The sequence below is a fragment of the Salvelinus fontinalis genome, chromosome 20 (assembly GCF_029448725.1).
Source record: "Salvelinus fontinalis isolate EN_2023a chromosome 20, ASM2944872v1, whole genome shotgun sequence".
Classification (NCBI taxonomy): domain Eukaryota; kingdom Metazoa; phylum Chordata; class Actinopteri; order Salmoniformes; family Salmonidae; genus Salvelinus; species Salvelinus fontinalis.
In genome coordinates, this window is record NC_074684.1 from 23,153,074 (window position 1) to 23,225,162 (window position 72,089).

The 72,089-nt window shown below is 41.5% G+C and overlaps 3 protein-coding genes and 1 pseudogene across 3 annotated transcripts; all 4 read left to right on the plus strand.

The window, feature by feature from the left end:
* Positions 1-1,406: 1,406 nt before the first annotated feature.
* On the plus strand, positions 1,407-5,593 carry LOC129817530 (trace amine-associated receptor 1-like). The gene is made up of 2 exons (XM_055872900.1): positions 1,407-4,262; positions 4,363-5,593. The coding sequence occupies exon 2, from the start codon at positions 4,382-4,384 to the stop codon at positions 5,417-5,419; it is 1,038 nt and encodes a 345-aa protein (XP_055728875.1). The 5' UTR covers positions 1,407-4,262; positions 4,363-4,381; the 3' UTR covers positions 5,420-5,593.
* Positions 5,594-5,954: 361 nt separating this feature from the next.
* On the plus strand, positions 5,955-7,283 carry LOC129817936 (trace amine-associated receptor 13c-like; annotated as a pseudogene).
* A 508-nt stretch (positions 7,284-7,791) lies between these two features.
* Positions 7,792-19,798, plus strand: LOC129817531 (syntaxin-7-like). The gene is made up of 10 exons (XM_055872901.1): positions 7,792-8,278; positions 8,996-9,109; positions 9,372-9,441; positions 9,564-9,654; positions 11,703-11,840; positions 14,372-14,421; positions 14,958-15,060; positions 16,684-16,756; positions 17,132-17,214; positions 17,338-19,798. Exons 2-10 carry the CDS (start codon positions 9,025-9,027, stop codon positions 17,431-17,433), a joined length of 789 nt encoding a protein of 262 aa, XP_055728876.1. The 5' UTR covers positions 7,792-8,278; positions 8,996-9,024; the 3' UTR covers positions 17,434-19,798.
* A 1,274-nt stretch (positions 19,799-21,072) lies between these two features.
* moxd1 (monooxygenase, DBH-like 1) lies at positions 21,073-38,869 on the plus strand. The gene is made up of 12 exons (XM_055872902.1): positions 21,073-21,753; positions 23,329-23,475; positions 23,675-23,842; positions 24,055-24,138; positions 26,699-26,878; positions 27,023-27,125; positions 27,322-27,488; positions 29,801-29,992; positions 30,641-30,700; positions 34,369-34,511; positions 37,993-38,161; positions 38,405-38,869. Exons 1-12 carry the CDS (start codon positions 21,472-21,474, stop codon positions 38,558-38,560), a joined length of 1,851 nt encoding a protein of 616 aa, XP_055728877.1. The 5' UTR covers positions 21,073-21,471; the 3' UTR covers positions 38,561-38,869.
* The last annotated feature ends 33,220 nt before the right edge of the window (positions 38,870-72,089 follow it).

Below are 72,089 nucleotides of genomic sequence, written 5' to 3' on the forward strand. Positions count from 1 at the left end.
CTGAGATAAACGGTAGAGCTGCTACTTTCAATGTGCGGGACTCTAACCCGGATATTTATAAGAAATCCTGCTATGACCTCCGACGAACCATCAAACAGGCAAAGCGTCAACACAGGAAAAAGATCGAATCGTACGACATCTGCTCCGATTCTCGTCGGCGGTGGCAGAGCTTGCAAACTACTACATTCAACAAAGGGAAGCACAGCCGAGAGCTGCCCAGTGACACGAGCCTACCAGACGAGCTAAATAACTTCTATGCTTGCTTCGAGGCAAGAAACACTGAAACATGCATGAGAGCATCAGCTGTTCCAGACGACTGTGAGACCTGTAAACAGGTCAACATTCACAGGTCGCTGGGCCAGACGGATTACCAGGACGTGCACTCCGAGCGTGCACAGACCAACTGGCAAGTATCTTCACTGACATTTTCAACCTCTCCCTGTCTGTGTCTGTAATACCAAAATGTTTCAAGCAGACCACCATAGTGCCGTGCCCAAGAAAACTAAGGTAACCTGCCTAAATTACTACCGACCCGTAGCACTCACGTCTGTAGCCATGAAATACTTTGAAAGGCTGGTCATGGCTCACATCAACACCATTGTCCCAGAAACCCTAGACCCACTCCAATTTGCGTACCGCCCTATCAGATCCACAGATGATGCACTTTCTATTGCACTCCACACTGCTCTTTCCCACCTGGACAAAAGGAACACCTATGTGAGAATGCTATTCATTAACCAAAGCTCAGCGTTCAACACCATAGTGCCCTCAAGTCTCATCAATAAGCTAAGGACCCTGGGACTAAACACCTCCCTCTGCAACTGGATCCTGGACTTCCTGATGGGCCGCCCCCAGGTGGTAAGGGTAGGTAACAACACATTCGCCACGCTGATCCTCAACACTGGGGCCCCTCAGGGGTGTGTGCTCTGTCCCCTCCTGTACTCCCTGATCCCTCATGACTGTACGGCCAGGCATGACTCCAACACCATCATTAAGTTTGCCGATGACACAACAGTGGTAGGCTTGATCACCGACAACGATGAGACAGCCTATAGGGAGGACTCCTGAACGTCTAATCAAATGGCTACCCGGACTATTTGCATCCCCCCTCTTTTACAACGCTGCTACTCTCTGTTGTTACCATCTATGCATAGTCACTTTAATAACTCTACCTACATGTACATATCACCTCAACTCACCGGTGCCCCCGCACATTGACTCTGTACCGGTACCCCCCTGTATACAGTCTCGCTATTGTTATTTTACTGCTGCTCATAAATTACTTGTTACTTTTATTTCTTACTCTTATTCCTATTTTTTATTTGTATATAGATACACTGCTCAAAAAAGAAAGGGAACACTTAAACATCACAATGTAACTCCAAGTCAATCACACGTCTGTGAAATCAAACTGTCCACTTAGGAAGCAACACTGATTGACAATAAATTGCACATGCTGTTGTGCAAATGGAATAGACAAAAGGTGGAAATTATAGGCAATTAGCAAGACACCCTCAATAAAGGAGTGATTCTGCAGGTGGTGACCACAGACCACTTCTCAGTTCCTATGCTTCCTGGCTGATGTTTTGATCACTTTTGAATGCTGGCGGAGCTCTCACTCTAGTGGTAGCATGAGACGGAGTCTACAACCCACACAAGTGGCTCAGGTAGTGCAGCTCATCCAGGATGGCACATCAATGCGAGCTGTGGCAAGAAGGTTTGCTGTGTCTGTCAGCGTAGTGTCCAGAGCATGGAGGCGCTACCAGGAGACAGGCCAGTACATCAGGAGACGTGGAGGAGGCCGTAGGAGGGCAACAACCCAGCAGCAGGACCGCTACCTCCGCCTTTGTGCAAGGAGGAGCACTGCCAGAGCCCTGCAAAATGACCTCCAGCAGGCCACAAATGTGCATGTGTCAGCATATGGTCTCACAAGGGCTCTGAGGATCTCATCTCGGCACCTAATGGCAGTCAGGCTACCTCTGGCGAGCACATGAAGGGCTGTGCGGCCCCACAAAGAAATGCCACCCCACACCATGACTGACCCACCGCCAAACCGGTCATGCTGGAGGATGTTGCAGGCAGCAGAACGTTCTCCACGGCGTCTCCAGACTCTGTCACGTCTGTCACATGTGCTCATGTGCTCAGTGTGAACCTGCTTTCATCTGTGAAGAGCACAGGGCGCCAGTGGCGAATTTGCCAATATTGGTGTTCTCTGGCAAATGCCAAATGTCCTGCACGGTGTTGGGCTGTAAGCACAACCCCCACCTGTGGACGTCGGGCCCTCATACCACCCTCATGGAGTCTGTTTCTGACCGTTTGAGCAGACACATGCACATTTGTGGCCTGCTGGAGGTCATTTTGCAGGGCTCTGGCAGTGCTCCTCCTTGCACAAAGGCGGAGGTAGCGGCCCTGCTGCTGGGTTGTTGCCCTCCTACGGCCTCCTCCACGTCTCCTGATGTACTGGCCTGTCTCCTGGTAGCGCCTCCATACTCTGGACACTACGCTGACAGACACAGCAAACCTTCTTGCCACAGCTCGCATTGATGTGCCATCCTGGATGAGCTGCACTACCTGAGCCACTTGTGTGGGTTGTAGACTCCGTCTCATGCTACCACTAGAGTGAGAGCTCCGCCAGCATTCAAAAGTGATCAAAACATCAGGCAGGAAGCATAGGAACTGAGAAGTGGTCTGTGGTCACCACCTGCAGAATCACTCCTTTATTGAGGGTGTCTTGCTAATTGCCTATAATTTCCACCTTTTGTCTATTCCATTTGCACAACAGCATGTGCAATTTATTGTCAATCAGTGTTGCTTCCTAAATGGACAGTTTGATTTCACAGAAGTGTGATTGACTTGGAGTTACATTGTGTTGTTTAAGTGTTCCCTTTATTTTTCTGAGCAGTGTATATATAAAAAATAACTGCATTGTTGGTCAGGGGCTCATAAGTAATAATTTCACTGTTTTATTCGGAGCATGTGACTAATAGCATTTGATCTGATCTATTTTCCCTTCATAAATCACCAGAAACAACTATTTCACAGTCATTTCTTTAACACCTACAAGGGCGTTGACCTCAGAACCCATTGAGTGACCTCCCCAATATGCAACTCAAAGTTACGCCCTCGTCGCGCAGTGTATACCCATTGATTATTGAATACTTAAATGTGTGATCTTTGCTTATGCTTGATGGCTTTTTAGATTATGACAGATAATCCTGCATTATTACAATTCTAATTGTTTATTGCAAATGGGCCCATAATTGATGACTATATGTTGTCAACTGAATCATGTGGACTCATCAGACACAGTAAACAACATACAATAGGAGTCTCCACAGACTAAAAATCTAATTTCATTGGTTGTGAAGCAGCATCCGTCTGTTTATATAATGCTCAGAGGAAAGTCTAGGTGCTCATAGAGCCTGAGACTGAAGGAGGTCGTGCATGGTTTGCTGACTATCATTAGGTGAGATTAAACTTTTCATATGCATGATCTATATTACACACCATCATTTCATAACCAATTGTTCAACGAGTCAACATGACTACAGTGTTTACTTGTCTCTTTGTTTCCCTCAGCTGAAAGGATCCTGACCAGAGCACAAAATCAGTGCTTGGTGTTTCCAATGAAGTAATACGGATTAAGGTATTGATTGCTGAGAACTAATTAAATAAACGCACAATATTTGTAGATATTAAGGTGAGTATAAGTTTTAGGTTGATTGCATGGAGTCTGTTTATTCATACCACTTTTTCATACTTTCAAAAGAGCAAGAATAAGGAAGATGACATTTCAACACTATTTTCTTTCTTTGTGACCTTTCAATCAAGAACCCCATACAGTATGACTAGTTGATGCTACCCCAATTTTGCTTCATTTACTTCTGTGATGTGAAATTGTTGTTGATACTAGTCATGTACAGAAGTAGTTGTTCAAGTTGCACGATTACATTTACATACTATGAATATATAGTATAAAAGTTTGATAAAAACTGTGTTTATTAAATGTGTAACTATTTCATGAAGATAGTAATGGCTTACTATTTATATGGGAATGTGTTACCATAGCCATTTTTCCCTCAAGTGCATTGTCCTCATTTGTGTTATTTTTAGAAATAAACTGGATTCCGATGGGAAGCATTATCAGCAGGATGTGTTGTATTATCAGAAGCTCAATAATCTGACTCAGACAACGTTTTCAACTAGCAGTTCAGTGTTCCGTCTGTTACAGTAACACTATTCTTGCAAAACTTTCATTGAACGTAAGTCCAGTTAATTTTTGCAAACATAAATGTAGATGAAAACATGAAAAATGCTGAAAAACACATTTAAAGATGTGATCAAATTGTTCCTTGTCTCTAGGCCTAAAACACCAGGTGGAATGGACTTCTCAAATACTTCGAACCTCAACAGCACTGTGAAATCACAGACTCTTTTCTGCTACGAGTCTTTGAGTGGATCGTGTGTGAGGTTTGCTCGACCCCTGAGCATTCAGGTTCCGATGTTCACATCGATGGTGTTGGCCATACTGGTGACTGTTATTGGGAACCTTCTGGTCATCACCTCCATTGCACACTTCAAGCAGCTCCAAACCTCCGTAAACCAACTGCTCGTCTCCCTGGCTGTGTGTGACCTCCTTCTGGGAGTGTTTGTAATGCCGTGCAGTGCTGTGCGCTCTGTCCAGGGCTGTTGGTACCTAGGAGGGTTTCTGTGTAAGCTCCACACCAGCACTGATATTATGCTGAGCACATCCTCCATCTTCCATCTATCCTTCATCTCCATTGACCGTTACTTTGCTGTCTGCAGACCACTATCATACAGACTGATCATCACCAATAACACTGTATTGATCATGATCACCACCAGTTGGCTGGTCCCTGCCATTTTTTCTTATGGAATGATCTTCCCTGAGATCAATCTGAAAGGCAGGGAGGATTTCTATGAAACACATGTCAAGTGCATTGGAGGCTGTCAGGTGTTCTTTAGTCCAGTGGCAGCTGTAGTAGCATCCTCCTTCAGTTTTTACATCCCAGGCATGATCTTGATTTGTATATATTCCAAGATATATTGGGTTGCCAGGGCTCAGGCCAGGTCCATTAAAGATTTATCTCGTCAGTTTAAAGAGGCAGACTCTGGACGTAGAGAAAGACGAGGGGCAAATATTCTGGCAATAGTAGTTGGAGTGTTTCTAATCTGCTGGAGTCCCTTTTCCTTGTGCCTCATCATTGACCCTTTCATACAGTACTCTATCCCCCCGCTGTTGGGGGATACCCTGGTTTGGTTTGGATATTTGAACTCTGCTTTTAACCCTATTGTCTATGCTTTCTTTTACACTTGGTTCAGGAGGGCTTTGAGAATCATCATCAGTGGTCACATCTTTCGCAGAGGTTCTTGTAGAGTTAGATTGTATTCTGAGTAAAGTTTCAGTTGACATTGTATGTGTTCAAATAAATATATGAATTATTGTGGGATGTAACATGTGACAGCTATGCAACTAAAAGATAAAGCTTGAGTGAAAATGTAACAGAAGCTGCTTTTAACCTGTTTCATATAAAGCGGTTTGCCTGAAATAAATGTATTTCAATGCCTGTGATGCTTGTGCCTGTCACCTTGTTTAATAGTGTTCTTTGTCTCCTCCTAGTGCCTACTTGAGGTACACACCGCTGGAACAGTAATTCTGAGCTTAGAGCTCATGACATCACTATTTTACAAAACTATCATACTGTACATTACTTGAATATACACATATAATATAAACAGATGTAAATCATGTAACCTATTATAACTGGCTGGTAGCTGGGAAAGGGGTGTGACCAAAATATGTCCAATACAGTATATAAACCCTGTCATTCTTCTAAGAAGACTGTGCTGGATTCAGCACCACTCACACACCTGCACCTGTGACTACAGTTGCAAGTGATCAGCTCTAACTTGAATATCTTTTGTTTTTGGCAATGGATATCTCATCTCATCAACATCTGGATCCAAAGATGTTCTGTTACCCAGAATCAAATGCCTCCTGCACCAGAGAAATCTTCAGTGAAGGAGTTCAAATTGCTTTATACTTTGTGTTTGTTTCTGTTATGCTGGTCACTATTCTAGGGAACGGTGTGGTCATTATCTCCATTGCTCACATAAAACAGCTCCACACGCCAACGAACATGCTTATAATGTCTTTGGCAGTTGCAGACCTGCTAGTTGGAGTAACTGTGATGCCTTTTAGTACAATTAAGGCTGTGGAGGGCTGCTGGTACTTTGGAGATGCTTTTTGTTTGCTGCATTTTGATATGTTCCTCACATCTGTTTCAATTTTCCACCTGGTATTCATAGCCATAGATCGATATGAGGCTGTGTGCAGTCCACTTCGCTATTCCACCAAGATTACAATACCAATTGCATGGCTCATGGTTTTTGCCAGTTGGGCCGTTGCTGCATTGTACTCATATTGCCTACTATATTCAAAAGCAAATGTAAGAGGACTGGATGAATTAATTGCATCCATATACTGCCTGGGAAGTTGTAATCTTTTCCTTAATGCTCTGTGGGCGCCCTAGACACATTGATAGCCTTTTTCTTTCCGTGCTCTGTAATGGTGGGTTTGTATACCAAAATATTTTTGGTGGCAAAAGAACATCTAAGGAAGATTGAAGGCAGCCAAAATAATTCCAATGAGGGAGGTAGAGGTGTGGTGTCTAAACGGTCAGAGCAGAAAGCAGCTAAAACTTTAGGCATTGTGGTGGGTGTTTTCATCTTTTGCTGGCTGCCTTTCTTTGTTAATTCCATAGTTGATCCATACACAAACTTTAGCACACCACCTATTCTCTTTGAAGTGTTTATCTGGCTGGGTTACTTTAATTCTACTGCAAATCCAATCATCTATGCACTGTTTTATCCATGGTTTCGAAAATGTCTTAATCTTATTGTCACATTGAAAATATTCAATAGGAATTCTTCCTATATAAATGTATTTGCTACTACATGATCTATTGTAAAGCTACATCAATATACTATTCAACCATGTGTGAACAGTATGTAACTAACTTCATGCAAAAACATTTAAATGTTTCATAATAGCCCTTTTTTGGGCATAGGATGAATTGTCCAGCTACTGTAATTTACTTCTCACAAAAGGATTCATGTCAATCCATGTACAGTATGTGGCTTAGTGGCATTTTTTTTTTACCTAAGCAATGACCTGTCCACTTTGGACAGTGTGTTCAATGAGGCAAATGAAGAGAAGCATTTGAGAAACCTCTTCTGCACATTATACTGCTGTCGATATTTGTCTGGTCTTTTCATGTAACCTTGTTTAACTTATTAATCCTTTCTTATTGTATTTTGAATGTAGCATAGGCCTACCTTAGAATGAAGCGTCATAAAGTACATAAAATGTGTCTTTGGATTTTTTTTTGTAACTCAATCATCTTGTGTCTAATCATATAATGGCTAGAGGTGAACTAAACAATCAGAGGTACCCGGCTTCCAGTCACATTGTTTAAGCTAGACATTTTAACAAAGATGATCTATTAGAGTGAGAAGACAGCTGCTCTAACGATGGAAAAGCATGTCCTCAAAGATAGAAGGCAGGCAGGAGTAGGCGAGTTTAAGCCATTCAGAGGGCAAATACGCATATAAACAACAGGCACAATTTAGCCTTAGCTCTGCCGAGGCTGATTATAAAAGGATGTTCCGGTTGTTAGTGGAAATGGAAGCGAGAGCGCGTGACGTCACCTCCGTTTTTGAACGTTAACAAGGAGACACTACGTCTTAACTCCTCGTCCACATTTTCTGGATTGGTTGAACAGTGCAGAAGAGAACCTCTACTAACATTTAAAAAAAAAATCTCATCAAGACCAGAATGTGAGGGATCTAGTTTCAGGAGTTTATTTTATGCCCGCTATGTTAGGTTATATATATTTTTTTAAGTTACCGTAATGCCATGTGCGTCCAATTATATCTGTGCATTTGTAACAAACAAACCATTATGAAACTTATATTCGTTCAAATAAGCAAGACGTAACAAATTAGCAATCAGTTACATTTTTGTTGACCAAATTCGACATTCTCATTGACCTACATGCACAAATTCCTCACTTCCTGGTCTTTTTTACGTGGAAAGATTTTGGGCGAAGTAAATCCTCTCACTTCGCCTCTTGCACTCTGATTTGATCTTTGCTGTAAAGCGGTATAGAGTGGATCATGTGACTAGAAAAACATGACACACCTATCAGGAAGCAGAGGTTAGGCCGAGCAGACTGTCAAGACAGAACTCATTAAGGTAAACGAATATTTAGTGTTCACCCAACTTTGCCATCAGCAATGTTTGGAAATGCAATGATTAGTAAATGTCGACAAGCGACAATTAAGCTGTAAATCATGCGACCTGAAACGGATCTTATTAATGTTTACTGAAAGTTGTCAGCATTTGTGCAACGGAGATACAACAATTTATCTCTTGTACGCTGCAGTATTTCCTTGATCTAAATGAACATGGCTACTTTACCATTCATGTTTTTAGCGTTTGATGAAATGTATATGATGACATACGAGTAGCAAATAGACACAGTGGGGAGGGGGCGTATTTGACATTCATCCATGCCCAGTTATTCAGGCGTTCGTATTTCCGCATTTTTCTGGCCTAGTTTGTCAGGTTGAGGGCGTTAGCTTGCCCTGCCTGTGCTCTCTTCCAATGCCTGTATCTGATTGGACGGTTGGCTGATGAACTTCAACTAACCTCTTGCAGACTGTATTCTTGTGTACATTCATGTGTTTCTCTTACTGATGGCCTATTATGTTCCTCAACATTCATGGTTTATTCACTTAAAAACAATTTTATGCAAGCATTTGGGATTTTCCCACTTTGGCGACAGCACGTATGTATGTCTAGGGGAATGAGTGTTCATAATACATAAAGCAGGTGGGAGTGAATAGAAGTGAACTGAGGCAAGCCATGTGAGTGACTGACAACAATACTTGTAACATTTTATATTTCAAGGTCTTGAGGAGACTCCCAATGTGTCAACGATGGCCTACCAGTACGGAAAAGTGCAGGACCCAAATGTGCTTACTCAGACGATAATCTCCAACATCCAAAAGATAGCACAACAAAGTAATTGATACACATGGACTAACTGTGCACACAACCACAACAAGTAAATCAGTACAAACAAGTTTTGTTATATCCTCAGACTTTAGTAGGCCAATAGGCTACTACTATACATATCCTATGAGGCCTGGGGGTAGACTCAAAAGTATTAATATATCTACATTATATTTTTTATTTTGAATGAATTTTCAAATGTAATACTTTTCCTATTGAATGAACCCACGTATTGTTTTGTGTCACAATATGTGTGCCTTGTTTCTACCAGCATCTGAAATACAGAGTATTGTGGATAAGTTGGGAACACCACAAGACACAACTGAGCTCAGACAGCAACTGTGAGTTCCGTTTTAATCAGAATAAGTCTCTTGTAGTCTGTAACTTTTAAAGATGTTTTTACATGCAGGTATATGTATTATAATGGAATATCTAAATTAGGCTTTTGACTTTTCAAATGTAGGCAGCAGAAACAGCAGAATGTCAACCACCTTGCCAAAGAAACTGACCGAAGTGTGAAGCAATTTGGCTCTTTACCTGTCACAACTGAACAGGTACTCAACACCTTTTTTTGAACAACAAGCAACAAAATGTATAGTAACTACTGTCATGTGCAATAGCAGACAGAACATTATTCACACAGTAATGTAAAAACAGCTAGGTGAACAGCACCTCAGTGCTCATTGGTCACATGTTAGGTGGGCTGGCCTGTGTTGTCCAAGCTGGTCCCTGGATGACCTGTTCCTAAGTCTCAAGTCTCAATCAACACAACTTGTCAATAAAAAAGAATTGCACTTGTAGAAGTGCCCTCCGTTCACCTTTTATGAATGCATTTGTCATTAAATTGGCAATCAACAGTTGCTACATCCATATTTGGACTTAAATGTATCCATTGGTTCTTGAAGAATATTACTTATACATGCCTCCATGAGTTTAGTTCAACGGTCGTACCCCATCAGAACCCAAAATGTAAGCTTGTTTTATTCCAATGTTTGTAAACAAAGTAAATGTAAACAAACAATGTATAGCATTAAAAAAACATGGTTAAAACTATAATTTTTATATCATGGATGGTCAGTCCTTGCATCCATAGCTCTGTCTTTTAATTTGAGAGTGGATATATTTCCCTAGTCACATCCCCCGCGTTATGACGAAACAGTGTTGGGGAGTATGCTTTGTTTTTGTTTTAACTGCTGATTGCTGCTTTGTATTTGCGTCTTTTATCTTAGCCAACTTTCAACAAACTTACCCTGCATTGTCAATGTTTCTGACTGGGAACAATCGTTTTGAATGGTCATCCAACTCCGAATTCAAAGTCGGAAACTCTGGCATCTTTCTAAAGCTCAGACTTTCCGACATGAAGATCACTGATATCATGAGTTGACCTCAGTTTTTTTTCTTGAGTTCCCAGATGCAGGTACCATCAGTCCGGTAAAATAAAATAAAAAATTATTTCAATTTATGGTCCACAGTGCCTCGCAAGTGCTACATTAGCACATCTATTTTGTTATCAAAGCTTGAGTTTTGAAATCTAATATGGTCTGAGAATAACAATATTGGCAGGACAGGCATATAGCCAAGATGCTGTGATAATGTACTAGGAAATGTATTCGGTCTAGAACTGTTTTATATTAGGTTAATGTCAAATGTTTTTAGTCATGTTTAAAAATAAATCTGAGCGGTAGGTCTCTGCTTGCTTTTTGACTGGGAAAGTGATCTTGACTCTGAAAAGGTTGGTGACCACTGCTGTATATAATTCAAAACAACACTGTACTGTGCAACACTGCATATTCCCATGAAATTGAGATTGAGATCAAATGGTTGGCATGCAGATGCAACATGGACGTTTCACCGGTAAAACTTGAAGAATTATCATTCACAATTGACAGTGAGAAATGTGAAGAGAGGGTGACCTCAAAAATGTGTGCGTAAAGTAGAGCTAAAGAAAAGCTTGCGCAGAACGTGTTTCGGATCTTCAGCTCTGGAGAAGAGGGTTCCAGTGGGGCGGGGGGTTACTTTCGGATCCGCCTTTATTTATATATACTGCTGGTGCACTATTCTTAAACACATTAAGCCTTTATTTCCTGTTTTCATAGTTGTGCCTTCTCGTTCAAGGAAGGCCCAAGGCACACTGCATGAACATTTTTCCTGACAGCAGAAATCCAACAGTGTTGAAGGAATTTCTGTTTGTGTGTGGTAAAGAAAGCAATTATTGCATTCTTGTAGAGCTCATAAGGAAAGGTTGGAATGCACGCCATGGCAGGAATAAAGCAATTCTTACAAACATCCACATTTTCTGTTTTTCAATACTGTCCTGGATGTTTAATTTAGACAATGGAAAGACAAATGATGGGTTTAATTGCAAACACGTTCTAGTTGTATTTCTTGCTAACGAAAATATATATAAATATTTTTCATATAAGTCACATTATGAGTTGTTAGTATTTCACTTCTGCTTATGTAAAGTAGGACATGAGGGCCTGAGACGGAAGTCCTAAGAATAATTCTCTATCGGTTGAGATTAAAGAGTGATGCTATAGCACAGTATCATGAACACTGTATGTGACGTTAACTCATTTGTTTACATATACCTCTCTTCTAGCGCCAGAGAAAGATCCAGAAAGACCGATTTATCAATGACTTCTCCAATGCACTGGCCAATTTCCAAAAGACACAGAGGCAGGCTGCTCAGAAAGAGAAGGCGTTTGTTGCCAGAGTCCGTGCCGAGTCCAGAGTGTCGGTTAGTAATCATACAAAATGTACACAAACTTTACTAGGTACAGACAAGAGGAGGCTGGTTGGAGGAAATATAGGAAGACAGGCTAATTTGAATGGCTGGAATGGAATTAATGTAACGGATTCAAACGTGGTTTCCATATGTTTGAAACGTTTCATACCGTTCCACAAATTCTATTCCAGCCATTAGAATGAGCCCATGCTCCTATAGCTCCTCCCACTAGCCTCCACTGGTACAGACCACACCTTCAACATAACGTTTTTGTTTAATGCAGGAAAAGGTTTAAAGGTACTGGATGGGGGTGTGTGTATGTGTTACGTTACAGCCTTATTCGAAAATGGATACAAGTAAATAATATTAGTCAATCTACACACACTACCCCATAATGACAAAGCGAAAACATGTGTTTAGAATTTCTTTTGCAAATGTATTAAAAATGAAAAACTGATACCTTATTTACATAAGTATTCAGACCCTTTCCAATAAGACTCAAAATTGAGCTCCAGTGCATCCTGGTTCCATTGATCATCCTTAAATGTTTCTACAATGTGATTGGAGTCCACCTGTGGTAAATTCAATTGATTGGACATTATTTGGAAAGGCACATACCTGTCTATATAGGATCCCACAGTTGACAGTACATGTCAGAGCAAAAACCAAGCCATGAGGTCAAAGGAATTGTCTGTAGAGCTCCAATATAGGATTGTGTCGACACAGATCTGGAGAAGGGTATCAAAAGATTTCTGCAGCATTTAAGGTCCCCAGGAACACAGTGCCCTCCATTCTTAAATAGAAGAAGTTTGGAACAATCAAGACGTAACAAAATGTGGGGAAAAGTCAAGGGGTCTGAATACTTTTCAAATGCACTGTGTATATACACATTTAGTTACGTTACAGCCTTATTCTAAAATGTATTAAATTGTTTTTTTTTCATCAATGTAAATGTCATATTTCAGTTTTTATTTTTAATGCATTTCCAAAACTTTCTAAAAAGCTGTTTTTGCTTTGTCATTATCGGGTATTGTGTGGAGATTGAGGATTTCTTATTTAATCAATTTTAGAACAAGGCTGTAAAGTAATAAAATGTGGAAAAAGTCAAGGGGTCTGAATACTTTACAAATGCACTGTATGTCTGTGTGTATATATATTACATAAGTATGCGTGTGTGTATATATATATATGTATGTGGACACCCCTTCAAATTAGTGGATTCAGCTGTTTCAGCCACACCCATTGCTGACAGGTGTATATAATCAAGCACACAGCCATAAAATCTATATAGACAAGCATTGGCAGTAGAATGGCCTTACTGAAGAGCTCAGTGACTTTCAACATGGCACCGTCATAGGATGCCACCTTTCCAACAAATCAGTTTGTCAAATTTCTGCCCTGCTAGAGCTGCCCCGGTTAACTGTAAGTGTTGTTATTGTGAAGTGGAATCGTTTAGGAGCAACAAGGGCTCAGCCGCAAAGTGGTAGGCCACACAAGCTCACAGAATGGGACAGCGGAGTTCTGAAGCGCATAGTGCGTTTAAAATCATCTGTTCTCGGTTGCAACACTCACTACCGAGTTACAAACTGCCTCTGGAAGCAACATCAGCACAAGAACTGTTCGTCGGGAGCTTCATGAAATGGGTTTCCATGGCCGAGCAGCCGCACATAAGCCTAAGATCACCATGCGCAATGCCAAGCGTCAGCTGGAGTGGTGTAAAGCTTGCTGCCATTGGACTCTGGAGCGGTGGAAACGAGTTCTCTGGAGTGATGAATCACGATTCACCATCTGGCAGTCGATGGACGAATCTGGGTTTGGCAGATGCCAGGAGAACGCTACCTACCTGAATGCATAGTGCCAACTGTCAAGTTTGGTGGAGGAGGAATAATGGCCTAGGGCTGTTTTTCATGGTTCGGGCTAGGCCCCTTAGTTCCAGTGAAGGGAAATCTTAACGCTACAGCATACTGACATTCTAGATGATTCTGTGATTTCAAATTTTGGGAAGACCCTTTCCTGTTTCTCACGTGACAATGCCCCCAGCGAGGTACATACAGAAATGTTTTGTCGATATATGTGTTGAAGAACTTGACTGTCCTGCACAGAGCCCTGACCTCAACCTTATCAAACACCTTTGGGATCAATTGGAACAGCGACTGTTAGCCAAGCCTAAACGCCTAACATAAGTGCCCTACCTCACTAATGCTCTTGTGGCTGAATGGAAGCAAATTCCCACAGCAATATTCCAACATCTAGTGGAAAGCCTGTTATAGCAGCAAAGGGGGGACCAACTCCATATTGATGCCCCTGATTTTGGAATGAGATGTTCGATGAGCAGGTGTCCACATACTTTTGGTCATGTAATGTATATACAGCCGTTGACTGGTGATAGGAGTAGTCAGTTATTTGGTTGTCAAGAGGGGAAGAAATGTAAATGTTTCAAGTGTGGCCTTTCCTCACAAACTGTAGTGACTTTACACAAAGCCATAAATCAAATCCCACCTGAAATTAGAGAGCATCAGACTGACTGTTCTGTCCACCCTCAGGGTGGCTATCCTGATGACAGCTTTGGAGGAAATGGAAACGTCTTTGAAAGGTCAGAGTTCAGCATTTCAGTGGTCTCATGCTTTTTGGGTGAAATAGTACACAGACATGCTGCACTAAATGTACTGTGCAAGCTGTTTAAATACATCCCACTGTCTGTTGCCACGTAAAACTGCATGCCGACCACAGAGGAAGGAACCACTGTAGACACTCATATTTAATGGATTTACCCAGAGTTCATAATCCTGATTCCTCTATTATTGCCTACAGTTGTGGAGAATGTAAACATCCTCTTTTACCGTTAAGATAATATTTTTGATTTGGTCTATTGGTGTTTAGCTCTTTTTTTGATTGTCCTGACCTTTTGTTCTACTATGAATTGCTTAACCATCAAATGAATGTTCACATACAAAACCCACAGTTGACTATTCTCTAACTGCTAGTTTATCTTAACATCCACTTTAGTGTTTACATGTAAGTCTTTACAGGCCCATCAGGCCCATCTCTCTCTAGCCCAGACAGACAGAGTGGGAGGTGAGTGTTTGCTTTGGGTGGTTCACCACGTCTTCCCCATGTCTGACTCTACAGTGGGGGGCAGGCCCAGGTCCAGTCACAGTCCCAGGAGGTGGCCATCACTGAAGAGGACCTGCAGCTCATCCAGGAGAGAGAGACTTCCATCAGACAGCTAGAGGTGACAGCATTCCTATTACTCACCATCAGTGAACAAGATTCAGGGTTAAATTATGATTTTGCTGGATGTCTTTCATTCCTTTAAATTGTCTTATACCATAAGCCATACAGTAATCCTAGCTTATTTGGTCCGAAGGCGATTTTATTTGCCCCCCTAAGTTTTCAGATAATTATTTTTTGACATAACGGACTGTAAAAACACCATAAAATCAGCTCCAAGTGATTTTAATTTCAAAAATCAATTCAAATGTTATTTGTCACATGCGCCGAATACAACCGGTGTAGACCTTACTGTCAAATGCTTACTTACAAGCCCTTAACCAACAATGCAGTTCAGGAAATAGAGTTAAGAAAATATTTACTAAATAAAGTAAAAATATAAAATCAAAAAGTAACACAAGAAAATGAAATTACAAGAGGCTAAATATAGGGGGTACCGGTACAGGTTAGTTGAGGTCAGTTGTATAGTGACTATGCATAGATAATAAACAGCGAGTAGCAGCAGTTGGGTGTAGGGGTCAATGTAAAAATTCCGGGTGGCCATTTGATTAATTGTTAGGCAGTCTTATGGCTTGGGGGTAGAAGCTGTTAAGGAGCCTTTTGGTCCTAGACTTGGCGCTCTGGGACCTCTTGCCATGCGTAAGCATAGAGAACAATCTATGACTTGGGTGACTGGAGTCTTTGACCATTTTTTGGGCCTTCCTCTGATACCGCCTAGTATATAAGTCCTGGATGTCATGAAGCTTGGTCCCGGTGATGTACTGGGCTGTACGCACTACACTCTGTAGTGCCTTACGGTCAGATGCCAAGCAGTTGCCATAACAGGCAGCGATGCAAATGGCCAGGATGCTCTCGATGGTGCAGCTCTAGAACTTTTGAGGATCTGGGGACCCATGCCAAATCTTTTCAATCTCCTGAGGGGGGAAAGGTGTTGTCTTGCCCTCTTCACAACTCTTGGTGTGTTTGGACCATGATAGTTCTTTGGTGATGTGGACACCAAGGAACATGAAACTCTTGACCTGCTCCACTACAGCCCCGTCGATGTTAATGGGGGCCTGTTTGGCCCTCCTTTTCCTATAGTCCACTATCAGCTCCTTTGTCTTGCTCACATTGAGGGAGAGGTTGTTGTCCAGGCACCACACTGCCAGACCTCCCTATAGTCTGTCTCATCGTTGTCATTGATCAGGCCTATCACTGTTGTGTCATCAGCCAACTTAATGATGGTGTTGGAGTCGTGCTTGGCCACGTAGTCATGGGTGAACAGGGAGTACAGGAGGGGACTAAGCACGCACCCCTGAAGGGCCCCAGTGTTGAGGATCAGCATTCTAAAATCTGTTCCCAAGTATTCCCACACATAATAGAGAGACACGTGAACTTATACCAATGCAAGTGAGGTTTGAAATTATTATGTTTTAGTAAAATATTGGGCTTCTTGCTGTCAATTTGCAGTCTTCAAATAACTTGTAATTGTGTTCTGGCCCCCCGACCATCCGCTCAAGAAAAAATGATCATGATGATCACTGCCTTATGCTATCCTGCAAATCACACTTACATAATGGATTTATATCCAGTCCATTTCATTTATGTTGTCTGTTTATTCAATGCTTGTTTTCTCTTTTTTTAGTCTGATATTACAGATATAAATGAAATATTTAAGGACTTGGGAATGATGGTCCATGAGCAAGGTGATGTGATCGGTAAGCATACATTCAGTCATTTACTCCTCTAAACTTCTGACTGTTAGAAACTTTTCCACTTTCAAAACATTGACAGCATACGCCTACAGGGATCAAATACTGCATGTTTAGGAGTCTTTATGGAGAACAGTCTAATGAGTGTTCTGGGTACAGAGGATGACAAACAGCTACGCTAGCTAGACACACACGATTATGTCCCACAGTTAAAACTGAAGGGATGTTAACGTGATAATGACATCATTTGAGAGGCTAGTCATCGTCATGGTGCACAAGTCAAAGGTTCTAACTTTTTCAGCAACATTTTCAAGAAAACATTCAACCAAAACTGAACCTCTGGGAGAGAATGACCCTTTCACTGTGCATTTATACCCCTAGACAGTATAGAGGCCAATGTCGAAACTGCTGACCTTCATGTTCAGAATGCCACCCAGCAGTTAGCACAGGCTGCAGACTATCAGGTAGGTAACATAAGAATCATTCTTTTGAGGGTGAATAAATCATTATGCTTTTTCTGTGTATTTTACAATGCTGTATCAAATGAATGTTCTTATAACATTAAGTGTTTCTTTTGCCCCTTTCAGCGCAAATCTAGAAAGAAGATCTGCATTCTCATTGTAGTTCTGGCAGTTCTTGCTGTTGTCGTTGGTTTAATCATCTGGGCATCAGTCAAAGGATGATGATGCTTTTCACATACTCTTTGGTCCTGGAATTTTAATGATTATTTAGGACTAAGTTTGAGTTACAAATCTCATAGCCATAATACTATAGTAAGAAGAATACACACAGAATTTACCTGAAATAGGCTTGTGTGATACAGTACCTGCTAATTATTATGGACTGTAGCCTAGTCTATGCACCAGAGGCCAAGAATTGTGCAATGCTAAGTAATATCTTGCATCACTTTTGCTGTCAAGTTCCACAGTGCTGTCTTATTCTTCACTTCAAGCCTTTATTTTCTATGAAGCAATTTATGCATTTTTATTTAATCTCACAAAGATTCTCACTGTATAAATAAATATGTACAGTGCCTTCAGAAAGTATTCATACTGCTTGACTTATTCCATATTTTGTTGTTATAGCCTGAATTCAAAATTGCTTAAATTGCTTTTTTTTCTCACCAATCTACACACCATAAAGACAAAGTGAAAATATGTTTTTGACATTTTTGCAAATGTATTGAAAAGTGTCTGTTGGAAAGCAGACTGAACCAGGTTTCCTCTAGGATTTTGCCTGTGCTTAGCTCTATTCTGATATATTTTTATCCTTAACTCCCTATTCCTTGCCGATGATGAGCATAACATTATGCAAAATTTTCTGCAGTTTTACTTTAGTGCCTTATTGCAAACATGATGCAAGTTTTGGAATATTTAAGGTTAGTATTGTGGAGTAACTGCAATGTTGTTGATCCATCTTCAGTTTTCTCCTACCACAGCCATTAAACTCTGTAACAGTTTTAAAGTCACCATTGGCTCCATGGTGAAATCCCTGAGTGGTTTCTTTCCTCTCTGACACCTGTATCTTTGTAGTGACTGGGTGTATTGCAACACCATCCCAAAGTATAATTAATAACATCACCATGCTCAAAGAGATATTCAATGTCTGCTTTTTATTTTTACCCATCTACCAAAAAGTCGGAGTGGACCTTTAGTCCGACTCAGGAGGTGTGCACACCACTCACCTCTTCCGAGTATATTACTTACTAATGTTCAGTCTCTGAATATTAAGGTTGACGAGCTCAGGGCAAGAATTTCCTTCCAGAGAGACATCAGGGATTGTAACATACTCTGTTTCACGGAAACATGGCTCTCGGGATATACTGTCTGAGTCCATTCAGCCAGTTGGTTTCTCAGTTCATCGCGCAGACAGGAATATATATCTCTCCAGGAAGAAGGGTGAGGATGTATGTTTCATGATTAACTACTCATGGTGTGATTGTGATAACGTACAGGAACTCAAGTCCTTTTGTTGACCCGACCTAGAATACCTCACCATCAAATGCTGACCGTATTACCTCCCAAGAGAATTCACTTCAGGTTATAGTCACAGCCGTGTATATTCCTCCTCAAGCCAACACCATGACGGCCCCCAAAGAACTTCATTGGACTTTATGCAAACTGGAAACCACATATCCTGAGGCTGCATTTATTCTAGCTGGGGACTTTTACTGAGCAAATTTGAGTAAAACGTTACCGAAGTTCTATACAGGCTTTTCGCTACACCCGCAATAACATCTGCTTAACACGTGTGTGTGACAAATAAAATTTGATTTGATAGGTGCCCTTCTTTGTGAGACATTGGAAAACATCCCTGGTCTTTGCGGTTGAATCTGTGTTTGAAATTCACTGTTCGTCTGAGGGAACTTACAATTGTATGTGTGGGGTACAGAGATGAGGTAGTCATTCAAAAATGTTAAACACTATTATTGCACACAGAGTGAGTCCATGCAACTAAGTATGTGAATTGTTAAGCTCTTTTTTTTTTTTACTCCTGAACTTTAGGCTCCCCATAAGGATGGGGATGAATACTTATTGACTCAAGACATTTAATTTAAAAAAGTAATACATTTTAGATTTCAGGCTGTAACACAACAAAATTTGGAAAAAGTCAAGGGGTGTGAATACTTTCTGAAGGCACAGTATGGGTTATACAATTATTGTGGAACTGTGAATGTTTTTGCTGCCTCACAAAAATTGTATCCGTTTTTATTCAGCTCTTTCCGTTTTCACTTTCTTCAATAAAAAGCACTAGATGCAATGAGCTCTTAATTACTGGCTTCCCTTTTTCCCCCCATTCTGACCTTTGCCTACTAATCATCATTCTTCTTTAATTCGGTGTGTTTTGGTTGTACTTTAGGCTACACAACTTTCTATCTTCTTTGTGTTTTCAATGGATACATATCAAAAGTTTAAATAATATACTTTTTCTTTTTGATTCTTGATTTTGTCCAGTTTTTCTGAGGGAAGAAGCTTTACTGTACAATATACTCCTGAAACATGCTAAATGAGCTGAATAACAGAATAAAACCCTGATTCGTGTACTCAATCTCATATGCTTAATTGCATTATTCTTGTTGAACAAGGGTTTTAGTGAAAATGAGCATATACAAATTCCAACACATTTACCATTTTATGCAGTGGGTGATTTTATTTCCTCTCCTCGTAGGTGTGTTTCTGGAGGAGGAGCAGTTCCAGTTTTTCTCCCTGCAGTTGATCTCTTGACAGATGAGTCTGCATGTACAGACTGGATGGCACTGATACATTTAGGAAAAGTTCAATTTAAGAAAGTTGTTTAATTTTTCACACAAAATATGACAGGGTGAAATATGAGAAACAGGCCTTCTGTATGCTTGTTTAAAAACGACTGGCTAAAATTATACAAAACATCTGTCGCATCACTTTTAATACTCTTATTTTTCATCCTCTGTATTCTATTTTAGCCTGATACATTTACGTGGAGCTTTTTTTATTTTATCTCTGGTTGGCATTTAGGCAAATAGCCTATTATGTCCTTACATGTTCAGAGATCATCCATCCAGTGTAACTATACATTGTAACCAGGTTCCCTGGCCTGTTGCACCATTCTGAATTGATGTGCTTGTCACACACCCATTCTGCACCCCCTGTGTTGTGATACAGGCAGTGAAATTTGGCAGAGTGGGGTAAATTGAGACAACCATGTTTCTGGGAAACCATAGACAAAATGTAATAATTTGACTTAACATCTAGGAAAAGGTAATCATTTAATGAAGTCTGTGGAGAAAGAAACACCATGGCAAAACTGGTAAGCAAGTTAGGTCACCAAGTCAAGTGAATTTGTGTTAGAGGTTTTTTGGCGTTTATATCTAAACCAAAGTGGATAATTTTAAGATTGTTTTATACATCAGTTGGGGTCTCTATAATCTTCAATATGATGTCCTAAACCTAGCATGAAAGTTCAAATGTTTGACTTGGGGTAAGTTGAGCCAATGGCAAATGTAAGTGTTTTCTTCCCATCCCTGGGATATGAGGTAATAACAGGGCCTGGCCTATGTTAAAAGTGTTTTAAAAAGTACAAAGTGTTGTTAGGTGTTAAGCCTGTGTTAAATATGCTTAAAAGAAAAAAAGTGATTTGGATTATGTTGAATTGTGTTTGGGAAATAAAGATAGACATGATTTTTAAAAGGTAGTGTTAATATTTCATTCAGAACAGAAATATATAGGCCGCTGAACCGGGGGTAAGTTGTGCCAAGAAACCACTTAGTTTTGAAAACATAGCATGTAAAAAATGTCTTGTTTACATGAATTCTGATCATTTCCAGGGATGCACAACATCCTGAAATATATTTAGATATCTTTGTTAGAAAGAATACTATATTTCCCTTGAGAGTGATGCTGAATGTAAACAATGTCTCAACTTACCCCACTTTCCCCCTCATATCACAGTCCTATACTGCACTGCCTAAAGCCACAGCCACCTGTATGCACAACAAACCCACAGGTAAGGCCTTGACCACAGGAGTAGCCGTGTGGGACGTGTCTCTATGAAGATCAAAGGGGCCAGCACAAGTTTCGACAGTTCTAGTGAGAGGATGAGAGAAGCTGCTTCCTCGCAGATGAGTGTGCGTGCTTGGACGCCCGCGTACAACTTGCAAATCAAACACTTCTAAAGAAACGTAATTTGTATCTAGACAACGACATTCGATTATATTGTTTTTGTTTGTAGTTGTTTTTTCGTCAATGTTCACAATGTTAACCGCGAAATATAGTAGTGTTATAGTTTTCTTCACAACTTTTTGGTTTTACGCAACTTTGACACACGGGAGTGGATTTAGTCATTCAACTATTTTGGACCCTCATGGGAAGTATAATCTAAAGTGGAGGTTTGACCGGAGAACTATTACTTTTGAAATAGAAGTGGAAACTAGAGGATATATAGGATTTGGTCTATCTCCCAACGGTGCCATGGCGTCGTCGGACATTGTCATTGGTGGAGTCACGGATGGGACACCGTATCTACAGGTATGTTACTCACCTGGGTTTTACAGAATGAAAGTGCCTTGTTTTTTATCACATGAGAGGTGGGCTACTTTCACTGTAATTTTAACATTGCATACATAGTTCAATTGTGCAGCTATATGAAAATTATGATTTATATTACATTTATGTTTAGCTATTTTCACAGGGCACTTGGGTATATTTGGGGTGTTTACCTGATGAAATAGTATTATCCAGAGCCATGTATTTAGATCAGACATGTATTCCTAAATACATGGCTTTGGATCTATTATTATTTTTATTTTTTTACCTTTATTTATACAGGTTTTTTCTCATTGAGATAACATCTCTTTTCCAAGAGAGACCTGGTCCAATAGCAGCAGAGGGAACAACGTAGATCTAAAAGTAGATTAAATAATAATTGAGAGTCTCCAAATTGAATTTATGGTTATTGGTAAGGTGTAACAAGCTATTGGCCATACCTGTTAATGTTAGTCCGACCCACTGCCTTATGGTAAACTTTTGTGAGGCACAGCCAGCAACTCATGGGTTGACTACAACAGGGTAAAGGGTCTGGATATTGCGACACATCACAGGAAGCTCACTGTGCCTCGGGGATCTTGCAATGGTACCACACAATCTAACACAGTCCCTCTTATTGTGTTACCAGAGAGTCAGGGTCTATGAGGAGACAGCAGCTGTAGTTTTGTGCAAATGTTGTTGTTTGTTGTCATGTATTTACAAGCAATGCTTGGCAGTGATAAGGACAAAGACATAACAGCGAGACACTTGCCACAACAAAGCCCTGTATATACCTGGTGCTAACGTGTCCTGTGTCCTGATCTTGTCCACATTCTGATTGTGCCCACGTATTCTGAAATGTGTCTACACATGGTATTAAAATGTGTCTGTTATCCGTCCACTGTGTCTGCATTGTGACCAGATTTCCTGGTCCATCCTTGTATGCAAATAATTTGTATTTATTTTAAGACATATTGACAGACAGTCATTTACTTTTCAGACACGGAAATGTATACACTATATATTACACACACAAAAGTATGGCATAAGTCAATTGGCCACCTTGTCAATGATTTTAAAGTGTAGGATAATGATGATTTAAATGGTTTCACAGTCCACATGCGATTGTCCACAAAGCGTGCCTGACTACCTCCAGAGGTGGTCAGGAAGATCTGATCACAATGCGTATTTTAATCATCTACACCTGTCTAAAGATGTGGGTACAATCAGAGTGTGGAGAAGATCAGGACAACGGAAGCGTGTTGGTACCGGGTATAAACGGGGCTCAAGACAGTTGGTTAACCACAAATTAAGCATAGTCCTGTGCTAATAGTCCTTTAGCTAGTCGTCATCCTAGCTAATGTAATAATACAGTAATAGATCAGTAATTAAGCAAAGTAATGCAATTATCTACTATTATCTACTTTCAATTGTGTCATTGGAACACTGGTTCTCCCAAAGTTTTGTGATTTACATATATGAATGTATTTTTACATTGAAGGGCTCTCTTGTCCCCTTGTTCAGGACAGTGTTATTGCAGACAGGACAGTTGTATTTTATCCGGCATGCTTTCAACAGGATTACTTTGCAGACGCCAACAGAAAAGTGCACAGAGATGTGCAGCAGAACTACAGGCTGCAGTATGGCAGCGAGAACAGTACACACACAGTCCTGGCTTTCAGCAGGCACCTCCTGACCTGTGACACAAGTGACAAGGACATCACGGTACGTGGGTGGTGGAAATGTTTTATCAATTGGGAATGTGGAGGTGATGTTTGCGTGTTTGAATGTTTGAATGTGTGCGTGTGTGAGCGTTTTAGTTTAAATGTCAGTTCATGCCCGATGTGTCATAGTACTTCATACTGCATTTTAAAATTGAAATTCACTTATAGATAGAAGATGTGTATTTGTATTGTCTGCCCAGGAAAGCACAGTGAGGGTAATATGGGCCTACCACAGTGAGGATGTGGGACCGTCAGGACCGATGTACCATGGAGTGAACAGGGGGAGGAAGAGTATGCGGCTACTCGACCCAGGAAGTAAAGCTAATATTTCCTCTGAGATTGACTTTTTCAACTTGCAAAACATAAACGTAAGTGTGACAGCTGGAGAAGAAAAGGTTACTTCTCTCACCCACTATCCATCTCTTAAACAAACTTGATACCACTTCTAGCTTTTATTACTTTAGAGGACCTTTTGTACTCTGAGACTGTATTTGCAGTGTGTGAGATTTATGATCAGTCCAATTTTATGGAGAGTAAATACAGTATCAGTCTTTCTGTCTGTTTGTTCCTCTCAAGATAGGTGCCAGTGCCATTCAAGGACACTACCTACTGGTGTCAGATATTTAAGATCCAGGAGGTTCAGAAGAAGCACCATATCATTAGAGTAAGTACACACTTGGAATTCATTGAGCTATATTAACAACACAGCAGAAAAATTATAGCAAATCGACAACAGGCTTTCCCTTGAGAAAGGAGTAGCCTGCAGTTCAGTCAGCATGCAGTCATCTTGTTTACCTTTCTTTAAAGGCATCTCACCTGGATAATTTCTGAGTTTTTATTTGTCTGCCTGCCTGCCTCTTTCATTGCTGTTGTCTGAAGTGGGCTCCTCTTTCAGATTTCTCCCACTTCTGAGACACACCTGCCGCCTGTTTGCTGCTCCTAATTGCTACTGTGTATTAAATGAGCCATTATATAAATGATATGTCCCAAACATAGTTGAACTAGTATGAAACCAAAAAGCTTTAGAACACACTTGATTAAAGGAGGTAGCACATACAATTTAGAATCAAAAGAATGGTGCGATAACACATTCCTTATCCATTTCTTGTTCTAATCCTTAATGGGATTTGTCATAAAGACCAAATGTGCTTTTGAAACTAGATTTTGATGTTTTACTAAAAGGCCTTAGTTATATTACCGTAGTATGGAATAGTAGTTCTGTACTGTATCGTGTTATCATTGGTCATATCACTTACAGTAGGACTTTTCTGCCAAGTAGAAAACATGAGAGTTGCTTTTAAAGTTGCCATGGCTATGACCTCTTTGACTTTAGAATCCTTGAGCTCAAAACAAAGAGTCTTCAGTCATTAAGTGAACCAGAGCCAGAAACATATAAATATAGCTAGCGCTCTCTTCTCTTACTCCCCCTCCAGCACACAGCTTACTGTACTGTACATGAATATGGCTCTTCTGTTCTGCAATCTGCCACTCTGATGATGACAATTAGATCATAGAATGAGAAACACCAGCACCATTCTATCAGAAAAATATGCTCCGCTGTCCTTATCCAATTTGTCAGAGGAGTTTCAGAAAAGGTTTCAGAAAAGGTCTGGGAAATCCTGCCCTTATTAACAGCTGCAGGGCTCAGAGGATCTCTGATTCCACTATGCATAACCCAAACTATTGTGAGATATCCCAGATATTGTTGTGAACTCTTATTTTGGAGGGAGCTCTTTGCGTGACGAAATAATGTAAGATGCTTAAAGTGTTGCCTTTATAGAATTAGTAGAGTAAAACGGAAATCATTTCAGTATCCAAATGCCACGTGGGAGTTGGACTGTTGTGATTAAACATTGTTATTTTTCCATTCCAGATGTGTTCATGTGTGTGTGCATGATGTGTGAGTCAGTGAATGAGAGGCAGTATGTAAGACATCTGTTACTGTCTCCTCCAATTCATCTGTGGTCTATAAAGAAACGCTACTATTGTTCTTTTGGGGTTTTAAGGCATTTATACAGAAGTTTAAAAGGCCCATCTCATTTTCCCTGTGCACGTTATACCAATAATCCTATCTTGACACTTCAAAAAGACCCCATTCTCATGATATTTTCTCAGTCACGGTTTCTGTCCCTACCCTCCGTTCCACCTCCTTCGTCCCTCTGAGGGATTTGGTCTTTCACCACCTCACTCCACCCTCTATTATCTTGGGCACAGCAACCTCACCTTCTGTTTAGATGACTCTATGACTTTCAAGACTTCCTGAAAACTGTCTACATGACATGCTTATTTTAGTTTGATAGATATATTCTATTCAATGAAGTTCTTTGTTCAGAGAAAGCGGCCTTTAAAGTGTTCTATAAAGGCAGAGTTTGTTTCACAGTGTACCAAATCGTCTAACAAGAGAGGCGCTATCCTTCCTCTCTCATGGCACAATCTCAACCTCAAACTTCGACTACCACAGCTGCTTCCACCATGAATAAATACATTTGAGAAAAAGTAGGAAGAATGTCTAAATATTAATACGGTGTTCATGGGCCAAGCTTGGTCTTGTGTCCTGTTGATTTTAAAGGAGGCCTCACAGTATGATGTCACGGTTTGCCCAGCAGGCAGCAAGCTGCTTTTCTCCGATTCTAAGTCCAAGCTAGAGGCCCCCAGGCCCATTGAGGAAAAACATATTTATTTACATTTATTTTTCACTACTTTCATCCTGAGGTGAGCAGGGCCTACCCAATCCTGTTTATCCCCTCTTGTGTGATTTCTACTGTTGAGAGCAATATAATTGAGGTCTAACCCTTTCCTACAGTCAAATGACTAAATAGACCTCTAGTGGCCTCATGAGTGGAATGTTGTGAATGATTTTCATTATTTTATCATTAATAAACGCCAAAACTCTGGTGTTTCAATGTGAAGCAGTTTTGTTATATTTCAGTCTTCTGTGATGTATATAAAGTGTAATATTGGGATGCAAACTCAAAATTTAATACATTTCAAAATACTTATATCTGACATGGTACAGGTGTCTTCTTTTTTTAAGCCCATAACCATGTGTGTATACTTTTGTTTCGAAGTAGATTTGTTTAAGACTACCAATAAATTATCTGTGTGACCCTGATTTAGCCCACTGCAGTAAAAGTTAAGGCAAGTGTAGGCAATTCAAAAGAAGCCAACCGGGGTTAGAATACACTAACATTTACTACTTCCCTTGTTCTTCTTTTTGTTTACAGATTGAGCCTTTGATTCAAAGGGGCCATGAAAACCTGGTTCATCACATTTTGTTGTATCAATGTAATAGCACCTTGAATGAGAGTGAGCTCAAGGCTGGCCATGAATGTTACCATCCAAATATGCCTGACTCCTTTCTCACGTGTGAGACGATAGTCTTCGCCTGGGCCATTGGTGGTGAGGTGGGCAATTGGTTTAAATTTGTAGTAATTTTTAATTCAGTGTTATACAACTTTTCATTAGCCACTTGTATTTCCATGTATCAGAGTGATCATGTAAGCTTCCTTATTGACATGTTCAGTATGCCTCTCAATCTACCCTTACAGGGGTTCACCTATCCACCCCATGTTGGACTGTCCATTGGCACATCAATAGACCCTGTCTATGTCCTGATGGAGGTCCACTATGACAACCCAGCCTTTCAACAAGGTATAGTACACCCATAAGGACACGTCATGTTGCATTACAAACAATGAATGTGACTTGCTGGCGTTGACTCTATTGTAATTTTCCCGTTTCACCCATTCACACTATATACATTTGTGTGGCAAAATGATATCTACAGCACTTTACAGTTCAACAGTCAGTTACCCTGTTCATTGTAATGTTACTGTTTCATTGTCAGGAGTGGTGGACAGCTCTGGCCTGCGTCTGTTCTACACCCCAGAGTTGCGTCAGTATGATGCAGGAGTGATAGAGACAGGTGTGTGGGTGAGTCTGTACCACATGCTGCCTCCCGGCATGCAGGAGTACATCTCAGAGGGACACTGTACCCGCGAGTGTTTGCAGGAGGTAAGAAAGCCAGCTATGACGGAGTCTTTCAAACTGGTGCGATGCCTGATATTCCCATTTCCCTAGGGAACAACAGGAATCAAACATTCACTGTTAAATTACTGTTATGCTATACCACCAACAGTGACAAGCCTCCATTTTAGTCTTGCTACGTGCCCAAAACAGTGATTTACATTTACATTTAAGTCATTTAGCAGACGCTCTTATCCAGAGCGACTTACAAATTGGTGCATTCACCTAATGACATCCAGTGGAACAGCCACTTTACAATAGTGCATCTACATCTTTTAAGGGGGGGGGGGGGGCAGAAGGATTGCTTTATCCTATCCTAGGTATTCCTTGAAGAGGTGGGGTTTCAGGTGTCTCCGGAAGGTGGTGATTGACTCCGCTGTCCTGGCGTCGTGAGGGAGTTTGTTCCACCATTGGGGTGCCAGAGCAGCGAACAGTTTTGATTGGGCTGAGCGGGAACTGTACTTCCTCAGTGGTAGGGAGGCGAGCAGGCCAGAGGTGGATGAACGCAGTGCCCTTGTTTGGGTGTAGGGCCTGATCAGAGCCTGAAGGTACTGAGGTGCCGTTCCCCTCACAGCTCCGTAGGCAAGCACCATGGTCTTGTAGCGGATGCGAGCTTCAACTGGAAGCCAGTGGAGAGAGCGGAGGAGCGGGGTGACGTGAGAGAACTTGGGAAGGTTGAACACCAGACGGGCTGCGGCGTTCTGGATGAGTTGTAGGGGTTTGATGGCACAGGCAGGGAGCCCAGCCAACAGCGAGTTGCAGTAATCCAGACGGGAGATGACAAGTGCCTGGATTAGGACCTGCGCCGCTTCCTGTGTGAGGCAGGGTCGTACTCTGCGGATGTTGTAGAGCATGAACCTACAGGAACGGGCCACCGCCTTGATGTTAGTTGAGAACGACAGGGTGTTGTCCAGGATCACGCCAAGGTTCTTAGCGCTCTGGGAGGAGGACACAATGGAGTTGTCAACCGTGATGGCGAGATCATGGAACGGGCAGTCCTTCCCCGGGAGGAAGAGCAGCTCCGTCTTGCCGAGGTTCAGCTTGAGGTGGTGATCCGTCATCCACACTGATATGTCTGCCAGACATGCAGAGATGCGATTCGCCACCTGGTCATCAGAAGGGGGAAAGGAGAAGATTAGTTGTGTGTCGTCTGCATAGCAATGATAGGAGAGACCATGTGAGGTTATGACAGAGCCAAGTGACTTGGTGTATAGCGAGAATAGGAGAGGGCCTAGAACAGAGCCCTGGGGGACACCAGTGGTGAGAGCGCGTGGTGAGGAGACAGATTCTCGCCACGCCACCTGGTAGGAGCGACCTGTCAGGTAGGACGCAATCCAAGCGTGGGCCGCGCCGGAGATGCCCAACTCGGAGAGGGTGGAGAGGAGGATCTGATGGTTCACAGTATCGAAGGCAGCCGATAGGTCTAGAAGGATGAGAGCAGAGGAAAGAGAGTTAGCTTTAGCAGTGCGGAGCGCCTCCGTGATACAGAGAAGAGCAGTCTCAGTTGAGTGACTAGTCTTGAAACCTGACTGATTTGGATCAAGAAGGTCATTCTGAGAGAGATAGCAGGAGAGCTGGCCAAGGACGGCACGTTCAAGAGTTTTGGAGAGAAAAGAAAGAAGGGATACTGGTCTGTAGTTGTTGACATCGGAGGGATCGAGTGTAGGTTTTTTCAGAAGGGGTGCAACTCTCGCTCTCTTGAAGACGGAAGGGACGTAGCCAGCGGTCAGGGATGAGTTGATGAGCGAGGTGAGGTAAGGGAGAAGGTCTCCGGAAATGGTCTGGAGAAGAGAGGAGGGGATAGGGTCAAGCGGGCAGGTTGTTGGGCGGCCGGCCGTCACAAGACGCGAGATTTCATCTGGAGAGAGGGGAGAGAAAGAGGTCAAAGCACAGGGTAGGGCAGTGTGAGCAGAACCAGCGGTGTCGTTTGACTTAGCAAACGAGGATCGGATGTCGTCGACCTTCTTTTCAAAATGGTTGACGAAGTCGTCTGCAGAGAGGGAGGAGGGGGGGGGAGGGGGAGGAGGATTCAGGAGGGAGGAGAAGGTGGCAAAGAGCTTCCTAGGGTTAGAGGCAGATGCTTGGAATTTAGAGTGGTAGAAAGTGGCTTTAGCAGCAGAGACAGAAGAGGAAAATGTAGAGAGGAGGGAGTGAAAGGATGCCAGGTCCGCAGGGAGGCGAGTTTTCCTCCATTTCCGCTCGGCTGCCCGGAGCCCTGTTCTGTGATCATCCAAAAGTGCAATAAAACTAAAAAGCACTTTCTGCATCTGTGAGAGAATATCTATTTGCTCCTCCATCAGTCCCTAGGCCAGGAGATGCCCAGCGGAGTGAGGGTGTTTGCTGTTCTGATGCATGCTCACCTAGCTGGCCGCGCCATCAGAACCAGACACTTCCGGGGACAGGAGGAGCTGCAGCCCCTGTCACATGACGAGGAGTTTGACTTCAACTTCCAGGAGTTCCAGCTGCTGAAGGACGAGAGGCTGCTGTTACCTGTTGGTACTCTGAAACACTGTTTAGCTGACACGTTAAAGGTAGACTCAGTGATATGATGTAGGTGCACAAAGTAAACAGCATAGTGGGTCAATTTCCACAACAACTAAGAGCGTTGAAGAGTAAGGCTAAACTTCTCCACTGTTTCCGTCCCGTACCTACCACGCTCTAACAACGTGAAGGGAACCCATGCACATGCGCAGATACTGTGTGTGACTGTGTGAGAGAGAATTCTTGCATCTCGCTCACCGAAATATCTGTGGTGTGCTCGTGGCAACATCATTTTACTGAGTCTACCTTTAAATAGTGTAGGAAATATGGGAATATAATTCTACCGCTTGAGCTTGCCATGCAGGTTGAAGCATGTTCCCTTCTCCCTGTGATGAACAGTAATGATTGATGATTGCATGACTTTGATCCACCTACATAGATACAGGACATAATTAGAGGTTCATCTTTTGGCTGTTGCCTCGTACCTTCGACCGCAGCATTGCCATGCTAAAACCACAGGAAATCACGCCTCCTTGTACTGTATATGACTGCTTTAGTGTTATCGTAATTATGTACTTTAATGAAAACACAATTTTGTTTGATGTGGGGTTCTAAATTCACAACCACAGAAGAGCCTTGATTTTAATCTTTCTTTTCAGGGTGACAATTTGATCACAGAATGCAAGTATACCACAAAAGACAGACAAAACATGACCTGGGTAAGAATGCACTACTCACAATCCACATGGATAAATTAATATTTATTTTGCCAGCTTTCTCTATTATTATCTTCCTTTTGCTTTTATGAGGCCTTTGAAACTGAGCTGTCAGCTCTGACATGGTGAATCCAGCTCATCCTTAAGATTTTTGCTTCTTCCTAATGATCTGTTTTATGTGAGTTTACAGAGATCACCTAATTTTTATGTGTTCTATTGTTCCTCAGGTGGAGCCTATTTGAGCTCATGTTTCAAATCTGTCTTTGTGTTTCTATGATTTGATGATTTGAGGATTTGGTTGATTACAGTACGGAACAAAAATTGTCATGTTCATAACAACATTACACAACCCTTGAGGGTAGAACTATGGGGTTATTGCTTTGACTTCAGATGTACCATAAGATGGACACAAAGCCCATATTGTTTTTGAACCATTCTTACCATTGAAGAAAAATTACACAGAAGGATGTCATCATTCCTATTACACAATTACAAATGAATAGATCAGTAGAATTAGTATACTTAAATGGAATGGAATTTAGTGTTATGTACTTACCGGTAATAGAAATGAGTTGTGTTTCCCCTGCATGAACCTCTTGGTTGATACTTTCAGACATACAGTGCCGTGAAAAAGTATTTTCCTCCTTTCTGATTTTCTCTACCTTGCATATTTTTGATAGTGAATGTTATCAGATCTTCAACCGAAACCTGCTATTAGATTAAGGGAACCTGAGTGAACAAATAACACAACATATACATACTCATTTCATTTATTTAATTAACAAAGTTATGCAACACCCAATGCCCCTGTGTGAAAAGGTAATTGCCCTCTTACACTCAATAACTGGTTGTGCCACCTTTAGCTGCAATGACTCCAACCAAACACTTCCTGTAGTTGTTGATCTGTCTCTCACGTATCTGTGGAGGAATTTTGGCCCACCTTTGCATGCAGAACTGCTTGAACTCATGGATATTTGTGGGTTTTCAAACATGACCTGTTCATTTCAAGTCCTGCCACAACATCTCAATTAGGATTAGGTCTGGACTTTGACTAGGCCATTCCAAAACTTCAAATGTGTTGCTTTTTAACCATTTTCATGTAGACTTGATTGTGTGTTTTGGATCGTTGTCTTACCGCATGACGCAGCTGCACTTCAGCTTCAGCTCACAGACACATTGCCTGACATTCTTCTGTAGAATTCTCTGATACAGAGCAGAATTCATGGTTCCTTCTATTAAGATAAGTTGGCCCGGTTCCTGAGGCAGCAAAGCATCCCAAAACCATCACACTACCACCACCATGCTTGACCATTGGTATGAGGTTCTTACTGTGGAATGCAGTGTTAGGTTTTTGCCAGGCATAATGGAACCCATCTCATCCAAAAAGCACTTGGAAACACCTGGATGATCATCAAGACTCTTGGAAGAATGTTATATGGACAGATGAGTCAAAAGTAAAACCAAACACTGCATTCCACAGTAAGAACCTTATACCAACGGTCAAGCATGGTGGTGGTAGTGTGATGGTTTGGGGACGCTTTGCTGACTGGACAACTTACCTTAATAGAAGGAACCATGAATTCTGCTCTGTATCAGAGAATTCTACAGAAGAATGTCAGGCAATGTGTCTCTGAGCTGAAGCTGAAGTGCAGCTGCGTGATGCGGTAAGACAACAATCCAAAACACAATCAAGTCAACATGAAAATGGCTAAAAAGCAACACATTTGAAGTTTTGGAATGGCCTAGTCAAAGTCCAGACCTAATCCTAATTGAGATGTTGTGGCAGGACTTGAAATGAACAGGTCATGCTTGAAAACCCACAAATATCCCTGAGTTCAAGCAGTTCTGCATGGAAGATTGGGCCAAAATTCCTCTACAGATACGTGAGAGACAGATCAACAACTACAGGAAGCGTTTGGTTAGAGTCATTGCAGCTAAAGGTGGCACAACCAGTTATAGAGTATAATGGGGGGAATTCCTTTTTCACACAGGGGCATTGGGTGTTGCATAACTTTGTTTATTAAATAAATGAAATATGTATGTAATTGTTGTGTTATTTGTTCACTCAGGTTCCCTTTATCTAATATTAGGTTTTGGTTGAAGATCTGATAACATTCAGTATCAAAAATGTGCAAAAGTAGAGAAAATCAGAAAGGGGGCAAATACTTTTTCACGGCACTGTACTGTATGTGTTAAAGGCTGTCTGTTCTTGGCTGAACAATCTGTCTGCAGATACCCCCCAGGACCACAGATGGGATCTTGGTTATGTAGTTGTTTGCAGCTACTGGCATCGTTTCTTACAGAGACATCAAATGAATAAATGACTCATGACCACAGTCGTAAAACGGGGCTCCTTCTCTTCAATGAGTTACTCTCTACTGTTCAGGAGTAAACATGCCAACCAATTGTTATTCTGGAACAATATAAAACAGAATTTTATTCCATTACGACTTTGTCACCACAAGGCACTGTTATTGTGTCAGCTTCGTGTTAGACATAATACAGCCTGAAGTGGTACTTAATCTATATCAGTCACATGTTTTCAGAAACAGATTTTCATGATTTCTTAGTGGTTTACAAGGACCCTGGTGCCAAATCTTGGTGTTTGTTAAAGTTCATGATTGTTACACAAATATCCATGTATTTGCAGAAGAATGTTGTTGTGGGGCTAAATATAATAGAATAGAAGTGTAATTTGATAACAGTAAAGTATAGTAAAGGCAGTGGTGCAGACTACACGCTGTGCGTAGGACCCCAGCGGCCCCCCACCATAATTTTGTAAATGCTATTGTAAACAACATTTTAGGAACTGAGTTGAGGTCTCAACTTATTGTTGAGAGATAGCATACTAGAATACACAATGTGCAATTTTGTAATTTGGTTGTGCATCAGCAGTTTTTCTCTTGTTATGTCAGTCACTGACAGTCACTCAATTATCCCATGTCAGCTAACATTTTATAAGACTGCAAGGTTTATAAGTCTAGCCAGCTTTCTAAACCTTCATCGCTGAATTAGGAAGGGCACATGCCCAAGGGCCCTGACCTCCAGGGGTCACCGACCTCCAGGGGCCCCCATTGATTTTGTTAGTCATCCAGATATTGTATGAACATGGCATAAGCCAAGGCAAAATGTGTACAATTTCAGAAAATTAGCTTTAGAACAGCAACATTTTCTCTCCACCCCATAGAAAATTTTGTAGAATTGTTGGAAAGTAGCATTAAAACTGCAAAAGTTCACTTCTCTGCCAAGAGGGAGGCCACTAAAATGCCTGCGAGGTGGGGGGAGGGCAACCAAATCTCACTTAGGGCCCGCAAAAGGCTAAAGGAGGCTCTGAGTATATGTAACCTTTAATGTATTTGTTATATTGGTGTTTAGTATACAGAATAGGGAAAGGGGGGGATACCTAGTCAGTTGCACAACTGAATGCATTGAACCGAAATGTGTCTTCCGCATTTAACCCAACCCCTCTGAATCAGAGAGGTGTGGGGGCTGCCTTAATCAACATCATCGGCACCCAGGGAGTAGTTGATGTTGGGGGTTGCTCAAGGGCAGAACGGCATAATGTTTTACCTTGTCGGCTTGGGGATTCGAACCAGTGACGTTTCGGTTACTGGCCCAATGCTCTTAACCACTTGATTTCTAGATTATTTTCCCTCTGGCTGTTCCCTCAGGGTGGTTTGACCACCAGGGATGAGATGTGTCTGTCCTACCTGCTCTACTATCCCAGAGTGAACCTGGCCAGGTGTGAGAGCCTCCCTGAGATCATCGGGCAGCTTAAGTTCATCGGAGTCAAAGAGATCCAGGTGCCTGTCACGTAAGTAAGAGGCTCTGTACTGCGACTGCTATACCCATGTAGTGGTTCAAGTTGGAACCTGTAATACCAATTGGGGAAGATCACTTTTAGGTGAAGCGTTTTCTCTGCCTGGAGCACCTTACAAATGTCAAAGGTCATAGACAATGCATTCTCATGGAGAAGTTATGTTCCAAATGAGTTACTGCATGTTATAGAGAGAGATTAAATACATATGTTCCCCCAGGCCTGGCAGAGAGAATAGGGGAACAACTGGAAGAGGTTTATGGGACAAAGAGATTGCATGTCATAGGAGGAGGAAAGGACAGAGGAATATGGGGTATAGTCCCAAAGAGCTCATAGTCACACTAGCCCAGTGGGGTCAACATGTGGAGCACATCTGAAGTTGAGCACAGTGTTACTCTTTTTCCTGTTTTAGATGGTTCTGTTTTGTTTTACTAGTTAGCATGCTGGAATTTGACAGCAATATATACAAAGCAATAGTTTATTGTTTTCCTCACTATGTTTTTGCTCTTGCATTCCATTCATTTTGTTCAAAATAACATATTGTTCATCCATTTAAATTAGACAATGCACAATGTTTTTCTCTGTAGCTAGATTCCCATTCAATTGGTGAAATTTTTCATGGGAATATTCTAAAATCTGAATAAAGAAAATATGTGCATTTTCCCTCTAGTGGTGTTTCCACCAAACTAACTTGTTGTAGAGAAAAATCTGTGCATGATGACATAGTGCACTCAAAATGTACATTTTTGCTTAAATTTTCATTACCGAATAAAAATCTAAAGTTCAACTGATAGTTTTGTCACAAAAACCGTTGCGTTAAATACAAAATGTGCCCACTCTTGTTTTGGCACCTGCGTTCTAGGCAACAGCTCACATACAAAGTGAGGGTAGGCTAGTCTACATGATGAGATTATTATGGATGCACAAGAATATTTGTATTCGTCAAACGGCAGTCAAGCGTCAATCATCATGTCACCAGATAAGACCCTCGGTATTTATTGGAAGGGAGCATCAAGCTCATAGCGTGCACTTTCAACACCCACTTCATCTGTAGCCTAATAAACTGTGTGTTTTCCCGAGTCGTAGTTGGAGGCACACATACCATATCGTCTTATAAAAATCTTTGATATCATCGCGTGACTCCAAGTTTGCGTTCATGTGATGGTTATTATATCAGTATTTGCTCTTACAGGCGTTTCCACTGCTATTTCTCGCATAATACATTTTAGCGACACCCACCACCGTCGAATAAACATAGTATCTGTAGGTATTTATAAAATTGTACCGAAACCTGTTTCTATCCTGTTTTTTTATACTGTATGACTTTACTTGCATGAAAACTGGATGGTAGCATGCTTAGTGAAACAAATAATTTTACCATTAAGTTTTTCCATCTTTGCTTTATGCAAATAAAATGACAATGGCATCAAAAGCAGATGTGAAATCCTGAAACATAACATCAATCTACTTCATGTAATCATTAGATTATGTACAAGTCAGTTCATTGTCAGTATGTCAGTAAATTAAAGAAACATAGTGCAACCTATTCCTTAACCAATACTCCTGCAGGTATTGTAATGTGTCCATGGTGTTTCCTGTCCATATGCCCTGAATGGTAAGTTGTTTAAGCGAGACCTTAGACCTGAGAATAGTTTGTAAAAAAAGGCCTGGAAATGAGAGTGTATTTGATGGGTTGGGCTGCTGCAGCACGTTTACTCCTCCTGCTATTACAGCATGGCTACACTCCTTTTATTCCAAGAAGCCTTGTCATGAACAGGAACACTAACCTTCTATAAACAAAAACAGGCCTTAGTAGGAAACAGCAGTCCCACTTTCCCTAATGTCTTCCCTATGGAAATGCTTTTGGAAGGATTTAGTTAGCAGCTGCTGTTTTTCCTTCTGACCATAAATTGTAAAAATGTTGAATAATGTAGAGTGCATTCAGAAAGTATTCAGACCCCTTCACTTTTTCCACATTTTGTTACGTTACAACCTTATTCTAATATTGATTCTACTGTTTTTCCCCCTCCTCAATCTACACACAATGCCCCATAATGGCAAAACAAAAACAGGTTTTTAGAAATGTTTGCATATTTATAAAAAAAAAACTAAATTGAAATATAACATTTGCATAAGTATTCAGACCCATTACTCAGTACTTTGTTGAAACACCTTTGGCAGCAATTACAGACTTGAGTCTGTCAGGTTGGATGGGGAGCGTCGCTGAACATCTATTTTCAGATCTTTCTAGAACTGTTCGATCGGGTACAAGTCCGGTCTCTGGCCGGGCCACTCAAGGACATTCAGAGACTTGTCCCGAAGCCACTCCTGCGTTGTCTTTGCTGTGTGTTTAGGTTCATTGTCCTGTTCGAAGGTGAACCTTCGCCCCAGTCTGCGGTCCCTAGCGCGCTGGAGCAAGTTTTCATCAAGGATCTCTCTGTTCTTTGCTCCGTTCATCTTTCCCTCGATCCTGACTATTCTCCCAGTCCCTGCTGCTGAAAAACATCCCAACAGCATGATGCTGCCACCACCATGCTTCACCGTAGGGATGGTATTGACTAGGTGATGAGCGGTGCCAGGTTTCCTCCAGATGTGATGCTTGGCATTTAAGCCAAAGAGTTCAATCTTGGTTTCATCAGACCAGAGAATCTTGTTTCTCATGGTCTGTGAGTCCTTTTAGTGCCTTTTGGCAAACTCCAAGCGGGCTGTCATGTGCCTTTTACTGAGGAGTGGCTTCTGTCTGGCCACTCTACCATAAAGGCCTGATTGGTGGAGTGCTGCAGAGATGATTGTCCTTCTGGAAAGTTCTCCCATCTCCACAGAGGAACTAGAGAGATCTGTCAGAGTGACCATTGGGTTCTTGGTCACCTCCCTGACCAAGGCCCTTCTACCCCTGGTTGCTCAGTTTGGCCAGTTCCAGCCAGCTCTAGGAAGAGTCTTGGTGGAAGAGTATTGGTTCTTACATTTAAGAATGATGGCGGCTACTGTGTTCTTGGGGACCTTCAATGCTGCAGAATTTTTTTGGTACCCTTCCCCAGATCTGTGCCTCGACACAATCCTGTCTCTGAGCTCTACGGGCAATTCCTTCGACCTCTTGGTTTGGTTTGTTCAACTGTGGGACCTTATACGTATACTGTAGACAGGTACTGTAGGTGCCTTTCCAAAACATGTCCAATCAATTGAATTTACCACAGGTGAACTCCAATTAAGATGTAGAACAATCTCAAGGATGATCAATGGAACAGGATGCACCTGAGATCAATTTCGAGTCTCATAGCAAAGAGTCTGAATACTTATGTAAATAAGGTATTTCTGTTTTTTTTTATCTAACAAAATGTGGATAAAGTGAAGGGGTCTGAATACTTTACACTGTACATGTATACAGTGACTGATATATTGTGCATCAGCATGTGTATGGTAAATATTCTACCTTTTACATTCTACCTTTCACTTACTGTATATTCTTCTTCTGTCATAGGACCTGGCCTTTCATGATCAAGAGCCCAAAGAAGTACAGCAACCTCTCCTTCACGGAGGCCATGGACAAGTACCGGTGGTCGAAGAACAGAGGGAAGTCCTTCAACGAAATGGTTCTACAGCTGCCCATGAATGTGCGCTGCTCCAAGTGGGGGCAGGACGAGTGGTCGGTGAGTGTTCAGTCAGGGCTGGGGTTGATGTAGTGCTTTCAATTAGTCACTGACTAGGGAACCAGAGGGAACAAATTAATCTGTGTCCTTTCACTCTTCTGGGATGTTGATTTATATAAATGTTGATCACTTATTAGTTTAAAATCGACTGTATAATATATAATTGAATGTGTTTTAAATAGTAATCTTCCTCACTGTATTTCATAGTTATGCAAATGTCCCTCTCTTTTGTTTCCCCTCCAGATTCAAGGGACCATAGTGTCACCACCAGAGGTGAAGTCTGAAGTCAAGCTTCCCTCCATGATGTGCCGTTCTGCCTCAGAGCCACACAGTGGAGTGGTTCTACTCTTTACCATGTGCCTCACATACTCTATAGTCCAGACCTGTTTAAGCCTTTAGTCTATAGCCAGACCACTGTGTGAATCACACCACTCACTCTCTCACACCAGCTGTGGAAGAAGTCGTTTGACTGAAGAAGACAAGACATTCCTAGAATCTCTCCGCCCTATCCATTCATTATGTGTTATTGGGATGTCTGTTGAATGCAAATTCAGTCCTTGATCAGCAACAATAGAAGATGGTTCTAGAATGACTTCTCTGACTCGATCGGAGTTATCGGAGTGTGAATTATTATAAGGAATCTTCCATCGGATGGGCTGAAGTTCACATGTTGAAAAATGTTTTGTTGTTGTCTAAATATATACATGTATAAACCATACTTTTTATATTCTGTGTGTCCTAAAGTTAATACATGTTTAAATAGTTTTATTTTGTAGTTATTAGTATTACCTATGGTCAAGTTTGGGTTGTTAGTTATTTATTTTGAGTATAAGACAAGACCCTTTTGCTAGTATTGCTCATGATGCGTTCTTCATAGCCTACGATTGGAATTCTCTAGACCTGAGTACATTATTTGACAAGTCTACATAGAAACATAGTAATAAATGATTTCCCTCATCCCATTATCCTGTGGCAGCTCAGGGGGGGGGGGGGGGGTTCAATACTGTAAGGCCACTGTTATGGCCTTGGGCTCCCTGGTACCGCTAGGAACATCTCTCCCTAAGGCCGCAGGGCCACCAGCACCGCTAGTCCGACTTACAGCGATTACTCTGACTGACTAATTCTAATGTGCCAACGTCCCATATAGTCACAAACAGGTCAAAAAGGAAGGTCTCGTTCTTGCTTTTCTGCATGTGTTATGTGGTTAGTGGTTGGAGAGAAGAGTCATGGAATATGGATACTGTGTTATTTACAGACCACTTGGATGACAATGCATGAATATTTGATGGATGAATGGATGGATATTTAATCTAATGGATACAGCAAGATACATCAGTGGGATAGTGGCGCAAAAGAAAGTATGTGAATTATTAGATTACATGGGACCATTATGAAAATGTATTGCCATCATTGTCTTTTACTAGGTTATTGAGTGTTTTGTTTCACTTTGTGTCTCTAGTCAGGCTGGATTATTATGAGAAGGCAGTTTTCTCACAGGGGATGGACTTAGCTGTTTTGAATTTGCCACCATCTGCAGTGTGGGACTGATGTATTGTTTGAGATAGTCATGGGTGAAAACATTACTTTTTTCCCGGCTGGGGTACCTCTGTGTCCAATATGTTATTCTGTCTGTGTTCTACACTTAGAAAAAAAGGTGACATCTAGAACCTAAAAGAGTTATTTGGCTGTCCACATTGGAGAACCCTTTATAGAACTCGTTTGGTTCCAGGTAGAACCCTTTTGGGTTCAATGTAGAATCCTCTGTGGAAAGGGGATCTACATGGAACCCAAAAGGGTTCTACCTGAAACGCAAAAGGCTTCTTCTACCAAGTACCAAAAAGGGTAGCCCAACAGTGGTTCTCCTATGGGGACAGCCGGGGAACTGTTTTTGAACCCTTTTTTCTAAGAGTGTAGGAGTCTGCAAGGTTTCCTCTCTGCCTAACATCGAGGTGATACCATAGTATAACAACAGTATGAGATAGTAGCCATCCACCCTCTCTCAAAACTGGCAAATCAAGACCACCTATATTTAAGAAAGACATTTTTTATATAACAAACAAGAAATCCAAATTAATTAAGGATTCCCTGAGGATAAGCAGTCATTGAGGACTGCTCCTGTTGCAAGGTGAGGAACCATGTAAGAGCATTGCAAAGTTATTTGGTTTTCCTGACTTTGATGCCCTTGTCAAATGCCATGGGACATGAAAGAGCCACTCTCAAGATGGGGCATGTTTCGAATAAAGGATGTGGCTATGGTGCATCAGAGTAGATTGGTGTAATCTGTCCAATGATTTTGTTAGATGAAATTCAATTTACTCCTTAGGGTGATTCCTCTGTTGCTACTGCTGCTGCTACTGTCCTGAATGTCATTATGTCAGTTTTGTACATATACAATTACCAGTAGCAGATGATTTTCATTGACCTCAAAACTCGTCCTGTCTGAGTAGACCAGCACAATGCTTCTTTGAGGTCCAAATGATTCCAGATATCAATTCCAAAGGCATCCAGCAGAGGTCGGTATTCACTAGCAAATTGCTGCACCACGTTCTCAAAATCAACACACAATAGTGTGAGCCTGATCTTGTAGGATCAAAACATTGCAGACACTGATCCTCCATAGTAAACCTTGTAATTTGTGTATCATTTAAAACCAATATCAAAAGGATGACATCCCCACTGGGCAGAAACTGGTTGAATCAATGTTGTTTCCACATCATTTCAACCCATACAATGAATGTGATGACGTTGAATCAACGTGGAAAACTGATTGGATTTGCAAAAAGTCTTCAACATCAGGACATTTAGGCTTTTTTTCACCCAACCTTTAACCTAAATTCAATGACGTGACATTTTTTGTTGAATTGACATCTTTTAACAACTCAACCAAATGTATGTCAAAAACTAGACTTTAAACTGATGTCTATGCTCAGTGGGTCTCCTTTACGTCAGAATGTGTAATACAAGGTCTTGGCCCAGGATGCCTGCCAATTCACATTTTTATTAGGAGCTCTATCCTACTCTGGGTTTGACTTGCTGACAAATCTTTGGATATAAACACACTGATCCCTCATAGCATATCCATCATGTACAGTATATCTCAGCCTGGTCTCAGACACAGACACACCCAATCCCCCTGTCTGGGAGCTGCATGGAATCTTTTTATTCAATTTCGTGATCAGTCTGGAGGGCCAGGAACCCTCTGGACATGTTTGGGAGACCATTGGTTCCTCTTCCTGTGACAGAGAGATTATTATTGAGCCCAGAGGTTGCTAGTGAGAGAGACTCAGATCACTGTCATTTCTCAAGGCCTCACAGACAGACTGCTGTGGGTAGTGTGTAAATATACCCATCTGGCCAAACCACCAGGGAATGACCTGTTCCCATTCTATCCCATTCCTCCTCCTGTCCTTGGACCTTTTACAGCAGCAGCAGACTCACAATCAACAATTGGCACTCCCCTCGAATGGCATTCGCTGGTCCTCAAGCCACGGAGACATGCTTATATAAGACAAGAACCTGACAGGTCTACTACTACAGAAGGTGCCGTTTTCTCCTGGCTGGCTGGAGGATATGGTGGGAAACAAATGAGCGATTGTCTTGGCCTTTCTCTCTGATGCTGCTTAGCACCGGATGAGGCAAAGGCAGCAGGGAATTGAAAAGGACATAAAACAAATGACTCAATCACGCAGTATGGGGCCAGCCAGGAAAATGGCAACACAAGACATGTATCTACTACAGACTTAATCAATAGTACACAGTGTAGGCTAGAAAATATGTATTGTTTGTATGGCTGTCCATCTGACAACACATATACTGTATATACTGTATATATAACATTGGTCTTTTGGTGTTGTTTATCTAATGCTAATGAACAGTAAAGAAACCTGTAATAATTGCACCTACGGTAATAATATTTCACCTCTGACCAAAGTAGACTGACCAAAGTAATTCTGTCTGGTGGATTATAGATAACATTGGGGCCCTTGAAGTGGACTTTCCAATCCGAGTCCTCAGAAAACCTTGACTTTTTCTCTCCTCTGCCCATTCTCAGCCACAAATAGCTTTCAGAGCCACATCTGCAACAATTGTGCTGCAATTAAAACTCTGACTACAGAGCTGTATAAAATCAAAAATGTGGATTTATATTTTACTTGATAGGACTATTTCAAAAAGACTGCACCAAAGGAGATTCCAATACATGTACAGTATGTTATGCATGTCGTTCAGTATGTTATGCAGGTCGTTCAGTATGTTCTGCAGGTGGTACAGTATGTTATAGTGGTGGTAGAGTATGTTATGTAGGTGGTATAGTATGTTATGCAGGTGGTATAGTATGTTATGCAGGTGGTACAGTATGTTATGTAGGTGGTATAGTATGTTATGCAGGTGGTACAGTATGTTATGCAGGTGGTACAGTATGTTATGCATGTCGTTCAGTATGTTCATGCTGGTGGTACAGTATGTTATGCAGGTGGTACAGTTTGTTATGCAGGTGGTACAGTATGTTATGCAGGTGGTACAGTATGTTATGCAGGTGGTACAGTATGTTATGCAGGTGGTACAGTATGTTATGCAGGTGGTACAGTATGTTATGCAGGTGGTACAGTATGTTATGCAGGTGGTACAGTATGTTATGCAGGTGGCTCAGTATGTTATGCAGATGGTACAGTATGTTATGCAGGTGGTATAGTATTTTATACAGGTGGTACAGTATGTGATGCAGGTGGTTCAGTATGTTATGCAGGTGGTACAGTATGTTATGCAGGTGGTACAGTATGTTATGCAGGTGGTACAGTATGTTATGCAGGTGGAATAGTGTGTTATGCAGGTGGTACAGTATGTTATGCAGGTGGTACAGTATGTTATGCAGGTGGTACAGTATGTTATGCAGGTGGTACAGTATGTTATGCAGATGGTACAGTATGTTATGCAGGTGGTTCAGTATGTTATGCAGGTGGTACAGTATGTTATGCAGATGGTACAGTATGTTATGCAGGTGGTATAGTATGTTATGCAGGTGGTACAGTATTTTATGCAGGTGGTACAGTATGTTATGCAGGTGGTATAGTATGTTATGCAGGTGGTATAGTATGTTATGCAGGTGGTACAGTATGTTATGCTGGTGGTATAGTATGTTATGCAGGTGGTATAGTATGTTATGCAGGTGGTATAGTATGTTATGCAGGTGGTTCAGTATGTTATGCAGGTGGTACAGTATGTTATGCAGGTGGTATAGTATGTTAAGCAGGTGGTATAGTATGTTATGCAGGTGGTGCAGTATGTTATGTAGGTGGTACAGTATGTTATGCAGGTGGTATAGTATGTTATGCAGGTGGTTCAGTATAATATGCAGGTGGTACAGTATGTTATGCAGGTGGTACAGTATGTTATGCAGGTGGTACAGTATGTTATGCAGGTGGTACAGTATGTTATGCAGGTGGTACAGTATGTTATGCTGGTGGTACAGTATGTTATGCTGGTGGTACAGTATGTTATGCAGGTGGTACAGTATGTTATGCTGGTGGTACAGTATGTTCATGCTGGTGGTACAGTATGTTATGCAGGTGGTACAGTATGTTAAGCATGTCGTTCAGTATGTTCATGCTGGTGGTACAGTATGTTATGCAGGTGGTACAGTTTGTTATGCAGGTGGTACAGTATGTTATGCAGGTGGTACAGTATGTTATGCAGGTGGTACAGTATTTTATACAGGTGGTACAGTATGTGATGCAGGTTGTTCAGTATGTTATGCAGGTGGTACAGTATGTTATGCAGGTGGTACAGTATGTTATGCAGGTGGTACAATATGTTATGCAGGTGGAATAGTGTGTTATGCAGGTGGTACAGTATGTTATGCAGGTGGTACAGTATGTTATGCAGGTGGTACAGTATGTTATGCAGGTGGTACAGTATGTTATGCAGATGGTACAGTATGTTATGCAGGTGGTTCAGTATGTTATGCAGGTGGTACAGTATGTTATGCAGGTGGTACAGTATGTTATGCAGGTGGTATAGTATGTTATGCAGGTGGTACAGTATTTTATGCAGGTGGTACAGTATGTTATGCAGGTGGTATAGTATGTTATGCAGGTGGTATAGTATGTTATGCAGGTGGTACAGTATGTTATGCTGGTGGTATAGTATGTTATGCAGGTGGTATAGTATGTTATGCAGGTGGTATAGTATGTTATGCAGGTGGTTCAGTATGTTATGCAGGTGGTACAGTATGTTATGCAGGTGGTATAGTATGTTAAGCAGGTGGTATAGTATGTTATGCAGGTGGTGCAGTATGTTATGCAGGTGGTACAGTATGTTATGCAGGTGGTATAGTATGTTATGCAGGTGGTTCAGAATAATATGCAGGTGGTACAGTATGTTATGCAGGTGGTACAGTATGTTATGCAGGTGGTACAGTATGTTATGCAGGTGGTACAGTATGTTATGCAGGTGGTACAGTATGTTATGCTGGTGGTACAGTATGTTATGCTGGTGGTACAGTATGTTATGCAGGTGGTACAGTATGTTATGCAGGTGGTACAGTATGGTATGCAGGTGGTACAGTATGTTATGCTGGTGGTACAGTATGTTATGTAGGTGGTATAGTATGTTATGCAGGTGGTATAGTATGTTATGCAGGTGGTACAGTATGTTATGCATGTCGTTCAGTATGTTCTGCAGGTGGTACAGTATGTTATGCTGGTGGTACAGTATGTTATGTAGGTGGTATAGTATGTTATGCAGGTGGTATAGTATGTTATGCAGATGGTACAGTATGTTATGTAGGTGGTATAGTATGTTCTGCAGGTGGTACAGTATGTTATGCTGGTGGTACAGTATGTTATGTAGGTGGTATAGTATGTTATGCAGGTGGTACAGTATGGTCATGCTGGTGGTACAGTATGTTATGCAGGTGGTACAGTATGTTATGCAGGTGGTACAGTATGTTAAGCATGTCGTTCAGTATGTTCATGCTGGTGGTACAGTATGTTCATGCTGGTGGTACAGTTTGTTATGCAGGTGGTAAAGTATGTTATGCAGGTGGTACAGTAGGTTAAGCATGTCGTTCAGTATGTTCATGCTGGTGGTACAGTATGTTATGCAGGTGGTACAGTTTGTTATGCAGGTGGTACAGTATGTTATGCAGGTGGTACAGTATGTTATGCAGGTTGTACAGTATGTTATGAAGGTGGTACAGTATGTAATGCAGGTGGTACAGTATGTTATGCATGTCGTTCAGTATGTTCATCCTGGTGGTACAGTATGTTATGCAGGTGGTACAGTTTGTTATGCAGGTGGTACAGTATGTTATGCAGGTGGTACAGTATGTTATGCAGGTGGTACAGTATGTTATGCAGGTGGTACAGTATGTTATGCAGGTGGTACAGTATGTTATGCAGGTGGCTCAGTATGTTATGCAGATGGTACAGTATGTTATGCAGGTGGTATAGTATTTTATACAGGTGGTACAGTATGTGATGCAGGTGGTTCAGTATGTTATGCAGGTGGTACAGTATGTTATGCAGGTGGTACAGTATGTTATGCAGGTGGTACAGTATGTTATGCAGGTGGAATAGTGTGTTATGCAGGTGGCACAGTATGTTATGCAGGTGGTACAGTATGTTATGCAGGTGGTACAGTATGTTATGCAGGTGGTACAGTATGTTATGCAGATGGTACAGTATGTTATGCAGGTGGTTCAGTATGTTATGCAGGTGGTACAGTATGTTATGCAGGTGGTACAGTATGTTATGCAGGTGGTATAGTATGTTATGCAGGTGGTACAGTATTTTATGCAGGTGGTACAGTATGTTATGCAGGTGGTATAGTATGTTATGCAGGTGGTATAGTATGTTAAGCAGGTGGTATAGTATGTTATGCAGGTGGTGCAGTATGTTATGCAGGTGGTACAGTATGTTATGCAGGTGGTATAGTATGTTATGCAGGTGGTTCAGTATGTTATGCAGGTGGTACAGTATGTTATGCAGGTGGTATAGTATGTTAAGCAGGTGGTATAGTATGTTATGCAGGTGGTGCAGTATGTTATGCAGGTGGTACAGTATGTTATGCAGGTGGTACAGTATGTTATGCAGGTGGTATAGTATGTTATGCAGGTGGTACAGTATGTTATGCAGGTGGTACAGTATGTTATGCAGGTGGTACAGTATGTTATGCAGATGGTACAGTATGTTATGCAGGTGGTTCAGTATGTTATGCAGGTGGTACAGTATGTTATGCAGGTGGTACAGTATGTTATGCAGGTGGTATAGTATGTTATGCAGGTGGTACAGTATTTTATGCAGGTGGTACAGTATGTTATGCAGGTGGTATAGTATGTTATGCAGGTGGTATAGTATGTTAAGCAGGTGGTATAGTATGTTATGCAGGTGGTGCAGTATGTTATGCAGGTGGTACAGTATGTTATGCAGGTGGTATAGTATGTTATGCAGGTGGTTCAGTATGTTATGCAGGTGGTACAGTATGTTATGCAGGTGGTATAGTATGTTAAGCAGGTGGTATAGTATGTTATGCAGGTGGTGCAGTATGTTATGCAGGTGGTACAGTATGTTATGCAGGTGGTACAGTATGTTATGCAGGTGGTATAGTATGTTATGCAGGTGGTACAGTATGTTATGCAGGTGGTACAGTATGTTATGCAGGTGGTACAGTATGTTATGCAGGTGGTACAGTATGTTATGCAGGTGGTACAGTATGTTATGCTGGTGGTACAGTATGTTATGCTGGTGGTACAGTATGTTATGCAGGTGGTACAGTATGTTATGCTGGTGGTACAGTATGTTCATGCTGGTGGTACAGTATGTTATGCAGGTGGTACAGTATGTTAAGCATGTCGTTCAGTATGTTCATGCTGGTGGTACAGTATGTTATGCAGGTGGTACAGTTTGTTATGCAGGTGGTACAGTATGTTATGCAGGTGGTACAGTATGTTATGCAGGTGGTACAGTATGTTATGCAGGTGGTACAGTATGTTATGCAGGTGGTACAGTATGTTATGCTGGTGGTACAGTATGTTATGCTGGTGGTACAGTATGTTATGCAGGTGGTACAGTATGTTATGCTGGTGGTACAGTATGTTCATGCTGGTGGTACAGTATGTTATGCAGGTGGTACAGTATGTTAAGCATGTCGTTCAGTATGTTCATGCTGGTGGTACAGTATGTTATGCAGGTGGTACAGTTTGTTATGCAGGTGGTACAGTATGTTATGCAGGTGGTACAGTATGTTATGCAGGTGGTACAGTATGTTATGCAGGTGGTACAGTTTGTTATGCAGGTGGTACAGTATGTTATGCAGGTGGTACAGTATGTTATGCAGGTGGTACAGTATGTTATGCAGGTGGTACAGTATGTTATGCAGGTGGTACAGTTTGTGATGCAGGTGGTACAGTATGTTATGCAGGTGGCTCAGTATGTTATGCAGATGGTACAGTATGTTATGCAGGTGGTATAGTATTGTATACAGGTGGTACAGTATGTGATGCAGGTTGTTCAGTATGTTATGCAGGTGGTACAGTATGTTATGCAGGTGGTACAGTATGTTATGCAGGTGGTACAGTATGTTATGCAGGTGGAATAGTGTGTTATGCAGGTGGTACAGTATGTTATGCAGGTGGTACAGTATGTTATGCAGGTGGTACAGTATGTTATGCAGGTGGTACAGTATGTTATGCAGATGATACAGTATGTTATGCAGGTGGTTCAGTATGTTATGCAGGTGGTACAGTATGTTATGCAGGTGGTACAGTATGTTATGCAGGTGGTATAGTATGTTATGCAGGTGGTACAGTATTTTATGCAGGTGGTACAGTATGTTATGCAGGTGGTATAGTATGTTATGCAGGTGGTATAGTATGTTATGCAGGTGGTACAGTATGTTATGCTGGTGGTATAGTATGTTATGCAGGTGGTTCAGTATGTTATGCAGGTGGTATAGTATGTTATGCAGGTGGTTCAGTATGTTATGCAGGTGGTACAGTATGTTATGCAGGTGGTATAGTATGTTAAGCAGGTGGTATAGTATGTTATGCAGGTGGTGCAGTATGTTATGCAGGTGGTACAGTATGTTATGCAGGTGGTATAGTATGTTATGCAGGTGGTTCAGAATAATATGCAGGTGGTACAGTATGTTATGCAGGTGGTACAGTATGTTATGCAGGTGGTACAGTATGTTATGCAGGTGGTACAGTATGTTATGCAGGTGGTACAGTATGTTATGCTGGTGGTACAGTATGTTATGCTGGTGGTACAGTATGTTATGCAGGTGGTACAGTATGTTATGCAGGTGGTACAGTATGGTATGCAGGTGGTACAGTATGTTATGCTGGTGGTACAGTATGTTATGTAGGTGGTATAGTATGTTATGCAGGTGGTATAGTATGTTATGCAGGTGGTACAGTATGTTATGCATGTCGTTCAGTATGTTCTGCAGGTGGTACAGTATGTTATGCTGGTGGTACAGTATGTTATGTAGGTGGTATAGTATGTTATGCAGGTGGTATAGTATGTTATGCAGGTGGTACAGTATGTTATGTAGGTGGTATAGTATGTTCTGCAGGTGGTACAGTATGTTATGCTGGTGGTACAGTATGTTATGTAGGTGGTATAGTATGTTATGCAGGTGGTACAGTATGTTCATGCTGGTGGTACAGTATGTTATGCAGGTGGTACAGTATGTTATGCAGGTGGTACAGTATGTTAAGCATGTCGTTCAGTATGTTCATGCTGGTGGTACAGTATGTTCATGCTGGTGGTACAGTTTGTTATGCAGGTGGTAAAGTATGTTATGCAGGTGGTACAGTAGGTTAAGCATGTCGTTCAGTATGTTCATGCTGGTGGTACAGTATGTTATGCAGGTGGTACAGTTTGTTATGCAGGTGGTACAGTATGTTATGCAGGTGGTACAGTATGTTATGCAGGTTGTACAGTATGTTATGCAGGTGGTACAGTATGTTATGCAGGTGGTACAGTATGTTATGCATGTCGTTCAGTATGTTCATGCTGGTGGTACAGTATGTTATGCAGGTGGTACAGTTTGTTATGCAGGTGGTACAGTATGTTATGCAGGTGGTACAGTATGTTATGCAGGTGGTACAGTATGTTATGCAGGTGGTACAGTATGTTATGCAGGTGGTACAGTATGTTATGCAGGTGGCTCAGTATGTTATGCAGATGGTACAGTATGTTATGCAGGTGGTATAGTATTTTATACAGGTGGTACAGTATGTGATGCAGGTGGTTCAGTATGTTGTGCAGGTGGTACAGTATGTTATGCAGGTGGTACAGTATGTTATGCAGGTGGTACAGTATGTTATGCAGGTGGAATAGTGTGTTATGCAGGTGGTACAGTATGTTATGCAGGTGGTACAGTATGTTATGCAGGTGGTACAGTATGTTATGCAGGTGGTACAGTATGTTATGCAGATGGTACAGTATGTTATGCAGGTGGTTCAGTATGTTATGCAGGTGGTACAGTATGTTATGCAGGTGGTACAGTATGTTATGCAGGTGGTATAGTATGTTATGCAGGTGGTACAGTATTTTATGCAGGTGGTACAGTATGTTATGCAGGTGGTATAGTATGTTATGCAGGTGGTATAGTATGTTAAGCAGGTGGTATAGTATGTTATGCAGGTGGTGCAGTATGTTATGCAGGTGGTACAGTATGTTATGCAGGTGGTATAGTATGTTATGCAGGTGGTTCAGTATGTTATGCAGGTGGTACAGTATGTTATGCAGGTGGTATAGTATGTTAAGCAGGTGGTATAGTATGTTATGCAGGTGGTGCAGTATGTTATGCAGGTGGTACAGTATGTTATGCAGGTGGTACAGTATGTTATGCAGGTGGTATAGTATGTTATGCAGGTGGTACAGTATGTTATGCAGGTGGTACAGTATGTTATGCAGGTGGTACAGTATGTTATGCAGGTGGTACAGTATGTTATGCAGGTGGTACAGTATGTTATGCTGGTGGTACAGTATGTTATGCTGGTGGTACAGTATGTTATGCAGGTGGTACAGTATGTTATGCTGGTGGTACAGTATGTTCATGCTGGTGGTACAGTATGTTATGCAGGTGGTACAGTATGTTAAGCATGTCGTTCAGTATGTTCATGCTGGTGGTACAGTATGTTATGCAGGTGGTACAGTTTGTTATGCAGGTGGTACAGTATGTTATGCAGGTGGTACAGTATGTTATGCAGGTGGTACAGTATGTTATGCAGGTGGTACAGTATGTTATGCAGGTGGTACAGTATGTTATACAGGTGGTACAGTATGTGATGCAGGTTGTTCAGTATGTTATACAGGTGGTACAGTATGTTATGCAGGTGGTACAGTATGTTATGCAGGTGGTACAGTATGTTATGCAGGTCAAACAGTATGTTAAGCATGTCGTTCAGTATGTTCATGCTGGTGGTACAGTATGTTCATGCTGGTGGTACAGTTTGTTATGCAGGTGGTAAAGTATGTTATGCAGGTGGTACAGTAGGTTAAGCATGTCGTTCAGTATGTTCATGCTGGTGGTACAGTATGTTATGCAGGTGGTACAGTTTGTTATGCAGGTGGTACAGTATGTTATGCAGGTGGTACAGTATGTTATGCAGGTTGTACAGTATGTTATGCAGGTGGTACAGTATGTTATGCAGGTGGTACAGTATGTTATGCATGTCGTTCAGTATGTTCATGCTGGTGGTACAGTATGTTATGCAGGTGGTACAGTTTGTTATGCAGGTGGTACAGTATGTTATGCAGGTGGTACAGTATGTTATGCAGGTGGTACAGTATGTTATGCAGGTGGTACAGTATGTTATGCAGGTGGTACAGTATGTTATGCAGGTGGCTCAGTATGTTATGCAGATGGTACAGTATGTTATGCAGGTGGTACAGTATGTTATGGAGGTGGTACAGTATGTTATGCAGGTGGTACAGTATGTTATGCAGGTCATACAGTATGTTATGGAGGTGGTACAGTATGTTATGGAGGTGGTACAGTATGTTATTCAGGTGGTACAGTATGTTATGCAGGTGGTACAATATGTTATGCAGGTGGTACAGTATGTTATGCAGGTCAAACAGTATGTTATGCAGGTGGTACAGTATGAAATGCAGGTCAAACAGTATGTTATGCAGGTGGTAAAGTATGTTATACAGGTGGTACAGTATGTTATGCAGTTCGTACAGTATGTTATGCAGGTGGTACAGTATGTTATGCAGGTGGTACAGTATGTTATGGAGGTGGTACAGTATGTTATGCAGGTCATACAGTATTTTATGGAGGTGGTACAGTATGTTATGGAGGTGGTACAGTATGTTATTCAGGTGGTACAGTATGTTATGCAGGTGGTACAATATGTTATGCAGGTGGTACAGTATGTTATGCAGGTGGTACAGTATGTTATGCAGGTGGTACAGTATGTTATGCAGGTCAAACAGTATGTTATGCAGGTGGTAAAGTATGTTATACAGGTGGTACAGTATGTTATACAGGTGGTACAGTATGTTATGCAGGTGGTACAATATGTTATGCAGGTCAAACAGTATGTTATGCAGGTGGTAAAGTATGTTATACAGGTGGTACAGTATGTTATACAGGTGGTACAGTATGTTAAGCAGGTGGTAAAGTATGTTATGCAGGTCAAACAGTATGTTATGCAGGTGGTACAGTATGTTATGCAGGTCAAACAGTATGTTATGCAGGTGGTAAAGTATGTTATACAGGTGGTACAGTATGTTATACAGGTGGTACAGTATGTTAAGCAGGTGGTAAAGTATGTTATGCAGGTGGTACAGTATGTTATGCAGGTGGTACAGTATGTTATGCAGGTCGTTCAGTATAATATGCAGGTCGTTCAGTATGTTATGCAGGTCGTTCAGTATGTTATGCAGGGGGTACAGTATGTTACACAGGTGGTACAGTATGTTATGCAGGTGGTACAGTATGTTATGCAGGTGGTATAGTATGTTATGCAGGTCGTTCAGAATGTTCATGCAGGTGGTACAGTATGTTATGCAGGTGGTACAGTATGTTAAGCAGGTGGTACAGTATGTTTTGCAGGTGGTACAGTATTTTATGCAGGTGGTACAGTATGATATGCAGGTGGTACAGTATGTTATGCAGGTGGTACAGTATATTCAAGGAGGACGTACAGTATGTTATGCAGGTGGTACAGTATGTTATGCAAGTGGTACAGTATGTTATGCAGGTGGTACAGTATGTTATGCAGGTGGTACAGTATGTTATGCAGGTGGTAAAGTATGTTATGCAGGTGGTATAGTATGTTATGCAGGTGGTACAGTATGTTATGCAGGTGGTATAGTATGTTATGCAGGTGGTTCAGTATGTTATGCTGGTGGTCCAGTATGTTTTGCAGGTGGTACAGTATGTTATGCAGGTGGTACAGTATGTTTTGCAGGTGGTACAGTATGTTATGCAGGTGGTACAGTATGTTATGCAGGTGGTACAATATGTTATACAGGTGGTACAGTATGTTATGCAGGTGGTACAGTATGTTATGCAGGTGGTATAGTATGTTATGCTGGTGGTACAGTATGTTTTGCAGGTGGTACAGTATGTTATGCAGGTGGTACAGTATGTTTTGCAGGTGGTATAGTATGTTATGCAGGTGGTACAGTATGTTATGCAGGTGGTACAATATGTTATACAGGTGGTACAGTATGATATGCAGGTGGTACAGTATGTTATGCAGGTGGTATAGTATGTTATGCAGGTGGTTCAGTATGTTATGCTGGTGGTACAGTATGTTATGCAGGTGGTTCAGTATGTTATGCAGGTGTTACAGTATGTTATGCAGGTGGTATAGTATGTTATGCAGGTGGTACAGTATTTTATGCAGGAGGTACAGTATGTTATGCAGGTGGTATAGTATGTTATGCAGGTGGTATAGTATGTTATGCAGGTGGTACAGTATGTTATGCTGGTGGTATAGTATGTTATGCAGGTGGTATAGTATGTTATGCAGGTGGTATAGTATGTTATGCAGGTGGTTCAGTATGTTATGCAGGTGGTACAGTATGTAATGCAGGTGGTATAGTATGTTATGCATGTGGTATAGTATGTTATGCAGGTGGTATAGTATGTTATGCAGGTGGTTCAGTGTGTTATGCAGGTGGTACAGTATGTTATGCAGGTGGTATAGTATGTTATGCAGGTGGTTCAGTATGCTATGCAGGTGGTACAGTATGTTTTGCAGGTGCTACAGTATGTTATGCAGGTGGTACAGTATGTTATGCAGGTGGTACAGTATGTTATGCAGGTGGTACAGTATGTTATGCAGGTGGTACAGTATGTTATGCAGGTGGTACAGTATGTTATGCTGGTGGTACAATATGTTATGCTGGTGGTACAGTATGTTATGCAGGTGGTACAGTATGTTATGCTGGTGGTTCAATAGGTTATGCAGGTGGTACAGTATGTTCATGCAGGTGGTACAGTATGTTATACAAGTGGTACAGTATGTTATCTAGGTGGTACAGCATTGTATGCAGGGGTACAGTATGTTATGCTGGTCATACAGTATGTTATGCAGGTGGTACAGTATGTTATGCAGGTGGTACAGTATGTTATGGAGGTGGTACAGTATGTTATGCAGGTGGTACAGTATGTTATGCAGGTCATACAGTATGTTATGGAGGTGGTACAGTATGTTATGGAGGTGGTACAGTATGTTATGCAGGTGGTACAGTATGTTATGCAGGTCAATCAGTATGTTATGCAGGTGGTACAGTATGTTATGCAGGTCAATCAGTATGTTATGCAGGTGGTACAGTATGTTATACAGGTGGTACAGTATGTTATACAGGTGGTACAGTATGTTATGCAGGTGGTACAGTATGTTATGCAGGTGGTACAGTATGTTAAGCAGGTGGTACAGTATGTTCATGCTGGTGGTACAGGATGTTATGCAGTTGGTAAAGTATGATATGCAGGTGGTACAGTATGTTATGCAGGTGGTACAGTATGTTATGCAGGTCGTACAGTATGTTATGCAGGTGGTACAGTATGATATGCAGGTGGTACAGTATGTTATGCAGGTGGTACAATATGTTATGCAGGTCGTTCAGTATGTTATGCAGGTCGTTCAGTATGTTCATGCAGGTGGTACAGTATGTTATGCAGGTCGTTCAGTATGTTCATGCAGGTGGTACAGTATGTTATGCAGGTGGTACAGTATGTTATGCAGGTCGTTCAGTATGTTATGCAGGTCGTTCAGTATGTTATGCAGGTCGTTCAGTATGTTATGCAGGGGGTACAGTATGTTAAACAGGTGGTACAGTATGTTATGCAGGTGGTACAGTACGTTATGCAGATCGCTCAGTATGTTATGCAGGTCGTTCAGTATGTTATGCAGGGGGTACAGTATGTTACACAGGTGGTACAGTATGTTATGCAGGTGGTACAGTATGTTATGCAGGTCGTTCAGTATGTTCATGCAGGTGGTACAGTATGTTATGCAGGTCGTTCATTATGTTCATGTAGGTGGTACAGTATGTTCATGCAGGTGAAACAGTATGTTATGCTGGTGGTACAGTATGTTATGCAGGTGGTACAGTATGTTAAGCAGGTGGTACAGTATGTTTTGCAGGTGGTACAGTATTTTATGCAGGTTGTACAGTATGATATGCAGGTGGTACAGTATGTTATGCAGGTGGTACAGTATGTTCAAGGAGGACATACAGTATGTTATGCAGGTGGTACAGTATGTTTTGCAGGTGGTACAGTATGTTCATGCAGGTGGTACAGTACGTTTTGCAGGTGGTACAGTACGTTTTGCAGGTGGTGCAGTATGTACATGCAGGTGGTACAGTATTTTATGCTGGTGGTAAAGTATGTCATGCAGGCGGTACAGTATGTTCATGCAGTTGGTACAGTATGTTATACAGGTGGTACAATATGCTTTGCAGGTGGTACAGTATGTTATACAGGTGGTACAGTATGTTATGAAGGTGGTACAGTATGTTATGCTGGTGGTACAGTATGTTATGCAGGTGGTACAGTATGTTCATGCAGGTGGTACAGTATGTTATGCAGATGGTACAGTATGTTATGCAAGAGGTACAGTATGTTATGCGGTGGTACAGTATGTTTGACAGGTGGTACAGTATTTTATCCAAGTGGTTCAGTATGTTATGCAGGTGGTACAGTATGTTATGCAGGTGGTTAAAACGGTAATGCAGGTGGTACAGTATGTTATGCAGGTAGTACAGTATGTTTTGCAGGTAGTACAGTATGTTCATGCAGGTGGTACAGTATGTTATGCAGGTAGTACAGTATGTTTTGCAGGTAGTACAGTAAGTTCATGCAGGTGGTACAGTATGTTATGCAGGTAGTACAGTATGTTTTGCAGGTGGTACAGTATGTTCATGCAGGTGGTACAGTATGTTATGCAGGTGGTACAGTATGTTTTACAGGTGGTACAGTATGTTCATGCAGGTGGTACAGTATGTTATGCAGGTGGTACAGCATGTTAATCAGGTGGTACATTATGTTATGCAGGTGGTAAAGTATGTAATGCAGGTGGTACAGTATGTTCATGCAGGTGGTACAGTACGTTATGCAGCTGGTACAGTAGGTTTTGCAGGTGGTACAGTATGTTATGCAGGTGCTGCATTATGTTATGTAGGTGGTACAGTATGTTATGCAGGTGGTACAGTATGCTATGCAGGTGGTACAGTATGCTATGCAGGTGGTACAGTATGTTATGTAGGTGGTACAGTATGTTATGCAGGTGGTACAGTATGTTATGAAGGTGGTACAGTATGTTATGCTGGTGGTACAGTATGTTATGCAGGTGGTACAGTATGTTCATGCAGGTGGTACAGTATGTTATGCAGATGGTACAGTATGTTATGCAAGAAGTACAGTATGTTATGCAGGTGGTACAGTATGTTATGCAGGTGGTACAGTATGTTATGCAGGTCAAACAGTATGTTATGCAGGTGGTACAGTAGGTTATGCAGGTCAAACAGTATGTTATGCAGGTGGTACAGTATGTTATACAGGTGGTACAGTATGTTATAAAGGTGGTACAGTATGTTATGCAGGTGGTACAGTATGTTATGCAGGTGGTACAGTATGTTAAGCAGGTGGTACAGTATGTTCATGCTGGTGGTACAGGATGTTATGCAGTTGGTAAAGTATGATATGCAGGTGGTACAGTATGTTATGCAGGTGGTACAGTATGTTATGCAGGTGGTACAGTATGTTATGCAGGTGGTACAGTATGATATGCAGGTGGTACAGTATGTTATGCAGGTGGTACAATATGTTATGCAGGTCGTTCAGTATGTTATGCAGGTCGTTCAGTATTTTCATGCAGGTGGTACAGTATGTTATGCAGGTCGTTCAGTATGTTCATGCAGGTGGTACAGTATGTTATGCAGGTGGTACAGTATGTTATGCAGGTCGTTCAGTATGTTATGCAGGTCGTTCAGTATGTTATGCAGGTCGTTCAGTATGTTATGCAGGGGGTACAGTATGTTAAACAGGTGGTACAGTATGTTATGCAGGTGGTACAGTATGTTATGCAGGTCGTTCAGTATGTTCATGCAGGTGGTACAGTATGTTATGCAGGTGGTACAGTACGTTATGCAGGTCGTTCAGTATGTTATGCAGGTCGTTCAGTATGTTATGCAGGGGGTACAGTATGTTACACAGGTGGTACAGTATGTTATGCAGGTGGTACAGTATGTTATGCAGGTCGTTCAGTATGTTCATGCAGGTGGTACAGTATGTTATGCAGGTCGTTCATTATGTTCATGCAGGTGGTACAGTATGTTCATGCAGGTGAAACAGTATGTTATGCAGGTGGTACAGTATGTTATGCAGGTGGTACAGTATGTTAAGCAGGTGGTACAGTATGTTAAGCAGGTGGTACAGTATGTTTTGCAGGTGGTACAGTATGATATGCAGGTGGTACAGTATGTTATGCAGGTGGTACAGTATGTTCAAGGAGGACATACAGTATGTTATGCAGGTGGTACAGTATGTTTTGCAGGTGGTACAGTATGTTCATGCAGGTGGTACAGTACGTTTTGCAGGTGGTACAGTACGCTTTGCAGGTGGTGCAGTATGTACATGCAGGTGGTACAGTATTTTATGCTGGTGGTACAGTATGTCATGCAGGCGGTACAGTATGTTCATGCAGTTGGTACAGTATGTTATACAGGTGGTACAATATGCTTTGCAGGTGGTACAGTATGTTATGCAGGTGGTACAGTATGTTATGAAGGTGGTACAGTATGTTATGCTGGTGGTACAGTATGTTATGCAGGTGGTACAGTATGTTCATGCAGGTGGTACAGTATGTTATGCAGATAGTACAGTATGTTATGCAAGAGGTACAGTATGTTATGCAGGTGGTACAGTATGTTTGACAGGTGGTACAGTATTTTATCCAAGTGGTTCAGTATGTTATGCAGGTGGTACAGTATGTTATGCAGGTAGTACAGTATGTTATGCAGGTGGTACAGTATGTTCATGCAGGGGGTACAGTATGTTATGCAGGTGGTACAGCATGTTAATCAGGTGGTACATTATGTTATGCAGGTGGTAAAGTATGTAATGCAGGTGGTACAGTATGTTCATGCAGGTGGTACAGTACGTTATGCAGCTGGTACAGTAGGTTTTGCAGGTGGTACAGTATGTTATGCAGGTGCTGCATTATGTTATGTAGGTGGTACAGTATGTTATGCAGGTGGTACAGTATGCTATGCAGGTGGTACAGTATGCTATGCAGGTGGTACAGTATGTTATGTAGGTGGTACAGTATGTTATGCAGGTGGTACAGTATGTTATGAAGGTGGTACAGTATGTTATGCTGGTGGTACAGTATGTTATGCAGGTGGTACAGTATGTTCATGCAGGTGGTACAGTATGTTATGCAGATGGTACAGTATGTTATGCAAGAGGTACAGTATGTTATGCAGGTGGTACAGTATGTTTGACAGGTGGTACAGTATTTTATCCAAGTGGTTCAGTATGTTATGCAGGTGGTACAGTATGTTATGCAGGTGGTTAAAACGGTTATGCAGGTGGTACAGTAAGTTCATGCAGGTGGTACAGTATGTTATGCAGGTAGTACAGTATGTTTTGCAGGTGGTACAGTATGTTATGCAGGTGGTACAGCATGTTATGCAGGTGCTGCATTATGTTATGTAGGTGGTACAGTATGTTATGCAGGTGGTACAGTATGCTATGCAGGTGGTACAGTATGCTATGCAGGTGGTACAGTATGTTATGTAGGTCGTACAGTATGTTATGCAGGTGGTACAGTATGCTATGCAAATGGTACAGTATGTTATACAGGTGGTACAGTATGCGTTGCAGGTGGTACAGTATGTTATGCAGGTGGTACAGTATGTTATGCAAATGGTACAGTATGTTATGCAGGTGGTACAGTATGCGTTGCAGGTGGTACATTATGTTATGCAGGTGGTACAGTATGTTATGTAGGTGGTACAGTATGCTATGCAAATGGTACAGTATGTTCATGCAGGTAGTATAATATGTTCATGCAGGTGGTACAGTATGTTATGCAGGTGGTACAGTATGCTATGCAAATGGTACAGTATGTTATGCAGGTGGTACTGTATGTTATGCAGGTGGTACAGTATGTTATGCAGGTGGTACAGTAGGTTTTGCAGGTAATACAGTATGTTCATGCTGGTGGTACAGTATGTTATGCAGGTGGTACAGTATGTTATGCAGGTCATACAGTATGTTATGGAGGTGGTACAGTATGTTATGGAGGTGGTACAACATTGTATGCATGGGGTACAGTATGTTATGCAGGTCGTACAGTATGTTATGCAGGTGGTACAGTATGTTCATGCAGGTGGTACAGTATGTTATTGAGGTGGTACAGTATGTTATGGAGGTGGTACAGTATGTTAAGCAGGTGGTACAGTATGTTATGCAGGTGGTATAGTATGTTATGCAGGTAGTACAGTATGTCCGTGCTGGTGGTACAGGGTGTCATCTAGGTGGTACAGTATGTTTTGCAGGTGGTACAGTATGTTATGCAGATGGTACAGTATGTTATGCAGGGTGTACAGTATGTTATACAGGTGGTACAGTATCTTATGCAGGGTGTACAGTATGTTATACAGGTGGTACAGTATCTTATGCAGGTCGTTCAGTATGTTCATGCAGGTGGTACAGTATGTTCATGCAGGTGGTACAGTATGTTAAGCAGGTCATTCAGTATGTTATACAGGTGGTACAGTATGCTATGCAGGTGGTTCAGTATGCTATGCAGGTAGTACAGTATGTTATGCAGGTGGTACAGTATGTTATGCAGGTGGTACAGTATGTTATGCAGGTGGTACAGTATGTTATGCAGGTGGTACAGTATGTTATGCAGGTTGTACAGTATGTTATGCAGGTGGTTCAATAGGTTATAAAGGTGGTACAGTATGTTCATGCAGGTGGTACAGTATGTTATGCAGGTGGTACAGTATGTTATGCAGGTCATACAGTATGTTATGGAGGTGGTACAGTATGTTATGGAGGTGGTACAACATTGTATGCATGGGGTACAGTATGTTATGCAGGTCGTACAGTATGTTATGCAGGTGGTTCAGTATGTTATGCAGGTGGCTCAGTATGTTATGCAGATGGTACAGTATGTTATGCACGTGGTTCAGTATGTTATGCAGGTGGCTCAGTATGTTATGCAGATGGTACAGTATGTTATTCAGATGGTACAATATGTTATGCAGGTGGTATAGTATGTTATGCAGGTGGTACAGTATGTTATGCAGGTGGAATAGTATTTTATGCAGGTGGTATAGTATGTTTTGCAGGTGGTACAGTATGTTATGCAGGTGGTATAGTATGTCATGCAGGTGGTACAGTATGTTATGCAGGTCTTCAGTATGTTATGCAGGTGGTACAGTATGTTATGCAGGTGGTACAGTATGTTATGCAGGTCTTCAGTATGTTATGCAGGTGGTACAGTATGTTATGCTGGTGGTACAGTATGTTATGCAGGTCTTCAGTATGTTATGCAGGTGGTACAGTATGTTATGCAGGTGGTATAGTATGTTATGCAGGTGGTACAGTATGTTATAAAGGTGGTACAGTATGTTATACAGGTGGTACAGTATGTTATGCAGGTGGTATAGTATGTTATGCAGGTGGTACAGTATGTTATGCAGGTGGTACAGTATGTTATGCAGGTGGTATAGTATGTTATGCAGGTGGTACAGTATGTTCATGCTGGTGGTACAGTATGTTAAGCAGGTGGTACATTATGTGATGCAGGTGGTACAGTATGTTATGCAGGTGGTACAGTATGTTATGCAGGTGGTATAGTATGTTATGCAGGTGGTACAATATGTTATGCAGGTGGTACAGTATGTTATGCAGGTGGTATAGTACGTTATGCAGGTGGTATAGTATGTTATGCAGGTGGTACAGTATGTTATGCAGGTGGTACAGTATGTTATGCAGGTGATATAGTATGTTATGCAGGTGGTACAGTATGTTATGCAGGTGGTACAGTATGTTCATGCTGGTGGTACAGTATGTTATGCAGGTGGTACAGTATGTTATGCAGGTGGTACAGTATGTTATTCAGGTGGTTCAGTATGTTATGCAGGTGGTACAGTTTGATATGCAGGTGGTACAGTATGTTATGCAGGTGGTACAGTATGTTATGCAGGTGGTACAGTATGTTATGCAGGTGGTATAGTATGTTATGCATGTGGTTCAGTTTGTCATGCAGGTGGTACAGTATGTTATGCAGGTCGTTCAGCATGGTATACAGATTGTACAGTATGTTATGCAGGTGGTACTGTATGTTATGCAGGTGGTTCAGTATGTTATGCAGATGGTACAGTATGTTATGCAGGTGGTTCAGTATGTTATGCAGGTGGTACAGTACATTATGCAGGTGGTACAGTATGCTATGCAGGTGGTACAGTATGTTCATGCAGATGGTACAGTACGTTATGCAGGTGGTACAGTACATTATGCAGGTGGTACAGTATGTAATACAGTTGGTACAGTATGTTCATGCAGATGTTACAGTACGTTATACAGGTGGTACAGTACATTATGCAGGTGGTACAGTATGTAATACAGATGGTACAGTATGTTATGCAGGGGGTACAGTATGTTATGCAGGTGGTACAGTTTCTTTTGCAGGTGGTACAGTATGTTATCCAGGTGGTTCAAAAGGTTATGCAGGTGGTACAGTATGTTATGCAGTTGGTACAGTATGTTATGCAGGTGGTATAGTATGTTATGCAGGTGGTACAGTATGTTATGCAGGTGGTTCAGTATGTTATGCAGGTGGCTCAGTATGTTATGCAGATGGTACAGTATGTTATGCACGTGGTTCAGTATGTTATGCAGGTGGCTCAGTATGTTATGCAGATGGTACAGTATGTTATGCAGATTGTACAATATGTTATGCAGGTGGTATAGTATGTTATGCAGGTGGTACAGTATGTTATGCAGGTGGAATAGTATTTTATGCAGGTGGTATAGTATGTTTTGCAGGTGGTACAGTATGTTATGCAGGTGGTATAGTATGTTATGCAGGTGGTACAGTATGTTATGCAGGTCTTCAGTATGTTATGCAGGTGGTACAGTATGCTATGCAGGTGGTACAGTATGTTATGCAGGTCTTCAGTATGTTATGCAGGTGGTACAGTATGTTATGCTGGTGGTACAGTATGTTATGCAGGTCTTCAGTATGTTATGCAGGTGGTACAGTATGTTATGCAGGTGGTATAGTATGTTATGCAGGTGGTACAGTATGTTATAAAGGTGGTACAGTATGTTATAAAGGTGGTACAGTATGTTATGCAGGTGGTATAGTATGTTATGCAGGTGGTACAGTATGTTTTGCAGGTGGTATAGTATGTTATGCAGGTGGTACAGTATGTTCATGCTGGTGGTACAGTATGTTAAGCAGGTGGTACATTATGTGATGCAGGTGGTACAGTATGTTATGCAGGTGGTACAGTATGTTATGCAGGTGGTATAGTATGTTATGCAGGTGGTACAATATGTTATGCAGGTGGTACAGTATGTTATGCAGGTGGTATAGTACGTTATGCAGGTGGTATAGTATGTTATGCAGGTGGTACAGTATGTTATGCAGGTGGTACAGTATGTTATGCAGGTGATATAGTATGTTATGCAGGTGGTACAGTATGTTATGCAGGTGGTACAGTATGTTCATGCTGGTGGTACAGTATGTTATGCAGGTGGTACAGTATGTTATGCAGGTGGTAGAGTATGTTATTCAGGTGGTTCAGTATGTTATGCAGGTGGTACAGTATGATATGCAGGTGGTACAGTATGTTATGCAGGTGGTACAGTATGTTATGCAGGTGGTACAGTATGTTAAGCAGGTGGTACAGTATGTTATGCAGGTGGTATAGTATGTTATGCATGTGGTTCAGTTTGTTATGCAGGTGGTACTGTATGTTATGCAGGTGGTTCAGTATGTTATGCAGATGGTACAGTATGTTATGCAGGTGGTTCAGTATGTTATGCAGGTGGTACAGTATGTTCATGCAGGTGGTACAGTATGCTATGCAGGTGGTACAGTATGTTATGCAGGTGGTACAGTATGTTCATGCAGATGGTACAGTACGTTATGCAGGTGGTACAGTACATTATGCAGGTGGTACAGTATGTAATCCAGTTGGTACAGTATGTTCATGCAGATGGTACAGTACGTTATGCAGGTGGTACAGTACATTATGCAGGTGGTACAGTATGTAATACAGTTGGTACAGTATGTTATGCAGGGGGTACAGTATGTTATGCAGGTGGTACAGTTTGTTTTGCAGGTGGTACAGTATGTTATCCAGGTGGTTCAAAAGGTTATGCAGGTGGTACAGTATGTTATGCAGTTGGTACAGTATGTTATGCAGGTGGTACAGTATTTTATTCAGGTGGTACAGAATGTTATGCAGGTGGTACAGTATGTTATGCAGGTGGTACAGTATGTTATACAGGTGGTACAGTATGTTATGTAGGTGGTTCAGTATTTTATGCAGGTGGTACAGTATGTTAAGTAAGTGGTACAGTATGTTATGCATGTGGTACAGTATGTTATGCATGTGGTACAGTATGTTATACAGGTGGTACACTATGTTATGCAGGTGGTTCAGTATGTTATGCAAGTAGTACAGTATGTTATGCAGGTGGTACTGTAGGTTATGCAGGTGGTTCAGTATGTTATGCAGATGGGACAGTATGTTATGCAGGTGGTTCAGTATGTTATGCAGATGGTACAGTATGTTATGCAGATGGTATAGTATGTTATGCAGGTGGTACAGTATGTTATGCAGGTGGTACAGTATGTTATGCAGATGGTACAGTATGTAATGCAGGTGGCACAGTATGTTATGCAGGTGGCTCAGTATGTTATGCAGATGGTATAGTATGTTATGCAGGTGGTACAGTATGTTATGCAGATGGTACAGTATGTTATGCAGGTGGTACAGTATGTTATGCAGGTGGTTCAGTATGTTATGCAGATGGTACAGTATGTTATGCAGATGGTATAGTATGTTATGCAGGTGGTACAGTATGTTATGCAGATGGTACAGTATGTTATGCAGATGGTACAGTATGTAATGCAGGTGGCACAGTATGTTATGCAGGTGGCTCAGTATGTTATGCAGATGTTACAGTATGTTATGCAGGTGGTTCAGTATGTTATACATTTGGTACGGTATGCTATGCAGATGGTACAATATGTTATGCAGGTGGTTCAGTATGTTATGCAGGTGGTACAGTATGCTATGCAGTTGGTACAGTATGTTATGCAGGTGGTTCAGTATGTTATGCAGATGGTACAGTATGTAATACAGTTGGTACAGTATGTTCATGCAGATGGTACAGTACGTTATGCAGGTGGTACAGTACATTATGCAGGTGGTACAGTATGTAATACAGTTGGTACAGAATGTTATGCATGTGGTATAGTATGTTATGCAGTTGGTACAGTATGTTATGCAGGTGGTTCAGTACGTTATATAGGGGGTACAGTATGTTATGCAGGTGGTACAGTTTGTTTTGCAGGTGGTACAGTATGTTATGCAGGTGGTTCAAAAGGTCATGCAGGTGGTACAGTATGTTATGCAGTTGGTACAGTATGTTATACATGTGGTAGAGTATGTAATGCAGGTGGTACAGTATGCTATGCAGGTGGTACAGTATTTTATACAGGTGGTAGAGTATGTAATGCAGGTGGTACAGTATGTTATGCAGGTGGTACAGTATTTTATTCAGGTGGTACAGAATGTTATGCAGGTTGTACGGTATGTAATACAGGTGGTACGGTATGTTTTGCAGATGGTACAGTATGTTATGCAGGTGGTTCAGTATGTTATACAGGTGGTACGGTATGTTATGCAGATGGTACAGTATGTTATGAAGGTGGCTCAGTATGTTATGCAGATGGTACAGTATGTTATGCAGATGGTACAGTATGTTATGCAGGTGGTTCAGTATGTTATGCAGGTGGTTCAGTATGTTATGCAGATGGTACAGTATGTTATGCAGGTGGTTCAGTATGTTATGCAGGTGGCTCAGTATGTTATGCAGATGGTACAGTATGTTATGCAGATGGTACAGTATGTTATGCAGGTGGTTCAGTATGTTATGCAGGTGGTTCAGTATGTTATGCAGATGGTACAGTATGTTATGCAGGTGGTTCAGTATGTTATGCAGGTGGCTCAGTATGTTATGCAGGTGGTTCAGTATGTTATACAGGTGGTACGGTATGTTCATGCAGATGGTACAGTATGTGATGCAGGTGGTATAGTATGTTTTACAGGTGGTTCAGTATGTTATGCAGGTGGTACAGTATGTAATGCAGGTGGTTCAATAGGTTATGCAGATGGTACAGTATGTTATGCAGGTGGTACGGTATGTTATACAGGTGGTACAGTATGTTATGCAGGTGGTAAAGTATGTTATACAGGTGGTACAGTATGTTCATGCAGGTGGTACAGTATGTAATGCAGGTGGTACAGTATGTTAAGCAGGTGGTACAGTATGTTATGCAGGTGGTACAGTATGTTATGCAGGTGGTACAGTATGTTCATGCAGGCGGTACAGTATGTTATACAGGTGGTATAGTATGTTTTGCAGGTGGTACAATATGTTATGCAGGTGCTACAGTATGTTATGCAGGGGGTACAGTATGTTCATGCAGGTGGTACAATATGTTATGCAGGTGGTACAGTATGTTAAGCAGGTGGTACAGTATGTTATGCAGGTGGTACAGTATGTTATGCAGGTGGTACAGTATGTTCATGCAGGCGGTACAGTATGTTATACAGGTGGTATAGTATGTTTTGCAGGTGGTCCAATATGTTATGCAGGTGCTACAGTATGTTATGCAGGGGGTACAGTATGTTATGCAGGTGGTATAGTGTGTTATGCAGGTGGTACAGTATGTTATACAGGTGGTATAGTATGTTTTGCAGGTGGTACAATATGTTATGCAGGTGGTACAGTATGTTATACAGGTGGTATAGTATGTTTTGCAGGTGGTTGAGTATGGTATGCAGGTGGTACAGTATGTTATGCAGGGGGTACAGTATGTTACACAGGTGGTACAGTATGGTATGCAGGTGGTACAGTATGTTATGCAGGTGGTACAGTATGTTACACAGGTTGTACAGTATGTTATGCAGTTGGTACAGTATGGTATGCAGGTGGTACAGTATGTTCTGCAGGTGGTTCATTATGTTATGCAGGTGGTACAGTATGTTATGCAGGTGGTACAGTATGTTATGCAGGTGGTATAGTATGTTATGCAGGTGGTACAGTATGTTATGCAGGTGGTAGAGTATGTTAACTAGGTGGTACAGTATGTTATGCAGGTGGTTCAGTATGTTATGCAGGTGGTAGAGTACGTTATGCAGGTGGTACAGTATGTTATGCAGGTGGTTCAGTATGTTGTACAGGTGGTACAATATGTTATACAGGTGGTACAGTATGTTATGCAGGTGGTACAGTATGTTATGCAGGTGGTACAGTATGTTATGCAGGTGGTATAGTATGTTATGCAGGTGGTACAATATGTTATGCAGGTGGTCCAGTGTGTTATGCAGGTGGTATAGTACGTTATGCAGGTGGTATAGTATGTTATGCAGGTGGTACAGTATGTTATGCAGGTGGTACAGTATGTTATGCAGGTGATATAGTATGTTATGCAGGTGGTACAGTATGTTATGCAGTTGGTACAGAATGTTATGCAGGTGGTACAGTATGTTATGCAGGTGGTACAGTATGATATGCAGGTGGTACAGTATGTTATCCAGGTGGTACAGTATGTCATGCAGGTGGTACAGTATGTTTAGCAGGTGGTACAGTATGTTATGCAGGTGGTATAGTATGTTATGCAGGTGGTTCAGTTTGTTATGCAGGTGGTACAGTATGTTATGCAGGTCGTTCAGCATGGTATACAGATTGTACAGTATGTTATGCAGGTGGTACTGTATGTTATGCAGATGGTACAGTACATTATGCAGGTGGTACAGTATGCTATGCAGGTGGTACAGTATGTTATGCAGGTGGTTCAGTATGTTCATGCAGATGGTACAGTACGTTATGCAGGTGGTACAGTACATTATGCAGGTGGTACAGTATGTAATACAGTTGGTACAGTATGTTATGCAGGGGGTACAGTATGTTATGCAGGTGGTACAGTTTGTTTTGCAGGTGGTGCAGTATGTTATCCAGGTGGTTCAAAAGGTTATGCAGGTGGTACAGTATGTTATGCAGTTGGTACAGTATGTTATGCAGGTGGTACAGTATTTTATTCAGGTGGTACAGAATGTTATGCAGGTGGTACAGTATGTTATGCAGGTGGTACAGTATGTTATACAGGTGGTACAGTATGTTATGTAGGTGGTTCAGTATTTTATGCAGGTGGTACAGTATGTTAAGCAAGTGGTACAGTATGTTATGCAGGTGGTTCAGTATGTTATGCAAGTGGTACAGTATGTTATGTTGGTGGTTCAGTATGTTAAGCAGGTGGTACAGTATGTTATACAGGTGGTTTAGTATGTTATGCAGGTGGTTCAGGTTGTTATGCAGGTGGTACAGTATGTTATGCAGGTCGTTCAGCATGGTATACAGATTGTACAGTATGTTATGCAGGTGGTACTGTATGTTATGCAGGCTGTTCAGTATGTTATGCAGATGGTACAGTATGTTATGCAGGTGGTTCAGTATATTATGCAGGTTGTACAGTATGTAATGCAGGTGGTACAGTATGTTAAGCAGGTGGTACAGTATGTTATGCAGGTGGTACAGTATGTTATGCAGGTGGTACAGTATGTTCATGCAGGCGGTACAGTACGTTATGCAGGTGGTACAGTATGTTAAGCAGGTGGTACAGTATGTTATGCAGGTGGTACAGTATGCTATGCAGGTGGTACAGTATGTTCATGCAGGCGGTACAGTATGTTATACAGGTGGTATAGTATGTTTTGCAGGTGGTACAATATGTTATGCAGGTGCTACAGTATGTTATGCAGGGGGTACAGTATATTATGCAGGTGGTATAGTATGTTATGCAGGTGGTACAGTATGTTATGCAGGTGGTATAGTATGTTTTGCAGGTGGTACAATATGTTATGCAGGTGGTACAGTATGTTATACAGGTGGTACAGTACATTATGCAGGTGGTACAGTATGTAATACAGTTGGTACAGTATGTTCATGCAGATGGTACAGTACGTTATGCAGGTGGTACAGTACATTATGCAGGTGGTACAGTATGTAATACAGTTGGTACAGTATGTTATGCAGGGGGTACAGTATGTTATGCAGGTGGTACAGTTTGTTTTGCAGGTGGTGCAGTATGTTATCCAGGTGGTTCAAAAGGTTATGCAGGTGGTACAGTATGTTATGCAGTTGGTACAGTATGTTATGCAGGTGGTACAGTATTTTATTCAGGTGGTACAGAATGTTATGCAGGTGGTACAGTATGTTATGCAGGTGGTACAGTATGTTATACAGGTGGTATAGTATGTTATGTAGGTGGTTCAGTATTTTATGCAGGTGGTACAGTATGTTAAGCAAGTGGTACAGTATGTTATGCAGGTGGTTCAGTATGTTATACAGGTGGTATAGTATGTTATGCAGGTGGTTCAGTATGTTAAGCAGGTGGTACAGTATGTTATACAGGTGGTATAGTATGTTATGCAGGTGGTTCAGTTTGTTATGCAGGTGGTACAGTATGTTATGCAGGTCGTTCAGCATGGTATACAGATTGTACAGTATGTTATGCAGGTGGTACTGTATGTTATGCAGGTGGTTCAGTATGTTATGCAGATGGTACAGTATGTTATGCAGGTGGTTCAGTATGTTATGCAGGTGGTACAGTATGTAATGCAGGTGGTACAGTATGTTAAGCAGGTGGTACAGTATGTTATGCAGGTGGTACAGTATGTTATGCAGGTGGTACTGTATGTTCATGCAGGCGGTACAGTATGTTATACAGGTGGTATAGTATGTTTTGCAGGTGGTACAATATGTTATGCAGGTGATACAGTATGTTATGCAGGGGTTACAGTATGTGCATGCAGGTGGTACAGTATGTTATGCAGGTGGTACAGTATGTTAAGCAGGTGGTACAGTATGTTATGCAGGTGGTATAGTATGTTATACAGGTGGTATAGTATGTTTTGCAGGTGGTACAATATGTTATGCAGATGGTACAGTATGTTATGCAGGTGGTATAGTATGTTATGCAGGTGGTTCAGTATGTTATGCAGGTGGTAGAGTATGTTATGCAGGTGTTACAGTATGTTATGCAGGTGGTTCAGTATGTTGTACAGGTGGTACAATATGTTATACAGGTGGTACAGTATGTTATGCAGGTGGTACAGTATGTTATGCAGGTGGTACAGTATGTTATGTAGGTGGTATAGTATGTTATGCAGGTGGTACAATATGTTATGCAGGTGGTACAGTATGTTATGCAGGTGGTATAGTACGTTATGCAGGTGGTATAGTATGTTATGCAGGTGGTACAGTATGTTATGCAGGTGGTACAGTATGTTATGCAGGTGATATAGTATGTTATGCAGGTGGTACAGTATGTTATGCAGGTGCTACAGTATGTTATGCAGGTGGTACAGTATGTTACGCAGGTGATATAGTATGTTATGCAGGTGGTACAGTATGTTAAACAGGTGGTACAGTATGTTATGCAGGTGGTACAGTATGTTATTCAGGTGGTTCAGTATGTTATGCAGGTGGTACAGTATGATATGCAGGTGGTACAGTATGTTATGCAGGTGGTACAGTATGTTATGCAGGTGGTACAGTATGTTAAGCAGGTAGTACAGTATGTTATGCAGGTGGTACAGTATGTTATGCAGGTCGTTCAGCATGGTATACAGATTGTACAGTATGTTATGCAGGTGGTACTGTATGTTATGCAGGTGGTTCAGTATGTTATGCAGATGGTACAGTACATTATGCAGGTGGTACAGTATGCTATGCAGGTGGTATAGTATGTTATGCAGGTGGTTCAGTATGTTCATGCAGATGGTACAGTACGTTATGCAGGTGGTACAGTACATTATGCAGGTGGTACAGTATGTAATACAGTTGGTACAGTATGTTCATGCAGATGGTACAGTACGTTATGCAGGTGGTACAGTACATTATGCAGGTGGAACAGTATGTAATACAGTTGGTACAGTATGTTATGCAGGGGGTACAGTATGTTATGCAGGTGGTACAGTATGTTATGCAGGTGGTACAGTATGTTATGTAGGTGGTATAGTATGTTATGCAGGTGGTACAATATGTTATGCAGGTGGTACAGTATGTTATGCAGGTGGTATAGTACGTTATGCAGGTGGTATAGTATGTTATGCAGGTGGTACAGTATGTTATGCAGGTGGTACAGTATGTTATGCAGGTGATATAGTATGTTATGCAGGTGGTACAGTATGTTATGCAGGTGCTACAGTATGTTATGCAGGTGGTACAGTATGTTACGCAGGTGATATAGTATGTTATGCAGGTGGTACAGTATGTTAAACAGGTGGTACAGTATGTTATGCAGGTGGTACAGTATGTTATTCAGGTGGTTCAGTATGTTATGCAGGTGGTACAGTATGATATGCAGGTGGTACAGTATGTTATGCAGGTGGTACAGTATGTTATGCAGGTGGTACAGTATGTTAAGCAGGTAGTACAGTATGTTATGCAGGTGGTACAGTATGTTATGCAGGTCGTTCAGCATGGTATACAGATTGTACAGTATGTTATGCAGGTGGTACTGTATGTTATGCAGGTGGTTCAGTATGTTATGCAGATGGTACAGTACATTATGCAGGTGGTACAGTATGCTATGCAGGTGGTATAGTATGTTATGCAGGTGGTTCAGTATGTTCATGCAGATGGTACAGTACGTTATGCAGGTGGTACAGTACATTATGCAGGTGGTACAGTATGTAATACAGTTGGTACAGTATGTTCATGCAGATGGTACAGTACGTTATGCAGGTGGTACAGTACATTATGCAGGTGGAACAGTATGTAATACAGTTGGTACAGTATGTTATGCAGGGGGTACAGTATGTTATGCAGGTGGTACAGTTTGTTTTGCAGGTGGTGCAGTATGTTATCCAGGTGGTTCAAAAGGTTATGCAGGTGGTACAGTATGTTATGCAGTTGGTACAGTATGTTATGCAGGTGGTACAGTATTTTATTCAGTTGGTACAGAATGTTATGCAGGTGGTACAGTATGTTATGCAGGTGGTACAGTATGTTATACAGGTGGTACAGTATGTTATGTAGGTGGTTCAGTATTTTATGCTGGTGGTACAGTATGTTAAGCAAGTGGTACAGTATGTTATGCAGGTGGTTCAGTATGTTATGCAAGTGGTACAGTATGTTATGTAGGTGGTTCAGTATTTTATGCAGGTGGTATAGTATGTTATACAGGTGGTACACTATATTATGCAGGTGGTTCAGTATGTTATGCAAGTGGTACAGTATGTTATGCAGGTGGTACAGTAGGTTATGCAGGTGGTTCAGTATGTTATGCAGATGGGACAGTATGTTATGCAGGTGGTTCAGTATGTTATGCAGATGGTACAGTATGTTATGCAGATGGTACAGTATGTTATGCAGGTGGTACAGTATGTTATGCAGGTGGTACAGTATGTTATGCAGATGGTACAGTATGTAATGCAGGTGGCACAGTATGTTATGCAGGTGGCTCAGTATGTTATGCAGATGGTATAGTATGTTATGCAGGTGGTACAGTATGTTATGCAGATGGTACAGTATGTTATGCAGGTGGTACAGTATGTTATGCAGGTGGTTCAGTATGTTATGCAGATGGTACAGTATGTTATGCAGATGGTATAGTATGTTATGCAGGTGGTACAGTATGTTATGCAGATGGTACAGTATGTTATGCAGATGGTACAGTATGTAATGCAGGTGGCACAGTATGTTATGCAGGTGGCTCAGTATGTTATGCAGATGGTACAGTATGTTATGCAGGTGGTTCAGTATGTCATACAGGTTGTACGGTATGTTATGCAGATGGTACAGTATGTTATGCAGGTGGTTCAGTATGTTATGCAGGTGGTACAGTATGCTATGCAGGGGGTACAGTATGTTATGCAGGTGGTACAGTTTGTTTTGCAGGTGGTACAGTATGTTATGCAGGTGGTTCAAAAGGTTATGCAGGTGGTACAGTATGTTATGCAGTTGGTACAGTATGTTATGCAGGTGGTTCAGTATGTTATACAGGTGGTACAGTATGTTCATGCAGATGGTACAGTATGTGATGCAGGTGGAATAGTATGTTTTACAGGTGGTTCAGTATGTTATGCAGGTGGTACAGTATGTAATGCAGGTGGTTCAATAGGTT

Excerpts from the sequence above, each read along its gene's own strand:
- LOC129817530 (XM_055872900.1), top strand. The coding sequence starts at position 4,382 with ATGGACTTCTCAAATACTTCGAACCTCAACAGCACTGTGAAATCACAG.
- moxd1 (XM_055872902.1), top strand. The coding sequence starts at position 21,472 with ATGTTCACAATGTTAACCGCGAAATATAGTAGTGTTATAGTTTTCTTC. Across the intron at positions 21,754-23,328 it reads ATGGGACACCGTATCTACAG|GATTACTTTGCAGACGCCAA; the intron begins GTATGTTACTCA and ends TGCTTTCAACAG. Across the intron at positions 38,162-38,404 it reads GGGGGCAGGACGAGTGGTCG|ATTCAAGGGACCATAGTGTC; the intron begins GTGAGTGTTCAG and ends TTTCCCCTCCAG.
- LOC129817531 (XM_055872901.1), top strand. The coding sequence starts at position 9,025 with ATGGCCTACCAGTACGGAAAAGTGCAGGACCCAAATGTGCTTACTCAG. Across the intron at positions 11,841-14,371 it reads GTGCCGAGTCCAGAGTGTCG|GGTGGCTATCCTGATGACAG; the intron begins GTTAGTAATCAT and ends GTCCACCCTCAG. Across the intron at positions 15,061-16,683 it reads CTTCCATCAGACAGCTAGAG|TCTGATATTACAGATATAAA; the intron begins GTGACAGCATTC and ends CTCTTTTTTTAG.